General features: G+C 46.1%; 1 protein-coding gene across 2 annotated transcripts; it reads left to right on the top strand.

The window, feature by feature from the left end:
• Positions 1-15944: 15944 nt before the first annotated feature.
• LY86 (lymphocyte antigen 86) lies at positions 15945-41723 on the top strand. 2 transcript variants are annotated; one of them, XM_066578935.1, is made up of 5 exons: positions 15945-16142; positions 31671-31757; positions 35406-35534; positions 38044-38096; positions 41319-41723. In XM_066578935.1, exons 1-5 carry the CDS (start codon positions 16022-16024, stop codon positions 41409-41411), a joined length of 483 nt encoding a protein of 160 aa, XP_066435032.1. In that variant the 5' UTR covers positions 15945-16021; the 3' UTR covers positions 41412-41723. The 2 variants fall into 2 exon arrangements, with proteins under 2 accessions (XP_066435032.1, XP_066435033.1); XM_066578936.1 differs by lacking the exon at positions 31671-31757.
• Positions 41724-72089: the final 30366 nt, after the last annotated feature.

The raw sequence follows: 72089 nt of genomic DNA, 5'->3' as shown, positions 1-72089 counted from the left end.
TTTCCGCCGGAAAAAACGCAGCGTTTTCGCCGCGTTTACCGCGATTTTTCCACGCGTTTTTCGCTGCGTTTTCGCGGCTTTTCCATTAATTTCCATTGACTTTCATGGGTGCATTAGGAGAAAAATAAGGACACATATGCAACTGACAGTTCCTATGTTAAAAACGCAAACGCAACGCAAAAAAAACGCCAGTGGACAGGAACACATGTTATCTCTATGCCTGTGCAGGAAAAACGCAAAACGCAGGTAAAAAAACGCCAGTGGGTGGGCGCCCTTATCCTGCATTTTGCATAGTAAAACTGCTGTTAAAGTCTGTGGCAGGGGTGGCACTACGCAAGAGGATGGGCAAAACGCAGAAAAAGAAAACTGCTGTACCTTATCAGTCTATAATAGCCAATCAATTTCACAGAAAGGGCAGCTTTAGATGAGTGTTAGTGAAAATAAGCTCGCAACAGGAAACAGTCGGCACCAGCATTGTATGGAGTGGGATGGACTCCTGACTCCCCTCCATACAAACCCCTAACCTTTAGGATGTAAATGTATGTCCTGTAGTGTTAAGGGGTTAAAACCAAGCCAGAAAACTACTGCACACTGATGAGGGGAAAAAACCCTGAAACAGCTGTCTGTGTATGGATTCTGGCTTGGTTTCCTATTCCCAATCATTGTTACAAAGATATAAAGGGTCAGACCAGGAGCGTAACTATAGGGGATGCAGAGGATATAGTTGCACCCGGGCCCAGGAGCCTTAGGGAACCCACAAAGTCTCTATTCTCCATATAGGGAGCTGGGTACTATGAATAAAGCATTATAGTTGGGGTCCCTTTTACAGATTTTGTTACGGCACTCTGACGGCACATCACTGAAGGGACAAAAGGTTTTGATAACAACTTATGGAACACCCTGTGAACCCTCCTTTTGCGATTTCCAGAGGACCGGTACACCTTCTGTCCCACCCTGCACGGCTCAGATACAGACAGACTTTTTTGCACTTCCTTCCATCACCCCTGCAGGCAGACGGGGTAGGAAGGGAAGTCAGACCACGGGGACTGAGCGCGGTATCAACTGAGCAGAGAGGAAGGGGAGCAAGATGGCTATGGCAGGATGGTCCCCACTGGGTCAGCTCCCCAGTGGTCCAATCGAATTGGGGGTTGTGCAACGCCAGCCACGGCATCCCTAGTACCATGTCTACCAACATTTTCTCCATCACCAGGAATGATAGATCTTCCGAGTGGCAACCCCCCACCGTGAACTGTACCACTGGGGTCCTCCATCGTACCAAGCCCGATGCAAGCGGGGTAGCATCAATGCTAGTAAAACGAATTGACGTCTTCAGCACCACAAATTCAGCCATCAGGGGCCTAAAGAAACGCATGCTTATCAGGTTAGCGGTTGCTCCGGAATCAATAAACGCCTGCCCTGGGCGGGAGAAATTCCGGAATCTAACCTGGCATGGTGCCAGAAGTTTAGGACATACCTGTAGTCCTAGGCTATCCTCCCTGCAATCGCCTAGGACTTGGAGTCTTTCTGACGATTCAGACTGTGGGCGCTGAGCCCTCAGGGGGCAGGTTATCACCTGATGTCCAGCTTTCCCGCAGTAGAGGCAGAGATGATGCAATAAACGAATCCGGCGTCGCTCCTTGGGGTCCAGCGGGTCCAGTTCCATCGGCTCGGGAACAGAGACTGGCACGGAAGAGGAGGGAACAGGACAAACGACCTCACTGACTCTACGGGCCTGTCTATCTTGCTTCCCAGCCCTAAGCCTCCTATCTGCCTTCACCGCTAGCTCCATAGCCTCCTTTAAGGACCCGGGAACGGGATGGGAAATCAATAGTTCTTTAACCGCGTCCGAGAGGCCCAGCAGAAAAACGTCTTTCAGAGCGCTATCGTTCCATGCCGTAACCCCCGCATAGCATCTGAAGTTTGAGCAATAATCCTCCACACAAAATGACCCCTGCTGCAGCGCCAACAACCGTGAAACCGCCAACCCCGTTCGGTCTGGTTCGTCGAAGATACCCCCGAGTTCCTGGAAAAAGGAGTCCACGGACTGCAGGCAGGAGGAACCCTCGGGGATGGAAAAAGCCCCGCAGCAGGGACATTAACAGCCCGACCCTCTGAGCCTCCGGAAGAACGGGGACGCATCCAAAAAAACAGGCGACACGCCTGTCGGAAAACAAAAAACTTGTTCCTCTCCCCAGAAAACACCTCGGGAAGAGGGCACTTGGGTTCTGGGCTGGTTGAGGCGTCTGGCCCCTGCGACAACCACCGCTGCTCCTGGGCCACCATGCGGACGGATAAATCCTGGATCACAGGCACCAGGGCCTGCAGTTGGTTCACGAGGGAACTGATCGCCTCCATGAAAAAACAGTTTTTAAAGGGCCAGTTATTATGTTACCGCACTCTGACCCCCCGAGCGCCAGGTGGAGTGCCCTGATCTTCCCGCACCCCACTGTCCCTGCCTACTTGCCTCGGTTCTGGCTAACCCCAGGCGGACAACTGGACGGCGGTCCCTGCACTGGCTAGGGACCTGGCGACTGACAAGATGGAACCTACCTAATGGGGGGACAGAGTGCCGACAGAGGAGGCTGATGGAAATGACCGACAGGAAAAAGACTGAGCAACAGACAACTAGAAGGAAACTGACAGACAACTAGGGACTGGCTGAGACTAGCTGCAGACAGACTGACTAGATGCAAGCAGAACCAATAACTGGCCGTGAGCTCAGGTCACTGCCAGTCTTATAAATGAAAGACTCCGCCCCAGGGGCGGAGAGTGGGAGGAGCAGCTCTCCCACTGCTGCATAAGAAAGGTGGATGAGTGCGGGCGGCACCCTATGGGTGGGCACGCCCACGCCGCCGCACACCAGCCGATCCAAGTCACCGGGAGAGCCTCGACGTCAGGGCTTCAGGACGCTGGAGCCGACGCCGGGATGGCGCGCACTGACCGCGGGACCCTGCGCCGCATGGTAACAGATTTTGCTTTGGGGCCCAGGAGCTTCAAGTTACACCTCTGGGTCAGACATTGATTTGCAGGAATGCTGCCATCCAATAGGTGGCACTGGAGAGGTATTGTCCCATCTTCCTTATTTGCATATATGTCCCAGAGGAGCTTGTATGACCTTATAAGTCTCCTCACTCACCTCCTAGGTGTCTCCACACACATTCTAGGTGCTCTCCTTAAGGAGTGATGATACCCCTCCTAACCCACATCTATATGCCTCTCATTAGCCAAGCCAGAAACCTACTACACACTGATGAGGGGCAGTCATCCCGAAACAGCTATCTGTATATGGATTCTGGCTTGGTTTCAATTCCCAAACATTGTTTTAAAGACTTGTTTTAAAGAGTCTGACATTGATTTGCAGGAATGCTGCCATCCAATAGGTGGCACTGGAGAGGTATTGTCCCATTTTCCTTATTTGCATATACGTCCCAGAGGAGCTTTATGGCCTTATAAGTCTACTTATTCACCTCCTAGGTGTCTCCGCACACCTTCTAGGTGTTCTCGTTAAGGAGTGACGATGCCCGTCCCGACCCACATCTATAGGCCTCTCACTAGCCAAGCCAGAAACCTACTGCACACTGATGAGGGGCAGTCATCCCGAAACAGCTGTCTATGTATGGATTCTGGCTTGGTTTCAGTTCCCAAGCATTGTTTTAAAGACTAGTATAAAGGTCTGACATTGATTTGCAAGAATGCTTCCATCCAATAGGTGGCGCTGCAGAGGTATTGTTCCATCTTCCTTATTTGCAACCACTATAAAAAGACACTGCATGAAGGAGGCCTATGGAACCTTTCACACGAGATATTTGTACACCAAACTCTGCATACCTAAATTCTGGATTTTGATTTGGAATTGCCAGTAAAATTCTCCCATTTTTAATTCCCCATAAAAATCCCTACATTAGACATGTGGAGTTTGGTGAAGAATTTTCTGCAATAAAGCTAAACCCGTTTATTACTGTACAAGGTTACTGACTATGATCGCTTTTGAACCCATTGATGTACTTTATGACGGACGAAGTGTTGTTTCATTTATCAGGTCATGTGAATTCACAGAATACGAGGTACTGGTGTAGTGAAAATTTCCATCTGACTCACGAAATATCACTGCACCACCGAAAAATTGGCGTTTAGTGCGCAGTGTCGGGAACACGAATCGTGGGCCCAATTTTCTTCAGATCAACTGTGAATACTGTGGTTTATCTGGATGTGTTTGAACACTTTTATGACCAACTAATACCAGAATAAAGAATGCAATGTTTTTTCCAACAAGATGGGGCAACATGCCGCACCCCCACGACTTACTGGCACAGGTTCATAAACTGTTGGCAGTACAGCAAACTGTGAGCAAGGGGATATGACCATCACATTTTAAAGCAGAAAGTGGATGAACTCAAGGAAAATATCACTAACACTATCTACATCATCACTGTTGGAGAGCTGCAGGCAGTATCAGCCAACATTTTGCAACATGCCCAGAGGTGCATAGAAGTGAATGGGGACTACTTTCAACATCTGTTATAACATGTGTGTAAATCAATAAAGCTCTGGAAAATACAATTCACTTGCTTGTCCATCTAGTTGCAGCATTGTTAAAGGTGGTCTTCTTTTGTGTGGCCCACCCTGTATATACTTTGTGCTCCAAACAGCAAAGAAAAATTGGAAAGTATAATTACTAGAGATGAGCGAGCACCAAAATACTCGGGTGCTCGTTACTCGAGACGAACTTTTCGCGATGCTCGAGGGTTCGTTTCGAGTAACGAACCCCATTGAAGTCAATGGGCGACCCGAGCATTTTTGTATATCGCCGATGCTCGCTAAGGTTTTCGTTTGTGAAAATCTGGGCAATTCAAGAAAGTGATGGGAACGACACAGCAACGGATAGGGCAGGCGAGGGGCTACATGTTGGGCTGCATCTCAAGTTCCCAGGTCCCACTATTAAGCCACAATAGCGGCAAGAGTGCCCCCCCCTCCCAACAACTTTTACTTCTGAAAAGCCCTCATTAGCAATGCATAACTTTGCTAAGCACCACACTACCTCCAACAAAGCACAATCACTGCCTGCATGACACTCCGCTGCCACTTCTCCTGGGTTACATGCTGACCAACCACCCCCCCACGACCCAGTGTCCACAGCGCAGACCAAACTGTCCCTGCCCAGCCTTCAGCTGCCCTCATGCCACGCCACCCTCATGTCTATTTATAAGTGCGTCTGCCAGAGGAACCGCAGGCACACACTGCAGAAGGTTGGCACGGCTAGGCAGCGACCCTCTTTAAAAGGGGCGGGGCGATAGTCCACAATGCTGTACAGAAGCAATGAGAAATCCAATCCTGTGCCACCACCATCTGGAGCTGCACACGTGGGCATAGCAATGGGGAACCTATGTGCCACACACTATTCATTCTGTCAAGGTGTCTGCATGCCCCAGTCAGACCGCGGTTTTTTATAAATAGTCACAGGCAGGTACAACTCCGCAATGGGAATTCCGTGTGCACCAACAGCATGGGTGGCTCCCTGGAACCCACCGGCTGTACATAAATGTATCCCATTGCAGTGCCCATCACAGCTGAGGTAATGTCAGATTAAATGCAGGTGGGCTTCGGCCCACACTGCATGCCCCAACCTGACCAGGGTTTTTAATTCATAGACACAGGCAGGTACAACTCCCTATTGTGAAGTCCCTGTGGACCCACAGCATGGGTGGGTGCCAGAAAGCCACCGGCAGTACATAAATATATCCCATTGCATTGCCCATCACAGCTGAGGTAATGTCATGTTTAATGCAGGTGGGCTTCGGCCCACACTGCATGCCCCAGTCAGACTGGGGTTCTTTAGAAGTGCACAGATGCAGTTACAACTCCCTGTGGACCCACAGCATGGGTGGGTGCCAGGAAGCCACCGGCGGTACATAAATATATCCCATTGCATTGCCCATGACAGCTGAGGTGATGTCATGTTTAATGCAGGTGGGCTTCGGCCCACACTGCATGCCCCAGTCAGACTGGGGTTCTTTAGAAGTGCACAGATGCAGTTACAACTCCCTGTGGACCCACAGCATGGGTGGCTCCCTGGAACCCACCGGGGGTACATAAATATATCCCATTGCAGTGCCCAACACAGCTGATGTTACGTTAGCTGTAATGCAGGTGGGCAAAAAATTAATTGGATTACACTGTAGGCGAGGGCCCACAAAAATTGGTGTACCAACAGTACTAATGTACCTGAGAAAAATTGCCCATGCCCAACCGAGAGGGCAGGTGAAACCCATTAATCACTTTGGTTAATGTGGCTTAATTGGTAACTAGGCCTGGAGGCAGCCCAGTAAAAATAAAAATTGGTTGAGGTGAAAGTTTCAACGCTTTAATGAGCATTGAAACGTATAAAAATTGTTTAGAAAAATTATATGACTGAGCCTTGTGGGCCTAAGAAAAATTGCCCGTTCGGCGTGATTATGTGAGGTTTCAGGAGGAGGAGCAGGAGGAGGAGGAGGAATATTATACACAGACTGATGAAGCAAAAAGGTCCCCGTTTTGGATGGTGATAGAGAACGATGCTTCCATCCGCGGGTGCAGCCTACGTATTGTTTAGGTATCGCTGCTGTCCGCTGGTGGAGAAGAGAAGTCTGGGGAAATCCAGGCTTTGTTCATCTTGATGAGTGTTAGCCTGTCGGCACTGTCGGTTGACAGGCGGGTACGCTTATCCGTGATGATTCCCCCAGCCACACTAAACACACTCTCTGACAAGACACTAGCCGCAGGACAAGCAAGCACCTCCAGGGCATACAGCGTGAGTTCAGGCCACGTGTCCAGCTTCGACACCCAGTAGTTGTAGGGGGCAGAGGCGTCACGGAGGACGGTCGTGCGATCGGTTACGTACTCCCTCACCATCCTTTTACAGTGCTCCCGCCAACTCAGCCTTGACTGGGGACCGGTGACACAATCTTGCTGGGGAGCCATAAAGCTGGCAAAGGCCTTGGATAATGTTCCCCTGCCTGCGCTGGACATGCTGCCTGCTCTCTGCGCCTCCCCTGCTACCTGGGCCGCGGAAATGCGCCTTCGGCCACTAGCGCTGTCGGATGGGAAGTTTACCATCAGTTTGTCCACCAGCGCCCTGTGGTATAGCATCATTCTCAAACCCCTTTCCTCTTCAGGAATGAGAGTGGAAAGGCTCTCCTTATACCGTGGGTCGAGCAGTGTGTACACCCAGTAATCCGTAGTGGCCAGAAAGCGTGTAACGCGAGGGTCACGAGAAAGGCATCCTAACATGAAGTCAGCCATGTGTGCCAGGGTACCTGTACGCAACACATGGCTGTCCTCACTAGGAAGATCACTTTCAGGATCCTCCTCCTCCTCTGGCCATACACGCTGAAAGGATGACAGGCAAGCTGCATCTGTACCCTCAGCAGTGGGCCAAGCAGTCTCTTCCCCCTCCTCCTCATGCTCCTCCCCCTCCTCCTCCTCCTCTGGCCATACACGCTGAAAGGATGACAGGCAAGCAGCATCTGTCCCCTCAGCAGTGGGCCAAGCTGTCTCTTCCCCCTCCTCCTCATGCTCCTCCCCCTCCTCCTCAACGCGCTGAGATATAGACATGAGGTTGCTCTGACTATCCAGCGACATACTGTCTTCCCCCGCCTCCGTTTCCGATTCCAAAGCGTCTGCCTTTATGCTTTGCAGGGAACTTCTCAAGAGGCATAGCAGAGGAATGGTGACGCTAATGATTGCAGCATCCCCGCTCAGCATCTGGGTAGACTCCTCAAAGTTTCCAAGGACCTGGCAGATGGCTGCCAACCAGGCCCACTCTTCTGTAAATAATTGAGGAGGCTGACTCCCACTACGCCGCCCATGTTGGAGTTGGTATTCCGCAATAGCTCTACGCTGCTCATAGAGCCTGGCCAACATGTGGAGCGTAGAGTTCCACTGTGTGGGCACGTCGCACAGCAGTCGGTGCACTGGTAGATTAAACCGATGTTGCAGGGTCCGCAGGGTGGCAGCGTGCGTGTGGGACTTGCGGAAATGTGCGCAGAGCTGGCGCACCTTTCCGAGCAGGTATGACAAGTGTGGGTAGCTTTTCAGGAAGCGCTGAACCACCAAATTAAAGACATGGGCCAGGCATGGCACGTGTGTGAGGCTGCCGAGCTGCAGAGCCGCCACCAGGTTACGGCCGTTGTCACACACGACCATGCCCGGTTGGAGACTCAGCGGCGCAAGCCAGCGGTCGGTCTGCTCTGTCAGACCCTGCAGCAGTTCGTGGGCCATGTGCCTCATCTCTCCTAAGCTGAGTAGTTTCAGCACGGCCTGCTGACGCTTGCCCACCGCTGTGCTGCCACGCCGCGTGACACCGACTGCTGGCGACGTGCTGCTGCTGACACATCTTGATTGCGAGACAGAGGTTGCGTAGGAGGAGGAGGGTGGTTTAGTGGAGGAAGCATACACCGCCGCAGATACCACCACCGAGCTGGGGCACGCAATTCGGGGGGTGGGTAGGACGTGAGGGGTCCCAGGCTCTGACTCTGTCCCAGCCTCCACTAAATTCACCCAATGTGCCGTCAGGGAGATATAGTGACCCTGCCCGCCTGTGCTTGTCCACGTGTCTGTTGTTAAGTGGACCTTGGCAGTAACCGCGTTGGTGAGGGCGCGTACAATGTTGCGGGAGACGTGGTTGTGCAGGCCTGGGACGGCACATCGGGAAAAGTAGTGGCGACTGGGAACCGAGTAGCGCGGGGCCGCCATCATGCTTTTGAAAGCCTCCGTTTCCACAAGCCTATACGGCAGCATCTCCAGGCTGATCAATTTGGCAATGTGCACGTTTAACGCTTGAGCGTGCGGGTGCGTGGCGGCGTACTTGTGCTTGCGCTCAAACAGTGGCGCTAGCGACGTCTGGACGCTGCGCTGAGAGACATTGCTGGATGGGGCCGAGGACAGCGGAGGTGAGGGTGTGGGTGCAGGCCAGGAGACGGTAGTGCCTGTGTCCTCAGAGGGGGGTTGGATCTCAGTGGCAGGTTGGGGCACAGGGGGAGAGGCAGTGGTGCAAACCGGAGGCGGTGAACGGGCATCGTCCCACCTTGTGGGGTGCTTGGCCATCATATGCCTGCGCATGCTGGTGGTGGTGCCTCCCCAGCTGATCTTGGTGCGACAAAGTTTGCACACCACTGTTCGTCGGTCGTCAGGCGTCTCTGTGAAAAACTGCCACACCGTAGAGCACCTTGACCTCTGCAGGGTGGCATGGAGCGAGGGGGCGCTTTGGGAACCAGTTGGTGGATTATTCGGTCTGGCCCTGCCTCTACCCCTGGCCAACGCACAGGCTCGGCCTGTGCCCACACCCTGACTTGGGCCTCCGCGTCCTCGCCCGCGTCCATGTCCTATAGGCCTACCCCTCAGCATGGTGTATTACCAGTAGTGCAGAAACAGAACGCTGTAATTAAATGTGTCGCTTATTGGCCTGTGGTTGGAGGCTGACTTCGTTTACGGAACGCCAGGAAATAATTTGGCGCAAGCCTGCTGTAACACTTAGCTGGCTGCGTATGATTTTGTAGAACTACTACACCCAGCGCACACAGACCCAGAACACTGAGCACAGTGACAGGCAGGCCAAATAGATTTTTTGCCCAATATTTTTTAGAAAAGGCCCACACTTCTGGCCCTGGAGTATTACTGCAGGACGCAATGCTCTGCACAGCCGATATACCAAAAAAAAACAAAATGTGCAACACTGCAAAAAGCAGCCTCCACAGTACTGCACACGGTTAGATGTGGCCCTAAGAAGGACCGTTGGGGTTCTTGAAGCCTAAAATACTCCTAACGCTCTCCCTGCCTAAGCACTTCTGTCCCTGGAGTATTACTGCAGGGCGCAATGCTCTGCACAGCCGATATACCAAAAAAAAAAAAAATGTGCAACACTGCAAAAAGCAGCCTCCACACTACTGCACACGGTTAGATGTGGCCCTAAGAAGGACCGTTGGGGTTCTTGAAGCCTACAATAACTGCTAACACTCTCCCTATAGCAGCTCCAACACGATAGCACTTTCCCTCAGCTATGTCAGAATGCATCTGTGGCGAGCCGCGGGAGGGGCCGATTTTTATACTCGGGTGACACCTGATCTCGCCAGCCACTCACTGCAGGGGGGTGGTATAGGGCTTGAACGTCGCAGGGGGAAGTTGTAATGCCTTCCCTGTCTTTCTATTGGCCAGAAAAGCGCGCAAATGTCTCAGAGATGAAAGTGAAAGTAACCCGAACATCGCGTGGTACTCGTTACGAGTAACGAGCATCTCGAACACGCTAATACTCGAACGAGTATCAAGCTCGGACGAGTACGTTCGCTCATCTCTAATAATTACCATTAGTGTGAATGTATTCAGAAATAACTTATTTGACAGGTATCCTCAGGAGCATGAAGTTTTAAACCTGTTAAATAATTTTCACACTATTAAAGCCCAAAATGATAACAACCGATTTCACTGGTAATGTAAGAGCTAAATTATTACATCTGTGCATCAGGGGTGAATCTCAATATTGCTCCAAGTACTAAAATGATATTGATTGAGATTTCCTAGTCTCTGTGATTATGAAAGAAACTGATATTGTGGTGAAAACACAAAGTTTATTTATTTCCTGTACCGAGCAGTGCTGTAGTGAATTCTCATTGAATTGATTTTTTTATTAATGGGATTATCCTACAACTGCTGGCAGATAGCACCACCTAGTGGACAACTGTCAACATTTCCTAATCAGTTTGCAAACATTTTCCTAGGGCAAACCAAATATATGCATGTGTGGATGGCAGGAGATTCTAGTTACAACACGTTTTCTGATGAATGGGGTATAATTTGAATGAAATATAAGGATACTAATAATTCCAAGCAAGTTTATAGTTAGACCGTTGATTATTTGGGTCATTGGATAGACAAAATAGTGCAAAGCTTTCAAATATGGATGTTGTGATATCATTCCAATAAAACATAGCTTGCCATCTCAAAGCAGCGCTATTTATCAGCTGTGCCTTATGACTTTGAAAAGTTCTGTAATGTGATGAAATCCATCAATTTGGTATGAGAATCAACTCATACAAGTAACTCTGGAACACTCAGGCCTTTATAAGGCATTGTGGGGGTTTCTATTAGTTGTCACCAACCTGTGTGTCATGGACCATGATTCATGTGGAGCCTACCAGCTGTTGGCTGCTGTAGAAAGCTGTCTAATCCATGCCAAGTTTTACTGTCTTTCAACAACTTTGGTCCTTGGCTTTCTACCAGTTATATTGACACATGATATTAGTTAGTGAAGGAGTCAGAAGAGGTTCTAATCCTTTAAGGGGTGGGTGGTGTAGGGTTAAAAAAGCATGGCTGCCTTCTTCCGAACACAGCACCACCCTTGTCCGTGGGTTGTGTCTGGTATTGCAGCTCAGCTCCCAATCACGTCAATGGAGCTCAGCAGCAATATCACACAACCTTACGGACAAGGGTGGCGCTGCGCTTGGAAGAAAGTAGCCATCTTTTTCTAACACTGCATATCCTATTTAAGAAAAAAAAATCAATCTATCTACCTTTATCCGTTTAGTCAGGGCGACTCTCGGACACAATATGGATCAGCCCTCCCCATGCAGTTCTGTTTTGTACCATTTCTTTCAGCTCAGTCATTTACATGTTGGCGTCGGCTTTGATAGTATTGAGCTAGCACGTTCTTTGGTGGTCAGGTTGCAGCAGATTGTTACAGGGCTTGTTAAATGGCTACTAGAATTCCTGACGGTTGTCATAATATCCCTGAATCAAATCCTTAAAGGGAACCTGTCACCAGTTCTTAGGAAAGTAAGCTAATAGTAGCACTACAATGATGTAGCAGTTTGAAAATTTCACACGCCGCATGTAAATGAGGAAGAGCGGGCCGGACCATCTTTGCAAGTTGCATAGTTTTCACAAAATTTTGCCCCTCTTGCTTGCTCTGACATAGATGACACAGTAGACATCAGCCACATATCACTGTGAAGTCTCACACCTGCACCGTGAGGTCGACTACAGGTAAACCTGTCAAAGCCAAATCTAAGCCCTAGCTGCAGAAAAAAATAATACATTATCTTAAAAGCGCTGTCAGCCCGGCTGCATCTTCCCCCCGGTCCTCGGCACTATTCTCCTTCATCTCTTCTTGCCAGGGATTGAAAAATCCCCGCCTCCTGGAAGTGCTACCTCTGATTGGCTGACACTTAGCCAATCACAGTCAGCATTTGATGAACCAATCACAGCCATTCATTGATTACTAGCTGTGATTGGCTAAGCGTCAGCCAATTACAGCCAGTGCTTCCAGGAGGCGGGGATTTTTAAAACCCTGGCCAGAAAAGATGAAGAAGACCAGTGCCAAGGACCGGGAAGAAGCTGCAGCGGAACCCAGGACAGCGCTTCTAGGTGATGTATACTTTTAAAAAAAGAAAAAAATTCTGCAGTTAGGTATTATTTTTCAAGCACCCTCCACACCCCTTCACCCCCGAAAATCCTCACATGTAGTGCCACATGCAACTTTGTAGCGCTAAAAAAAAAATCGCAGTATTGCCATAAGAAGACGAACGGACAAGCGATGCAATATCACTGCGATTCTCTTGCGGCGATGCCATGCCACCTGTGTGGCAAATTCACATGTACCTCAAACTGGTACCAATAAAAATCATAACTCTCCCTGTAAAAAACAAGCTTTCATGTAGATCCATTACCAGAAAAATAAAAACGCGATTAGGGTGGCTTAACACGAGCGTCTTTTTGTGCGTAGATACACATGCACAAAAACACGCTTGCATTTGCAACATTACATACCCTATGGTGTGTTTACATGTCCGTGCTTTACAGGCGTCTGCCTGCAAAGATGCGTGCGTGCACCATTAGAAATGCATGCATTGTTTTCAGTGGAGCCGCGGCTGCTGCCGGCGGCTCCATTGAAAACAATGCTATGCCGGCTTCCTGCATTCTTTTTCAGGGAAGGGCTTTAAATATAAACCCTTCCCTGAAAATCAAGGAAAAGTACTGTAAAAAACACAAAAAAAAAACATACTTACCTCCCTTCGGCTGCTGGGCTCAGCTGCGTCTTCTCCTGGCTGTCCCCAGCTCTCTAGTGCTCTTTCAGCAGGCGGGAATTTAAAATCATGCGGCAGATGTGTTCTACATGCCCGTGGGGGACACAGCAGCGGCGGACAGGTAAGTTTTTTTTTTTACACTAAAATTTTTGCTCTTCAGGGAAGAACTTATATGTAAAGCCCTTCCCTGAAAAAGAATGCAGGGGTGCTGGCAGAGCATTGCTTTCAATGAAGCCACAGCTCCATTGAAAACACTGCACGGACCTGCATTCACGAGTGTTTTTGCACATACATGGGTGCGCACCTGTGTACACGCAAAAACACGCTTGTGTGAAGCCACCCTTAGTCTTAGAATGCGGTGATGCTAATCCTATTGTTTTTCTTTAAAAATATATTTTTATTGTGCAAAAGCAGCAAAAGATAAAAAAAATCTATATGAACTTGATATTGCCGTAATCATCCTGATCCAGATAAGAAAATTATTTTTAATGAATAATGAGCGCTGTAAAACAAAACCTAAAAACAATGGTGGAATTTCTGGATGTTTTTTCTATCTTCCCCCAAAAATGTAATAAACGTTCTGCAACGCACTATATGTGCACCACAGTGGGGCCATTAAAAATGCAATTTGTCCCACTGAAAACAAATCCTGATTCGAATAAGTCAATGAGTTATGGCTCTTGCAATGTGATGATGGAAATCCCTTGGTCCTTAAAGGGGTTGTCCCGCGCCGAAACGGGTTTTTTTTTTTTCAAACCAACCCGCCCCCCCCCCCCCCCCCCCCCGTTTGGCGCGAGACAACCCCGATGCAGGGGTTAAAAAAGAACACCGCACAGCGCTTACCTGAATGCCCGCGCTCCGGTGACTTCTTACTTACCTGCTGAAGATGGCCGCCGGGATCTTCTCCCTCGGTGGACCACAGGGCTTCTGTGCGGTCCATTGCCGATTCCAGCCTCCTGATTGGCTGGAATCGGCACGTGACGGGGCGGAGCTACACGGACCCAGCATCCTGCACGAGCGGCCCCATTGAGAAAAGAAGAAGACCCGGACTGCGCAAGCGCGTCTAATTTGGCCATTAGACGCCGAAAATTAGGCGGGCTCCATGGAAACGAGGACGCTAGCAACAGAGCAGGTAAGTGAAAAACTTCTTATAACTTCTGTATGGCTCATAATTAATGCACAATGTACATTACAAAGTGCATTAATATGGCCATACAGAAGTGTATAGACCCACTTGCTTTCGCGGGACAACCCCTTTAAAGGAGATGTCTCGAGGAAGCAGTTAAATTTTTTTTTTGCCCAGTCCCCCCCATTAAGTACACATTACTAAGCCCCCCTGTAAATGACATTTCTAGCCGGTTCGTACTTACCGTTCCAGCGTTTCAGCAACTTATAAAGTTTTCTCAAGATGGCCGCCGGCTCTTTCCCCGTCGCTCGCTGCAGCCCGACGTGCGCGCTCCCGAGACGCCGCCAGCTGTGTCTCCATGGCAACCGGACGCCCCGCAGCCGCCGACCAGACGCCCCGCAGCCGCCGACCAGACGCCCACCGCCAGGCAGCAGGTAAGGCGCTAGCCCCCGGCTCCCCAGCGCTAGACCCTCAGCCCAGGTGAAGGCCCCGGAGCCCAGCGCTAGGTTCCGGAGCCCAGCGCTAGTTCCCCCGGCCTAGCGGCAGCCCCCCCCGGCCTAGCGGCAGCCCCCCCCCGGCCTAGCGGCAGCCCCCCCCCGGCGCAGCGGCAGCCCCCCCATCGCAGCGACAGCCCCCCCGGCCTAGCGCTAGTTCCCCCATCGCAGCGACAGCCCCCCCCCCCCCCCGGCGCAGCGCTAGTTCCCCCGGCGCAGCGCTAGTTCCCCCCCGACCCATCACTTACCTGGGACGCTTCTCGGGGCTGCTGGGCTGGGCTGGGCTTCTCCGCTGGGCAGCTCCAGTTTCTGCACCTTCCTCTAACAGAGGAAGGTGCAGAATGGCCGCTGCAGCGCGCTCCCGAGCAGTGACAGCTCGTCTGCGCATGCGCAGACGAGCTGTAGCGGGGAGCACACTGAAGCGGCTCGTGCTGAATAGAGAAGACCGGACTGCGCAAGCGCGTCTAAAAAAGCAAGCTGCCAGCGAATTTAGACGGAACCATGGAGACGAGGACGCTAGCAACGGAGCAGGTAAGTGGAATAACTTCTGTATGGCTCATATTTAATGCACAATGTACATTACAAAGTGCATTAATATGGCCATACGGAAGTGTATAACCCCACTTGGTTTCGCGAGACCACCCCTTTAAGGCACAAAATAGGATGGTCACTAAGGGGTTAAAGGCAAGCTTTCCCCTCCATCTCCCTACAGATCTTGGGGGAGTGTGCTATAGTAACTATAGGGGATGTGGCTGCACCCGGGCCCAGGAGCCTTAGGGGGCCCATAAGGCCTCTCTTCTCCATATAGGGAGCCCAGTACTATGAATAAAGCATTATAGTTGGAGGCCCTGTTACAGGTTTTGCATTGGGGCCCAGAAGCTTCAAGTTACGCCTCTGCGTTAAGGGGTTAAAATAAGTTGGGGGGCCCCAAGATAAACTTTAGCTACGCCCCTGCTTCTAATGGTTACTGAGCAGAACAAATGGAGATGCACGGAAATATCTGGCAGAAGTAACCTAGAACGTGAGCAGCATATTGTGAAAGTCACTTGAAAAGTTTGCAATTTGTTTATTTGTTTGCTTTCATTTCAACTTTTGCTCTGTATCCATTACTTAGATTGATACATTGTATACTTCCTTAAAAATGTATGTAAAAGCAGATTTAATGTGAAAGTACTCATCTGGGAAGTGAAACAAGACTGTTTTGGGGAACTAAAATTGCGTTTGCTTTCAGCATTTTACTAATATCCACCGCCTAAACATATTAGGATGGAATATGTAGAAATGAGTCAGATTCTAAGTGCAGGCTAAGATTGACTCGCTGCTTAGAAGAAAGACAAGATACTTGCAGAATGAAGAATCCTGCCATCTTTCTCACTATTTCATGGCTGCTGTGGCCAGGAGAAATGAAAGAGTGGCCCACACACACCATCTGCAAGACAAAGGACTTTGAAGCCTATTATAAAAGTTGTGGTGAGTTCACTGAAAACCTATTCCTTGTTTGCTAAAGATCACTGCCTCGTCCTGACTGCTTTAATAACTTCCATGTCATGCTGAGGATAACGTATAACACAAGCAGTACCTGCTTTTACCAAGGGCATACAATGACGGAGCGCTGCCTGCCAGCTCAGCAGGAACTAGATATTTTTCATTAGAACTACAACCTGTATAGGAGGTGAAGCCGTCGCAGCGCAGAGCCGTGTAATTCAATGTGACACAAGCCTCTCTTCTACATTCTATAGGCAGCAAAATACGTAACAATATCAAAGTCCTGTTAAAACATGGCTTCTGCATAGGTTTTATTAATGCAACTGTATATTGAATAGGACATACTTTACAGCATTTTTAACCCCTTAAGGACGCGGCCCCTTTTTTTTTTCCTTTTTGGTTTTTGCTCTCCACTTTAAAAAAATCCTAACTCTTATTTATGCATCAACGTCGCTGTATGAGGGCTTGTTTTTTGCAGGACGAGTTGTATTTTTCAATGGTACAACTTAATGTACTGAAAAGGTTTTAAAGAATTTTAAGTGGGGTAAAATGGCAAAAGTTTTTTTTTTTAATCAAATTGTATTGCCTTTTATTATTTTTAATAATTAATAAAACTTTTTTAAACTGATATTTTTACATTTTTTTTTAGTCCCCCTAGGGAACAAGAATGTGCGATGGTTTGATCATTCCTGCAGAATAATGTAATACCATAGTATTACATTATACACCAATCTATGAAGCCACACCACAGGCATGGCTTTCAGAAGGTCCCCGGCTGCCATGGCAACCGAATATCTCCCTGTGATCTCATCACGAAGAGCTGTTTGGGAATTGACAGCAGCCTTTTAATGGTTAACGGCTGTGATCAGCGTGAGTGCTGATCGTAGCTTTGCAGGCAGATGTCAGCTGTAAGAAACAGCCGGCACCCGCATTGTATGAGTAGGACTCCCCTGATCCCCCTTCATACAAACCTTGAACCTACATGATTAGAGATGAGCGAGCATACTCGGTTCAGGTGTTTTTGCACTCAATCACAGCTTTTTCCGAGTAACTGACTACTCGGACGTAAAGATTCGGGGGGCCCCGGGGGTGAGTGGGGGTTGCAAAGGGGAGTGAGGGGGCGAGAGAGAGCTCCCCCCTGTTCCCCACTGCTACCCCCCGCTCCACCACGCCGCCCCCCGAATCTTGTCTTCCGAGTAGTCAGTTACTTGGAAAAAGTGGTGCTCGAGTGCAAAAACACCCGAACCGAGTATGCTTGCTCATCTCTATACATGATGTAACTGTATGTCATGGAACATTGTTTAAGGGGGTCTCCAAGTGCATTGGTGCCCACAGTTGAAACTGCAAAATATTCCACCACCCATTTAACTTACTGTTCAAGAATTTGCAGAGAATTAGTAACCCTGGTTAATACCTATGACACTTGCTGGTGTGGGATGGTACAGAGGTGAATGGAGGTGGTCTAGGTAGCAAATGCACTTGCAATCTAACACTATTATACCGAGTTATTACAAATGATCTTCCCGATGTGAACGCCTCATAACTCCCGTTTAATGGCACTCATGTAGTGGCCCAGAGCTACAGGCCACTTCAGAATGTCTTTCATGTTTGTCATGTGCATTTGTATTGTCAGCAATTTCTGTATGCATGAAGTGTACGTGGTGCACCTCTGCAGCGCTGAAGGTGTTAACTGTCTGGTATGTGAGATGTCTGGAAATGTATGGTTTTGATAGTTGTGAGTTTGTGGTCACCTGACCATACTTTATATTAATGTTTACAGAATGTGAGTCTAAGCCAGAGTGTGCAGTCTAAGTCTGGAGTCTAGTGAGTTTAGTCCCATCTGTCAGGCAGTCTGCAGAGAGCCAAGACACTTGGAATATCTGTTGATGTGTCTTTGAAGCATTGTGGAAGTGAGAATGGAAAAAGCCGAAAGGTATCACCCGTCTCCCTTGGAGATGTTTGATCTCAGGAGACCTCAGAATAACTACAAGCCGCTGTGAGAAAGAGGAGATCGCCATGCAGCACTGAAAGGCGTCTGAAAGAGTGAGTGTTGACAGGTTGAGAGTCCGGAGAGGAAAGAAGTGTGTTGTTTTTCAGGAGCAGAGCTGCACAGATAACTAGGACTGTGGGCCCAATATTCATCCTGTGTTCTGCCTCCCTGTCTCACCACCAATTCTGCCTAAACCTGTGCTGTGCTTTGGCTTATGTCCTGTTGAACCATCTAGTGTTGGCTTTCCCAGTAAAACAACATTGCCAAACGTTCACGGATTTGTTTTCAATTTTACTCTGTGTGTGTATACTATCATTTCATTATTCAGCTTCACCGCAGAGAAAGGAACAGTGGCGTCACCCGTGACAATCCAAAGGAAGAACTAAGGTAACTTAGTTCACGGTTATTCACTACTTTAATAGCCTGCCCGTGGCCCTGTTGGACGTGTCCATAACTAACCTCCGGGTGGGAGACAGTAGCGCCACCGTGACAAGGCCTTCCAGTCGTCCCCGCTGTCTCCTAGGTGAAGGCCCGCTCCCGGGACGCTGCACTAAGATACAGAAATTAGATATCAATGGAAACAGAAACTCAAGAATTTTAACTCAGCGAAACAGTCTAACAGTAAGAAGGTCCTTCTTGCCCATAGCAGCCACCCACAGCACGGCGTTCATTTCTCAAGCTGCTGAGGTAACATGAATGCTGCACAGTAATTGGCTGTTATGGGCAACAAGGATGGTCTTACTGTTAGACAGTTTTGCTAAATAAGGCTAAAAAAGTTGTATTCTGCCGAAGTCATCGCAAGGGGGATATGAGACTGAATGATTGCCAACGAAGACAGGAGAGCGTTTTGTGTCCTTGATTTTCACATCTACCAGTCTACTAGTGAGCAATGTCTTTTTCTAAAAACCTTTGCTGCAGATTCGCCCAGCGGGCACATAATTCATAAGTGGTCCTCCAATTTTAAAGTAAAAGGTTGCATATGTAAGCGAAAATCATCTGGCCGTCCACCTCTAAGCGTAGAAACAGCGGAGCGCGTCTGTGCAAGTTTTTATATGAAGTCCTCAGAAATCCACCGTCAGAGCAAGCAGAGAATTGGACGTCCCGCCACCGAATGTATGGGAGATTCTGCGCAAACATTTGTGATATTATCCCTACTGATCACAATTATTACAGACCCCGAAACTGGATGACAAAGTGTCAGAATCTGGGAGAAAGAAAGCCCACCTGTCTACATGGAGCGTATGTGCAACCTCCTCAAGGTGAATGCGTTTTGAGCTGTAACCTGCAGGAAAGTTTACCTTCTTTTTCCATGGGAAACAACCACAAGGTGTTCGTGCCTGGACATCCTGCCGATATGGATTCTGCCGCACCTGGAACAGGACATCCAAGCTTTCACTGCCCTCCACCGACCCCCTATTTTTCAAATAAAGTGAGAGGTGATTGTGGTGACAATAGTGAACATCTTCCTTGTTCCCCGGCCATTACACCTTCTGATTTTTTTCCTCTTGGGGAGTGTTCGAGATATAGTCTGCATACCCCCCATTACCACCCACTATGATCTGAGAGTACACAACACAGAAGCCATTGCATCATTCAATGGTGATACTCTACAATGTGTATGGCAGGAACAGGCTCGATGTATGTTGGGTGACAAAGGGGGCCACATTGATCACCCCTGACGTGGAAAAGACTTTTAATGTTGCGCAACAAAACTATTTGAGTTTCTGCTTCGTTGATATCAAATTGATGTATCCGAGTGTCATTAAACGTGAGTTATGAGTGTTTCCCATCGGGAGGATCATTTGTGATAACCCTGTACTATTTCTGTAATAAAATATTGCCTGAAGCCACCACTCGGGAGAGCCAACTGTATAGGGATTAATATAACTCCAACTGAGCTCAATATTAAATCCATATGCAGTGAGCACCCAAGTGGATGCAGAAAGAATTGTATCACTTAACTCGGTTTCTCATAAACTGATTAGAAGGACCCTAAGTGCACCCCTTTTAACACTGATGTCATAATTATTATTTAATATAGCCCATTATGTGCTATGAATAAATGATTAATTGAGTCCGATCACTGGGACCCCCACTGATCACGAGTAATATATACATTGCACTGTAGTTAAAGGGGTTGTCCCGCGCCGAAACGGGTTTTTTTTTTTTTAACCCCCCCCGTTCGGCGCGAGACAACCCCGATGCAGGGGTTAAAAAAACAACCCGCACAGCGCTTACCTGAATCCCGGCGGTCCGGCGTCTTCATACTTACCTGCTGAAGATGGCCGCCGGGATCCTCTGTCTCCGTGGACCGCAGGGCTTCTGTGCGGTCCATTGCCGATTCCAACCTCCTGATTGGCTGGAATCGGCACGTGACGGGGCGGAGCTACATGGAGCCGGCATTCTACACGAGCGGCCCCATAGAAGACTGCAGAAGACCCGGACTGCGCAAGCGCGGGTAATTTGGCCATCGGAGGGCGAAAATTAGTCGGCTCCATGGGAACGAGGACGCCAGCAACGGAGCAGGTAAGTATAAAACTTTTTATAACTTCTGTATGGCTCATAATTAATGCACAATGTACATTACAAAGTGCATTATTATGGCCATACAGAAGTGTATACCCCCACTTGCTGCCGCGGGACAACCCCTTTAATTTGACTGAGCTGCAATACCAGACACCAAAATAAAAATTATTCTACTTACTAGGATTGAATTACTATAATTTACCATAAGGTACCTATCTGGCACAAATTATCCATATGGGCTTCTTTCACACGAGCGCATATTGGCCTGCGTTTTCACGGCCAGACAATATACGCTTCCATCTGCGGCGTAGAAGCTTGTGAAAGGGAGCACAAATCTAACGTTTGTGCGCCCGTTCACATGGCATGGGGCCCGATGGATATGCACCAAGCTCACTATGCCGTCGCCCATTTCCCCTCCCTCCCCATCGCAAGCTCACCTCTCGTCTCCTCCCAGCTTATTCTTTGCAATTGGAGGGGGCAGGGCAGGGGCGGAGCTAAGCTCCAGCCCACCCCGCCTCCCCCCATTGATGACTATGCACAAGGGACGGGGAGAGGGGGGTACCTTAGCTCCACCCCCATTTCGCCCCCTTCCATTGTACAGAATGAGCGGGGAGGAAAAGAGAGGTGAGCCTGTATGGGGCGGGGGGAGCAGAGGGAGGGAGTTTAGCAGCTACGCTGCTAAACTCCCTCTCATCTACGGCCGCTGCTATGGGCTCCCATAGGAGCCCATGCACCGGCAGACGTATTCCGGCCCAAAAGATAGTTCCAGGAGTATCCTTTGGGCCAGACGTAAAAACATGTTCCCCGTGCCATCAAATAATGATGTCATATACTCACTTCTCCTGGCTCCCCACATCTCCCATGCTGGCAGCTCCAGTCTCTGCAGTGATGTCATGTGTACAGGCTGCAGCAGCCTATGTATGGGACATGACAAGCTGCTGCAGCCAATCAGAGACCTCAGCCCTTATGCACTGAAGTCTGTGATTGGCTGCAACAACCTGTGACGTCCCGTACACAGGCAAACTGCAGTCTGTTAGCACAGACTAGGTGCTGAGGACAGAACTGCGTCATGGGAAATGAGGGGAGTCAGGAAAGGTGAGTATTTGACTTTATTATTTTATGGTATGGGGAACATGTTTTTAAGAAAAAAATTATTTCGGACAATCCTTTCAACTCTTTTAAGCCATTCAAAAGCTATTGTTCTCTTATCTTAACATAGCAAAAGCCATTGTATAGCGATTGCAAGGGTAAACGAACTGTGGCACAGAAAGTTATCATAATGCATTAAAAGTCAAGTTAATCTCTGCTACCTTTGTACATGCAAGTGAATTAAAAATCCAGAGACCCTATATCAAGCTTTCTAAATAGTAGGTGATTTGTCCTCTTATGTCTTTATAATCACATAATAAATGAAGATACAGTGTGCAATCACTCATTAGTGCCAGCATAGCAGCAATCAACATTAGAAACAGAGGCGGACATAAACGTTCCAAGGCCTTATAAAAAAAACTCAGAATTACCTTGTTGGGTCAGTTTGAGCTTGACTGTACATTTGGCCTTTGTGATGGGTGTGTCTGCTGTTGGTGTACACTTGTGGGCAATTAGGGAGAGTTTCTAATTCCCTCCTGGTTTGGGTTCTATGCTGGTCAATTTCAGTGCAGTCTCCTTCTGCTGTGGAGTGGGGAATCTCTGATCTGGTTTCCGTGGTTCTTTCAGCGATTGTTCAGGTAAATTCCGAGATTTATCACTGAGATCTATTTTTTGAGGTTTTGGTTTACTCTTATGGTGTTTTTTCCTTTGTCATTTATCAGGGTTAGTGAGTGGCACAGGCATGAGGGTGGATGCGTCCTTATCAGGGCAGGCCATCCATGAGTAGGCAGGGGTTGTCACCCTCTAGTTCCCCTTAGGGAGAGTTTTTTTCTCAGTTTAATTTTTCATCCTACTGCAGGGGGTTCCTGGTCGTGTCGTGTGAACATTGCCAGAGAGTTTATATTTTGGTTTGCAGTTATTGCACGCACGAAGCAGACATACCTCCTCGCCACCAGAGAAAAATGTATCAGATACAGCGGCTCAACTCTAGTACAGCTCTAAGTAAATAATGTAGTCAGATACAAATTCTACACAGTGATAGTGATTACAGTGCAGTTACTTTCAGTGACTACAGGGGGTGTCTCTTGTGATTGGAGTCATCCATTTTCATTTTTCTTCTCTATCTGGGCTCAGACCACCATGAAGATTTCTTCAAGACACAACTCATCTTTGCACACTATTCTGCTCCTGTTGCTACCCAAATGCTACATGCAGCACCCCTTCTACAAAACAATAGCCTCTCAGTACCCCTATAATACTAGTCCCCTCTATGCCCCAAAAATTAATTGTCCTCCTTCTGTTCCCCTTAAAGTTATATTGCCTCCTCTGCATCCTTCAAAGTTATAGTGTTCCCCCTCTGTGCCCCTCAAACTTATAGTGTTCCCCCTTTTTGCTCTCAAAGTTAGTGCCCCCCTATTTGACCCTCAAAGTTATAGTGCCCCTCATTGTTCCTGTGTCTCTCTAATTCACAGTGCAGCCAGACAGTGCATGGCTTCTTGCAGTACATAGCCTGACTCTTCATTAATCTCCAGCATTTTACTGTGTTTAGAGCAGGAGACGAGGGAGGAGTAGAGCTACGTACTGCACAAAACTGCACATAGTCCAGTAGTACTATGGGATAAGAAGGCCTAGTGAGCCATAGGGGAGAAGTTAGGGCCATGCGGCATCATGTCCCCCTGCCTTATGGATCCCATAGTAGCCACGGTCTGTCGCCATTGGCAGTACATCATTGACTAGGCACTAGTTATTACTAATATTGTGCTATGGTATAGAGTACCCCACAATTAAAAATTACACTGCCACCAGTGAAAATGTCAAGAATCATTATAACAAATAGTTAAACAAACTACAGACAAATACAATGCTGATGCTCAAATTAATGTGTCCGAATACACAACTCATTGTTCCTTAGCACGTATGGGCTATAAAATCAGATCATCAGTTTGAGTGTCATTACTGTCTAAGGTCTCATTCACACAGGCGATGCATTTTTCCACCGGCCGCTTCATGGTCAAAAATCGCATCTGTGAACAGTAGCCACGGTCGAGTCCCAAGATTAATTAACGCTTTCTCATCCATTCACGTGGGTGTATCGCGGGGCTTAAATGCTGCAGTGCAGAATTCCGTCGGTCAGCAGAAATCCTCGTACTAACATCTAATGCTTAATAGAGATGAGCGAGCACCAAAATGCTCGGGTGCTCGTTATTCAAGCCAAGCTTTTTGTAATGCTCGAGAGCTCGTTTCAAGTAACGAACCCCATTGAAGTCAATGGAAGACTCGAGCATCTTTCAAGGTGCCCCATAGGGGATGGCGCTCTCTCTCTCTCTCACCTGAAATTTACCCTAGCACGTCGTGGTGCTCGCTCGAGTGATGAGTACTTTTGAGCAGGGGCGTACCTAAGGGCTCAGGGGCCCGGGTGCAAAAGTTCAGCTCGGGGCCCCCCCTTGGGCCTCCACCCTCCACTCCCCCATACCTATACCTAGATTGTGCTGCATACATGATCTGCCCCTTGGCGTAATCTTTCCAAACATGACGCATTTCCTGCACTACATGAAAATTTGTTTGTAGCCCCACAGGCTACTCACACACATCGCTTTTTGCCGCTATTAGCTTGGTGTCCCGAGCACCGTACTAACCGCGGTACAACACTCCCAGAGATTTTAATGAGCTTACCTAAATCTGTGCTGGAACGCGGTATCCCTATCGCTGTGATTTTCGAGAGCTGCTTGTTCTATTTTTGCGTTGTCGTGGTTTTTAACACATCTCATCACCTATCACAATGATGGGGTGCATTAAAAGGTGCTGTCACACGCTGTAACCTGTGTTCGAAAACGCTGCTCGAAATTCTGGTAAAAATGCCACGATTTCAAGCTGCGTTTTCTAAACACGTGTCTATCTATATACTATCTATCTATCCCATATCTATCTATATACTATCTATCTGCTATCTAAATACTATCTCTCAATCTCATATCTATCTATATACTATCTATCTATCCCATATCTATCTATATACTATCTATCTATCCCATATCTATCTATATACTATCTATCTATCCCATATCTATCTATATACTATCTATCTATCTATACCATATCTATCTATATACTATCTATCTATTCGTCCATCTATCTATGTACTATCTATCTATCTATACACTATCTATCTCATATCTATCTATACACTATCTATCTATATCTCTCTATCTATCTATACACTATCTATCTCATATCTATCTATCTACTATCTATCTATACACTCTATCTAATATCTATCTATATACTATCTATCTATCCCATATCTATCTATATACTATCTATCTATTCCATATCTATCTATATACTATCTATCTATCTCATATCTATCTATCTATATACTATCTATGTATCCCATATCTATCTATATACTATCTATCTGCTATCTATATACTATCTATCTATCTATACACTATCTATCTATCTACTATCTATACACTATCTATCTACTATCTATACACTATCTATCTACTATCTATACACTATCTATCTATCCCATATCTATCTATATACTATCTATCTATCTGCTATCTATCTACCATCTATCTATTCATCCATCTATCTATATGCTATCTATCTACTATCTATTAATCTATCTATATACTATCTATCTCATATGAGATAGATAGTATATAGATATATATGGGATAGATAGATAGCATATAGATAGATATCGGATAGATAGATAGATAGTATATAGATAGATATGGGATAGATAGATAGTATATAGATAGATAGTATATAGATAGATATGGGACAGATATAGACAGATAGTATACAGATAGCAGATAGATAGTATATAGATAGATAGTATATAGATATGGGATGGATAGATAGTAGATAGATAGCAGATAGATAGTATATAGATATGGGATAGATAGATAGTAGATAGATAGCAGATAGATAGATAGTATATAGATATGGGATAGATAGATAGTAGATAGATAGCAGATAGATAGTATATAGATATGGGATAGATAGATAGTAGATAGATAGCAGATAGATAGATAGTATATAGATATGGGATAGATAGTATATAGATAGCAGATAGATGGTATATAGATAGATAGTAGATAGATAGCAGATAGATAGTATATAGATAGATAGTAGATAGATAGTATATAGCTAGCAGATAGATAGATAGTGTATATATATATATATATGTATAGACAGACAGATAGATAGATAGATAGATAGATAGATAAAGGAGGGAGACAGACACACACATATATACACTTACCCCAGGGCCCCGTCCACTTCTCCTCCATGTGACAGTAGCAGGAGAGGCAAACTCAGAAGCTTCCCATTCAGCAGGAAGCAGGGGGCAGCACATGATCACTGTGCCCTGCCGCCCCATGTGACTTCTTCCCTCCTCCCCTGCCGCCCCATGTGACTTCTTCCCTCCTCCCCTGCCATCCCATGTGATTTCCCTTCTCCTCCCCTGCCGGCCCATGTGAGTTCCTCCCTCCTCCTCCCTGCTCTGCTGAGCCTTCCTCTCACGCTGGCCGTTTCGGCTGCCACATGATGAGAATTTTGCTGCAGTCAGAACGGCCAGCCATTAATGCACTAAATGTGCATGTTGGTATTGCGGAGGGCGGCCTCGGGGCCCCCTGAGTGCAGGGGCCGGTTCGCCATGGCGACCCCAGCACCCCCTGACGCTACGCCTATGCTTTCGAGTATGCTAATGCTCAATCGAGCATCAAGCTTGGACGAGCATGCTCGCTCATCTCTAATGCTTAACTAGCGGCAGCTGTCCTCTATTCCAAGCGCCAGACGCAGGTAAACTCCCTCCTTTTCTTTCAGCTCCCATAGGAGTCTATGGGAACATCCAGTGTTTTTCCAGTGTAAAAATGGAAATGGTTGTTAGTTAGTCTTTTTAATTATGTGATTTTTTCACGGACCCAAAAATCACCCATGTGATCACGGACCCGATGACCCTGGAGGTCCCTTCCAACTCTACCCTTTTATGATTCGATGAACATGTCAGCACCTCCATCTAATCGGAGGCAACTGCAAGAAGCTTTCTGTCCCCATGGGCCTGTAGAATAATTTCAACATTTAGAGCAATCTGTGATCAAATGAATTGTAGAATAGGTTGGTGTTATATAAGGAACAGAGGAAATATCTGTAAAGTAATAAGAGGTTTTTATATTCTACATTATTGCTATTTGCCGTCTTAAGTTTCTCTTTTTTTTTGTAAAAGAATGACAAAAGTCTATTCTTTGGACACATTCCATACTTAGCAGGACTTCAATATCAAAGGTGACAAGAGATATAAATAAGAATGTTTAAAGACCTTCATTCTTCTCCCAGGGGAGCATTTCATGAGTCGAAGTTTAATGTAATTGAAAGCTTAAAAGTTTAGTTGCAATGACATTTCAGGGTGAAGCTCTACTGGTACGTGATGCAGTTCTGACTGTGACCTCTGTATTTATTCAGTTGTATAGAAATGGGGAAGTTACTGCGAGTTAACCCAATGCAATAGGAAATAATCTAAACAGTTTGTATCAGTGGCAAAATGGGATTCAATAGGTGAAGATACCAGTGTAAACTCCTACTACTGTGTCCAGCGGTGTGCATATAAAAGAATGAGGTGCCATAGTAACAATCAAAATCACCGTGACTGTTTTTCCCCCACAACAGAATGGCTTGAAGTTTATTAAGTTACCATGTGCTACATTGTTAGCATGTCTGAGGGTGGGGAATTGGTCCAAGGGTCATCGATGAACCTTGGGCCGATTCCCTACCCTCTGACTTGCTAAAGGCCCATTTAGACACAACGATTATTGCTCAAAATTTGCTCAAAAGCCATCTTTTGAGCGATAATCGTTGTGAGTAACTGCACTTACATTTGCTGAAGGCCAACGATGAGCCTTATTAGGGATTCACAGCGTGATACAGCTGATACTATTGTTTCAGCTGTATCCTGCTCCCTGATCACAGGCTGGGTATGAAGAACAGAGTGGTCCAGCTCTGTTCTCCATACCCCACTCGGAGCGCTCGGCTGTATAGCAGCCAGGCGCTCCGAGCAGGGAAACCCCGCTTGTCTTCTGCATCCTCCGCTTGGAGTACTCGGCTTTATAACAGCCAGGCACTCCAAGCAGGATACAGCTGGATGCAGAGGACTGTCACTGCAGGCGGAGTGGGATACTGCCGCAATAGCTCTGAGAACAATGCAGCTGATTGTATATGCAAACAGCTGCTTTGTTCTCTGCTCTTTCAGCTGGAGAACTGCCAGTGGCATAGCAGCTGAAAGAATGCTATCAGCACTGCCCACTGAGATATCAGCGTGCGATGCTGATAAGGCTCATTGTTGATTTCTAGCTGGCTAGAAAGGAGCGATGAACGAATAGTGCACAAACAGTGAACGATGGCCGCTCGTTTAGATGCAACAATTATCGCTCAAAAGACGGCTTTTGAGCAAATGTTGAGCGATAATCGTGTCTAAATGTGCCTTTAATGCAGGTAGAGCGGGATACCGCCGCAATAGCTCAGAGAACAAAGCAGCTGTTTTGTATATGCAAATAGGTGCATTGTTCTCTGAGCTTTCAGCTGGTGTCCTGCTGAGAACTGTCAAGCGGGATACCAGCTGAAAGAATACTATCAATGCCACCCGCTAAGAAAATCTGCATGCGGCGCTGATAAGAGTCATCAGTGATTTCTAGCTTGCTTTTGAGTGAATTTTAAGCGATAATGGTTATGTCTAAATGGGCCTTTACATTTAGCTTTTTTAAAAGTTCATCTAATTTACATCTCAATCAGAGGTGATTCTGTGTCCCAATGCAAAATCTGTAACAGGTCTCACAACTATAATGCTTCAGGGAAAGGAATTATTTGTATAGCACCAAGTTATTCCGCAGCGCTTTAAGGTAATTTATCAAAATCAAAAACATTTTACCAACCTTGGAAGGCTAAGTCAACCTTCAGCTGGCTACCTGAACCATGCAAGGATTGAACTCACAACCTTCAGGTCGTGAGCAAGAGCTTAGGATTGCATTCTGCTACCTTAACCCTCTGTGCCACACAAGACTACATTTCTAATACTGGCCTCCTCACATGGAGAAGAAAGATATTATGAGCCATTAAGGCGCCAAGGATACTTAAAGGAGTATCCCTACCTTCAGCATGTATTACATAACATCACAGGATATGCCATAGAAGTCTAAATGCTACAAGGGCACAACTTACCTCTGAAGAGATTGGGCATCTCATGGTCCCTGTTTGCCAATTCACACCAGCCACTTTCAATATAGAGGTCAATGGAGAGTTAGCTGCTGCAGCTCAGTTCTTTCCATAGGCCTCAGAGCAGAAGGTAATGTGCGAGTGCAGTCACCTCTATTGACTTACGCATATGGCACCTGCACTCATCAGGTATGTTTAAGATGGAAATACCACTTTAATTGAAACCTAAAAGAGTTGTGATAACAGTAGAGATGAGCAAGCATACTCGCTAAGGGCAATTACTCCATCGAGCATTACACTTAGCGAGTACCTGCCCGCTCGGGAGAAAAGATTCGGCTGCCGGCGGTGGGTGGGGAGCTGCGGGGGAGAGCGGGGAGGAACGGAGGGGAGATCTCTCTCTTCCCTCCCCCCCCCCCCCCCGTTCCCCCCTGCCACCTGTCACCCGCACCGGCAGCCAGACCTTTTCTTCCGAGCGGGGAGATACTCGCTAAGGACAATGCTCGATCGAGTAATTGCCCTTAGCGAGTATGCTCGCTCATCTCTAGATAACAGGCATCAAATTGATGTCATATTGAAATCCTAAATTTCTCCCTATTTAAAATATTGTGCACCTCTCAGACGAACCAGCTTCACTTGTTAATATAGTGGCCTTCTAATCACACGAAGTGTGGCAGGTATCTGCCTCTTGCTGAAGGATACAACTAGTGTACAAGTATGTAAATTCCCTAATTTTTCTGATTTGATTGTGTCGTAAATATCTATTTTAGGGTGATCATTATGGAGAGATAGATCCCCATAGAAGAATGAATAACATTTGGCCTTTTTGCAGAAGGTCCAGTTTTTCGACATCCCCCACAAAGGCATATCTTGGTTTGGTGGCTGTGTTACCCATGGGTAAACTTCCTCTTTCCTTTCTGGTAATGTTACAGCACCTTGGAGGACTCTGAGCAGGTTGACACCACTTATTAGAAAAGGAAATTAAACCAATCTGAGTTCTTTCTTTGTTCTCCACAGGTCTTGAAGCAACTGTATGGCCTACCCCTGTGGTACTGCATGTACTGTATGCCTTTGCTGCCACCATTGTATATCCTGCTCTTAACCCTACATACAAACACAGTAGGAGAACTATACTTCCAATAAACTGTATAAAAGAGAGACTACATTGTATCTATATTCGCTTTTGTTCCCATATACTGTATAGTCATGGCCTAACGTTTTGAAACTGATGCAAATTTTGGTTTTCACAAAGCTTGTTGCTTCAGTGTTTCAGCTCTTTTAGGGCTCTTCCACATGGCCATAGGCATTCTTACGTGTGGCCACCGGCAGCATAAAAATGCGTCAACGGCGCACAAATCTAACATTTATGCGCCTGTTCAGACGGCACAGGCCGCAGTGCATATATGCCGAGGCCGCAATGTCGCTGCTTACCCTACCCTCCCCATAAATGGCTCACCTGGTCTCTACTTACCTCTGGCTGTTTGCAATGGGAGTGGCCAGAATGGGGGCGGAACCCGCCCCTGCCCCTTGTCAGCAGCCAGCAAAGGGAGGGGGCACAGCAAGGCGGAACTTAGCTATGCCTCTGTCCCTGCCTCCTCCCACTGCAAGCAGCTAGAGGGGAGTAGAGTCACACTGCTAAACTCCCTCCCACCTCTCTTCTACGGACGCTGTCATTGGCTCTCATAAGAGCCCGTGCTGTGGCCGACGTATTCCGGATGAAAAAATAGTTCGAGGACTATCTTTTCGGCCCGGCGTGAAAGTGCCTGGCCCTTTTACGCAGCAGGAATATGGACATGTGATCTGATGCATTGGAATCCAATGCACCAGATCGTAGTGTATATCGGCCGGCCATGAAAACGGCGGCCGATACACACTCGTGGGAAAGAGCCCTTATCCAGATGTTTCTATGGCTACTGAAATACAGCTATAAGCATTTCACAAGTTTTTACACTTTTATTGACAAATATATCAAGTTTAGGCAAGGACTAAGTGTTGACCTTTTTTTTCCCAAGCCTTCTGCAGTTCATCCTGGCATTCTGGATATCAGCTTCTGAGCCAAATCCTGACTGATGACAACCCATTCTTCCCAATCAGTGCTTGGAGTTCATCACAGAATTTTTGATTATCCACCCACTTTTTGAGGATTGACCAAAGCTTCTCAATGGGATTGAGATTTGAGCGATTTCTTGGCCGTAGACCCAAAATTTCAGTGTTTTGTTCACCAAGCCACTCAGCTATCACTTTTGCCTTGTGACATGTTGGAAAAGCATTGTTCATCCCCAAATTGCTCCGAGATGATTGGGAGACGTTGTTCTTGGAGGATATATAGACCCCATTCTTTACCCATGGTGGTGGTCTTCGGTTATGAGTGAGCCCACTCCCTTAGATGAAAACCAACCCCACACATGAAAGGTCTCTGGATGCTGTTGGCATGACACAGGACTCATGGTAGTGCTCACTTATAATCTCCAGACAATCATTCTTCCAGATGTCCCAAACAGTCTGAAGGGGGCTTTAAAAACGTAGGAAAAGCTTCTAATTATACTTCAGTATGCCACAGAAACATCTGACTAAAAGATCTAAAAACACTGAAGCAGCAAATTTTGTGAAAACCAAAATTTGTGTCAGTCTCAAAACTTTTGGAAATCATTGGACTTTTTTTTAATCCAACTATTACACTTCTCTAATTATAGATCCTTTGCAAGATGGGGGCGTCAGCTTTAATCCTTGTACAAGACATCTAAGAGAAACTATGGTAGCTAAAATTGGAATGATTTTAAGTAAGTACATATAGTATATTTCTTCCATAGTTACTGCAAAAGTTTTATTCAAAGTTATGCAGACAGAACCATGTACATGGCATGGTCTTGAGCATAAAGGAGTTTTACAAGGAAATACTATTAATGACTTATCCTCAGGATAGGTCATCAATAGTTAATTGGCTGGGGTCCATCGCTTGGGATTCCTGCCAATCAGCTGATCAGGTGCCCATTGTCAGTGCCATAATACACAGGGGTATGGAGTGGAAGCTATTGCTCCGATCCCTGTGTAGTGGCCGGCATTTGGAACTGCATCCTGGGGACTCATTAAAATCAACGGGAGCCGTGTCTGCGGAATCAAGCGCCGACCACTACACAGTGGTTGGAGCAGCAGCTTCCAACCCATACCCCTGTGTATTGCAGTGATGACAGCAGGAACCCAATCAGCTGATTGGCTGCAAACCCCATCCTGAGGATAGGTCATCAATAGCATTTCCCTGGAAAACCCCTTTAAACCTATGTCACAGTTACTGTATGGTGCATTGTTAATCGAGCTACATGAGCGTATATGGTGCGAAAATAGCCTCTTTAGAAATATTGACATTATGTTGATTTATATGATCTATACTGTCTAACTATATTGTAGCAGTGCAACTAATGAAGTGCTCACTAGGGGACTAATTATACATTTGTCAGGTAGTCTGTGTGGCAGAAAAAGGGTTTTCTCTGTTTTGGTGCACCCTAATTAGGGCAAATTATGAGACACCTGAGAGGGCTCAGTAACAGAAGCCTGAGTCTTTCAAAAATAGCGCCAGCGTAGGAAGAGAAACGGGCAAAGCAAAGGGCAACCGATGCACTTCATGATGAGAATGACTTTTTCAGTGGAGCCGGTAGGGCCCTGATTTTGCGAGAACAGCTAAATGTATTAAGTTGCTTTTATACGGAATGATTATTGTTCAAAAAATTGTTCAAACGATCAAAATTGAATTAAAGCATTCGGTCTAAATATGTGCCAACCGCTGAACAACAAATGATAATCGTTCACTTTTCGCTCATAGTTCATTTCATGCAGGCATAAAAATCATTGTTGGCTTGTTCGCTTATAGTTTGGTTTAAGCAGCGCTCATTTGCTTACATAGGGACTGTACGATTCTGAACGATTTCTTATTTGAACGAGTCAACAATGTATCTGAAAGAGCTGAATGTGATTGGCTGAGGTGCTCAGTCAATCACAGGCAGCTCTTGCCGAATGAATGACGGGCGAGACCTGCCTGTGATTGGCTGAGCACCTCAGCCAATCACATTCGGCTCTTTCAGCAGGCGGGGATTTTAATTCCTCGCCTGCTGATAGATCAGCACCACAGTGCAAGGGACAGCAGGAGAAGACACAGCTGTGCCCCCGGCAGCTGAAGAAAGGTGAGTAATATTTTTTTGGGTTTTGTACAGCACTTTTAGGCCTTAGTCACACGGACGTTTTTTCACGCGATTTGCGGATCGCATGACGGATGCGCATCCGCAAATCGCGTGACCGGTGCGCGCAAGTCGCCCGCAAATCGCCCGAAAATCTGCTCCTAGCCGCGTTTCATTAGAAACGGGCCGGAGCTGTCCAGCGCATTGCATTCAATGGAGACGGCAATAGAGCCCGGGATGAATTGTCAGGAAGGGCTTAAATATATAAGCCCTTCCCTGCAATTCATCCTAAAATGTGTAAAAATAAAAAATATATATATACTCACCTTCTCCCGGCAGCCGGAGCTCCGCGCGGCCGTCCTGCAGTGGGTGTGAAGGGGGTGTGAGTCAGACCTGCCCCCTGATTGGCTCAGCGCTGAGCCAATCAGAAGCATGTCTCACTCACACCCATTCATGAATTCATGAATGGATGTGAGTCAGACCTGCCCCTGATTGGCTCAGCGCTGAGAGGCAGCAGTCACTCACCCATTCATGAATTCATGAATGGGTGTGTGAGTGAAACCTGCCTCTGATTGGTCAGGGCTGTGACCAATCAGAGGCAGATCATTCAGCAGGCGGGGATTTTAAAGCCCCGCCGGCTGAATATTGCCGAGAAGCAGTTCAGGAGAACTGACAGCGGCCGCGGCTGGACTCCGGCTGCAGCGGAAAGGTGAGTATACAATTTTTTTTTATTTTAACACATTTTAGCATGAATTGCAGGGAAGGGCTTATATATTTAAGGGCTTATATATTTAAGCCCTTCCCGACAATTCACCCCGCGCACACCGGCAGCCCATTGCTTTCAATGGAGCGGCTGTATTGCCGGCTCCATTGAATTCAATGGGCAAACATCGTTCTTCTCTGTCACAGCTGGTACAGCTGTGGCAGAGAAGAATGATTTGTCTTCTATATGTTCTCAATGGGGTCGGCGCTGCTGCCGCCGGCCCCATTGAGCGCATATAGAGAAGAGAACAGGAATCGCAGATCGCAGATAGGTGCGATCTGCGATTTCTGTTCTATAATTTATCGGACGAGCGCATAAAAAGCGCTCATGTGTCCGATACCATTGCAAAGCAATGGTTTTATAAAATCACCGGACGCATGCGCATGTGCAAATTGCGGCTAAAAACGCCCGTCTGACTAAGGCCTTACTGGATTTTCAGGGAAGGGCTTATATTTTAAGAATTGAAGAATTCCCCTGCTGCATCTGTCACAGATGTGGCAGATGTAGCAGCAGGGAATTCTTTTTACTAGCGGGGATGAAGGAAACATCTGCCGCATGCGGCAGATGTGTTCTTCATCCTCGCAGGGGACACAGCAGCGGACAGGTACGTTTATTTATTTATTTTTTTACACTAAAATTTTTGTTTTTCAAGGAAGGGCTTATATGTAAAGCTCTTCCCTGAAAAACAATGCAGGGAGCCAGCAGACCATTGTTTTCAATGGAGCCGCCTGCAGCAGCTGCGGCTCCATTAAAAAACAATACATGCATTCACTATGGTGCACGCATGTCCTATCTTTGCAGGCACACGCCTGTAAAGCACGGACATGTGCACACACCACAGTGAATACATTGGGGCTAATAGACGTGTGTTTTTGTGCGTGCGTATGCACACACAAAGTACACGCCCCTCTGAAGCCACCCTTAGGCCTGTGCTACATGAGCATATGCGTATTTGTGCACGAATGACCATAGCGTTTTTGCAGAATGACCGATGCATTTTTGCGCACACATCGGTTGTATTTTACTGTACTTTTTGCATCCGCAAGGCATGTTCATTTGCGTGCAGCAAACAAAGACCGAGCAATAGAAATGGCTCATTAGTCTAAGGAGTTTCACGTTTTCTTCCAGCAGAATCATGCAGTGTATCACGCATCTCTTGGTGTATTGCGTGCGCATTTGGGCACCTGCCATTGACTTCTATGGGGACTTTTGGTACAGAAAAATAGAGAATACTGGGTTTTTCTGTGTGACTGAAATGCACGGGAAAAATACGCGCATGCGAAAGACCCCATTGAAACCCATGGGTTCTATTATCTGCATATTGCGCGCATATGTCCGTGTGAATCTGGCCTAACTACCTTGTTTCTCTGTATAAAATGAGCCCATAGCTCCGGGCCCTGTATGGGACAGCCATGTAATGTTAGAGCATAGTATGTGGCTTTAATAAGGTTTAAGGGAAACAAAATTTAAACAAATGTATTTTTTTTCCATTTTAGGACAAGATATCAACGTACTCTACATGAGTTCCAAGGTATTTTACAATGGAGCCTACTTGTTCCATCAGGAGAAACTTTTATGTGAGAAGACAGTCCCACGGTATTCCTTCTGTGGAAAGAAAAAAGGAGGTAATGTATATAATATTACAGGGCCGCCTGTACAGCTCGTGCCGCCCTAGGCGCTGAGCCGGAGTGCGCCTCCATGAAAGGTCCATTTACACTTGCCATTTATCATCACCATTCCCTTGTTTATGAGCAATCATATTGATAATTGGTCGATGGTATTAAAGGTGAGGGTCAACAGTAAAACTAAAAAATACTTATCGGTATCACGATTAATGGATGTAAATGGCGTTCATGACATTTAGGCCGGCTTCACATGGGTGTATTTGCGCACACAATAAGCAGAGAATAAAACCCATTGATTTCATTGGGTTTGTTTACATTTCCATATTTTACGTACACATTTCGGTCGCGCAAAAAAAAACAAAAAAAACATTCTTCTACATATTTGTGCCCCACAGGTCTCCATAGAAGTCGATTGTGGTCTACACAAATGCCCACGCAATACGCCGGGATATGCGCAAAACATTGCATAATTGTGCAGGAAAAAGAACATATCTAAAAATCATTAAGACTAATTAGCTATTTCCATCAGTGCGGTATTGTTTACCGCACACAAATGAATATACCTTGAGGGCACAAAAAGTACAGTAAAATATGCAGATGCGTGCACAAAAAAGCATCGTTCATTCTACAAATACGCAGCGCTCAGGTGTGTGCAAATACTCATATGCCCATGCGAATCTATTCTGAGGGATTATGCACACGACCGTATTTATGCTGGTATTTTGCGCAAAAAAGAACCTCAGGACTCATTCACATGAGAGTGGAAATCGCGCAAAAGTTAGCCATGCAAAACACTCGCAACTAACTGCGCAAAAAATAGCATGAACGGACGATTTCCCGATATCAAGTCCCGAGCTTAATTAGCGGTGAAATTGCCCATTCACACGATTGGGAGCTGTGTGTCGCTGAAAGGGAGAGAGAGATGAAGGAAAGCCCCACGGGTCTTTCCTTCATTGCTGGGGACTCGCGTGGATGGAGGGTTTCCCTAGCAGCTGAGCTGGAGGATTACTCCTGTAGCGGGGAGATGGAGAGCGAGATGAAGGGAGTCCCCAGGGAACCCCATTTTCATCTCCCCAGCAATGCGGAGAGAAGTAATTCCCCTGCAGGGGAAAACAAGGGAATCCCCATAGCGGGTAGAGAGAGGAGGTGGGACGCATGCAAAAAAAGGGTCCTATTCTCTATGCAGACAAATTCTGCATGCACATATATGCCCATGTGAAGGAGCTCTTAGGGTTCTTTCACATGAGCATTCTTTTGATGTGATGTAGGTGCGCTAAAAAAATAACGCCTATTAGAACCAATGGTTTCCTATGGAAACATGTAGATGGAGAAAATTTAGCTGCATCCAAAAAGCACTCCGCTTAAAAAAAAGGACCTCTGTGGCTGAAATTCAGCAGCTCCAAATCCCTGCTGCGTGAAAAGAAAAGACCTGACCTATCTTTGGTGTGCTGGGTGCAGGAGTCTCCTTAGACTCCTATGGGGAACTATTCAAGACGGTTGGCAAAGGAAGAACGAGGGATTAACTGTAGTAGGGAGAGAAGGGTTACCCTACGGGAGGTAATTACACTGACTGTCACTATGCCTTTAGCGGCACAGACATTAATGGGTAGTTTGTGGGCTAAAAGGCATAATGACAGTCAGTGTAATTTCCTTCTGCCGGGAAACCCTTCTCTCCTCACTACAGGAAATTCCGCACAGGGTGACGAGAGAGAGAGAGAGAGGGGCTAGAGGGGACTCCCTAAGGGAATCTCCTATAGCGGAGGAGAGAGGGGGCAGGAATAGAGGTGGTTCTCCGAGGGTTTCCCAATAGCAAGGATTAAAAAAAGAGGACAGGATAAGCCTCTACCCCCGCCCTCTCTCTCTCTGCTATGGGGGATTCCCTCTGGGAGTCCCCTCTAGCCCGGGTACTAACAGGAGCTAACAGCAGAATATTTAAAGCTTTCTGTTCAGGACTTTGGGGCTGCTGCCGCGATCTCTCTTTCACTTGCTCTCTCATCCCCAAACTCCCGAACAGTAGAGCTGTGAATGGGTGATTTTGGTGCTAATTAAGCTTGGGACTTGTGCGCATAAAAATCATCCATTCACGCATTTTTAAGCGCAGTTAGCCACCTTTTTTATGCGCTGAATTCGGGCACGTATAGGACCCTTGTGTGAAAGAGCCCTTGAAGCCATATCCTGCGTTATCCTACGTTACAGAGAAATTTGACATTTGGGTTTTCTTGTGGTGGGCATTTTATTTCAAATTGAAAACAGAAAGTGCAGCTACATTAATTGCCCATTTTCCTACTAAATAACCCAAATTCTGAACAATAAAATATTCTTCATCATTAGCGAAAAATAATCCTACATACTAAAACGTTTGAACAGTTAATGCATGAGATTACATTGCTCTGCTTCTTAGGGTCTAGTGAAAAGAATTCTAATGCTTCATGATGTTTGCTTAATGATGATTAATTGGCATAAATGAGCTGCATACATTAGCTGAATTATCTCTTAACCTTCCTTCTAGAATTTGTATTGTATAATCATCCTGTAAAATTTGGACTCCCATCTCTACCCAAAGTAAGTTTTTTCTTCCGTTATGTATGCAATGATTAAATTAAAATGATTACTGGTTAAAGTAAAACAGACCCCAAATGCTTTTAGGGCCAATATTTTATATTCATTCATTTCTTAATATACATTTTAAGGTGTTGGAACTCCATTAGTTCACAGATAAACAAATCCACTATGTAAATAACATTCTGGTAGTCTGAAACAACCACTAGAGGGAGCTAGGAAGCATATTGCATACAGTTTTTTTTAGTTCTATGTATTAAAAACAATATCTACACTAAACTAAGCCCAATTCTATCAGTCGGCAGAAATCCTTGTAATGACTTCTAATGCTTAAATAGAGCCAGCTGTCTTCTTTTCCGAGTGCCAGACGCAGGTAAACTCACTCCCCCTCCCTTTTTTTTCATCTCCCATAGAAGTCTATGGGAACCTCCAGCAAATTTCATCAAAAGATAGGTGAAGACCTATCTTTTGGCGCAGCGTGAAAAATCGGTAATCGAAAATTGTCGGCGATTGGAAATTTTGACACTGCGATTTTTTTTTCACGCGCTCAAAAATCACCCATGTGAATGAATGCATTGGAATCCAAAGCTTCACATATAGTCTAAGAAACTCAGAAAAGGTTTTCACAAAGTAGACTATTACTAAAATTGCTGCTTTATTAGATTCAATTAAAAGCACACACATATGTGCACAAGATGGACCCTAGAAGGCAACCTTAATTGGGGTAGACCGGGGGGGGGGGGTGAATCAAAGGGGCAGTAGACAATGACAAACTTAATACACACTCAGACATAAACACATAAAGTCAATGACTAGAGGACCAGTAAGTTGAGTGCACTTTAGTGGCTCCCTTAGCGGGATTTGGTGTCATGTTGTAAGGACTGTGGATGTGAGACCACTGTGTCAACCTACTAGGTAGGTGAAGATCCAATCCAGCATGGTTGACATCCAATCCCAGCATGGGAGGTAAGATACCAGATGAACAGCCCGGTATACGGATGAAAACTAGGGAACGTATCTTGCCCTGAACTGATAACCAGGAGAGGGAAACCCCTGCCTATAAGCAGAGCACTTGTCCCGATAAGGGCTCCCACACACTTGCGATTCCGTTTTTTGTTAACGCGATTGTCAATAGGACTTTCTAATGTTAAAAACGTAATGCACCAAAAACGCAGTTGCGTGCGTTGCATTTTTACAATAGAAAGTCCCATTGACAATCGCGTTAACAAAAAAACGCAATCGCAAGTGTGTGGGAGCCCTAAGGATGACCCCACGGTCTTCCTCTAGGAGCTGACTTAACTTGGCAGGCCAGAACACCTATAGGACAAAGATAGAACAACAATGGGGAGTACAGAAACAAAGAAGGAATGAGCTGACAAGGATAAACAGAGAAGTGGACAACGGGAATAACAGACCACAGACTACATGAACGAAGAACACAGAACACAAGCAGAATGCAAGGTAGCAAAGTAACTGCCAAAGCAGCGGCTGGACATGAAATGAAGGGAACAAACTCTCAACAACACTGCAGCAAGGTCTGAAAGGCCCACAGCAGCTATATAGGACGGTGATTAGAAAAGGAGCATCAGCTGAACAAGAGACCAGATGCTATTAATCCTAGGAGTGCTGGAAGGGAGTGAATATAAGCTCAGGGAACAGAGAAGGGGACAACTCTCATATTTGCCAGACACAGAAGCAGAAAATTGTGTCTGAGCAGTGCACCTAACATGTGTTTTGATAGAAAACGAGTCCTTTTAGCCCCGTCTGACTTCCAGTAGGTACCGATTCCTGTAATGTCTAGACCCGTAGAGATAGTGTCTTACCCTAAATAGTAGGTAGACGCATGGTCTAGATTTTATACGGTGGATCCCACAATTTGAGCGAAACACACTAGGCAGTTACCAACTCATACCTAGACCCGTAAAGGTGGTGTCTTTCCCTAAAGTATAAGTAGACGCAGGGTCTAGGTTTAATACGGTGGCTCAAATAATTTACGATAAACACACTGAGAGGTTATTAACCCGACGCGTTTCACCGTTGATTTAGCGGATCTTCAGGAGGGTGACCAGGTATAGAGTGTTGTATAACCCAAAGCAAAAAAAGAAAGGATAAAGACAGAACAAACCGGTAATTTAAAGCCTGAGTTAAGGCGTAGCAATCACCAATGATCCTGCAGGATTTATTGACTTGTAGATAACAATGCATGCAGGAGATTGTGGCGAATGTGTTGAGTATTTACTATGGGTGGATGCCCATAGGTGCAAAGTCTGTCCTGGAGAATAATATTCTGCTAATTCATTGTGAAGCAAAACTTCAGGTTTGTAATTCAATAAATTGATAAGGCCAAACGTGTGACCATTAGATGCTGTATGGATAATGGGTTAAATTACTGGTCCCAGCGGGTGTATGTCTGACTATGAGATTATTGCTCAGGGGAAACGGTAATATTCAGGAACCCTGTCAGTAGTATCCTAAGATCAGGATTACTACTGAGACCTGGGTATCCGTGTAGGACTATTGTTCAGGGAATTCCCATGGATAAAAGTGAAGTCCCAAAGAGCCCCAATATTCTCGAGCACCATGACTCAGCCAATCACTGTGGTGCTCGTTTAACCAATCACAGCCATTTATTGAATGGCTGTGATTGGTTCATTGAGCGCTGGCTCTTATTGGTTTTCAAGCACCGCAGCTCAGCCAATCAGAACAATCGATTGATGGAGGTGTGGTTTACAAACCCCGTCACCAGCAGGCGATGTTCTGCTGGTGCTGAGAACTACAAGCAAGCCTGCCCGGAACTGCGGACAGCAGCGGGAGGGAGGGACCCAGACGGTGCCTACTAGGTAAGTGTTGCTTTTTTTTTTCACGCATTGTAGCTAGGACTTATTTTCGAGATAGGGCTTATATTTCAATTAGCCATCACCCCTGAAAATCAGGGTAGTACTTATTATAGAGGTAGGTCTTACTTTTGGAGAAGCACTGTATTTCAGGTTTTACCATTCCTTAAAAAACTGCATCAAAGACCGTCCAAAAACTGGATAAAAGCAGGAATGTGTAAATTCAGCTGAACTGAATATCATAATTAATTATTTTAAAAGTCCCCTGAGATCCAGGCTGGGGATATAAGTGTTAGAGCTCATAGCTTTACATCCATCCACAAGTTTAATCGCAGCACAACGGAACAGCACTGTTATTTTAGCTCATTTTGTCTTCTCTTGTGTTTTGCAGGGAGAATACTTCATAACAATGGAGCTTCTGAATGAACATAACTATAAAGTTGTTTGTGCCAACTTCACTCTTTACAGTAAACCTGCAGTTTAGTTATAGTGATTTCCATCAGTTATAGCAGTAAAATCTACATTAAAATGTCTCTTCCATTGCATGCCGTTATTTTAAGGCCCTTTTACACGGGCCAACAGTCTTTTGGACAACTGCACAAGCGCTGCTGTCACCGTTGCACAGCCTCTTAAATCACGGCACGGGTGTGCCCACGCTGATGTTTTAAATGGTCCCCGTCAGCACAGAAAGTACAGTAAAAAGCGCTGATGGGCACGCGAAAGCACAACCTTCAAAGCACAAAACGTTGTGCTATCGCAAGCGTTTCTTCGCTTACGCTAGTCTGAATGCGCCCTTAGAAATGGATCCATCATAGCTGTTATGGATCCATTAACCTTTAATCCCTTTCTGCCCCATGACGTAAGGGTGCATCATGGGAGCGGGGTACTTCCCGCAAAATGACGTACCCTTAGGCCTCATGTCTACTAGCTAAATGGAATTGCGGATTCCGCAGCGGATTTTGCCCATAGGGAATCATTGCCATGCGTGGGTCCATTAAATTGACTTTTACACCCGCGGATGGCATTTTAAAAGAATTGCGTTTTTCACGCGCAGGAGAAAAAATGCGGCATGCTCCATTCTGCCGCGGATTCAGCGCAGATCGGCAACATTGCTATCACATTGATAGCAATGTGTGCAGATATCTGCATGCAAAAAAAATACCATTTAAAGCAAATCTGCACGGAATCCGCTGCGGAAATCCACGGCAGATTCTGTGTGGATTGTATTTTTCAAGTGGACATGAGGCCTTAGTTCATAGGGATAGCGCGAGATCATAGCAGATCATGCGCTATCCCGCAGCGGAAGCCGGCTGTCACTAGTAGCCGGCCTCCCACTGCGACAGCGGGGGGCATCGGAGATGCGCCCACCCGCTGTTAACCCCTTCCCTTCCACGATCTAAGTAGATCGCGGCAGGGAAAGGGCTCACAGAGGGAGCACGCTCCCTCTGTGACTCCAGCCGGCTCTCGCGATAACATCTCGAGAGCCCGGCTGGCTGCTATGGCAACAGGACGCCAGATACCGGCGTCCTGTATTGCCATTGCCTAAGATCGCTATAATAAGCGATAAGACATGGCAGGAGAGAAGTCCTGCCATGCCTTATCGTAGCGATCTGCAGTCCTGCTGTGTAAGTCCCTCAGAGAGACACATATTGTGTAAAAAGAAGAGAAAAATAAGGTACAAAAAATAAAAATGTAAAAAAAAAGTTAAAGAAAAAATTCTTTTTATGCTTTTTCTCATATTAGCATTAAAAAAAAAAAATCCCACATATTTGGTATCGCCGCGTTCATAGCGACACGTACAATAAATTGAACATGCTTTTTATCCTGCACGGCAAAAAGCGTTAAAAAAACGCTAAAAAACTGAGGCAAAATGCTAATTTTTAGCATTTTGCCTTCCAAAAATCGCAATAAAAGTGATTAAAAAATATTTGTACCCCGAAATGGTACCAATAAAAACTACAGCTCATCTCGCAAAAAATAAGCCCTCATAGAGCTGAATCCATGAAAAAATAAAAAAGTTATAGCACTTTGAATGCAACGATTTAGAAAAAAATAATAATTTCCAAAAAAAAGGTTTTTATTGTGGAAAAGTGGAAAAACCTAAAAAAAATATAAGAATTTTGGTATCGTTGTAACTGTACCGGCCCGCAGAAAAAATGTAGTGTCATTTATGCTGCATGGTTAACGCTTTAAAAAAAAATCTATGGCAGAATTGATTCGTTTTCTCTCCCTACGATCATCAAAAAAATAATAAAAGTTTTACAATATAGTCTATGTACCCAAAAATGGTACCAATAAAAACTACAGTTCGTCACGCAAAAAACAAGCCTTCATACGGCCGCGTCAACGGAAAAATAATAAAGTTATGGCTTTTGAAAATTGGAAATGAAAAAATACCAAAAATCGTTTGGTCCTCAACGCCAAAATAGGCCATGTCATTAAGGGGTTAATGATACAAGATGTACAGTTACATCCTGCGCTTTTGGGGGTTTGTATGAAGGGGGAACGGGAGCCTTTCCCGCTCCACACAATGCAGGTGCCGGCTGTTTCTCAAAGCTGACACCCAACGCCAACAGTCGTTATTACTGCTGTTAACTCTTTAAATGCTGCTGTCAGTTCTGATAGCGGCATTTAAATTCCCTGATCAAAGTTCGGGGGTCTTGGACAGCCACCCCACTATGATAGGATCGCGAGGAGCCATCCGGCCTTCTGAAGGCCCCAGCACTGCCATGGCTGATTTCCACTTTATTTCACTTCGAAATCTTTTTGTTTTTCAGTACATTAAATAGTACCATTGAGAAATACAACTTGTCCCGCAAAATAACAACAAGCCCTCATACAGCTACATCGATTGATAAAGAAAAGAGTTATGATTTTTTTAAATGAAGGAGGGAAAAACACAAAATGAAGAAAAAAAGGTTTACATCTCCAGCATGTCACCATTTGTTGTGCCACGGTATACAGTCAGAGGTAGAGGTTGGGCCTTTACGTTATGGTTGTGGTATTACTGATACAACTCATACACAAGCCCTTAATTGTCAAGAATGGACCTGCTTTATGTTGAAATTAACCCTTTCCAATCCAATTTGTATCTTGGTTTTCCTAGGGGGCTTACCCTTTTTCTGCCGTTCTACAATGGCGCTATTTGCTGGCTAAAGCCAGTACTGCATGAGGTGACACGTTGGATAGGCTCCGACAGCAGAGAGGCTGGCAATATACAGTAAGAGAACCCCGACGGACGTCTTCCAACATCGGAGCTGTCCAGCCTTAAATAGTAATGTCTTGAGACCTCAGACAGTGGATTGGAAAGGGTTAAAGATAAATTAATGGCAATCACTCTATAAATATTACACTGTCCACATCAATCTTCATACTAAAGATTAAAGGACCACTTTAAATTCATTATGTAACCAGTCCCATAATAGATAAATTTACTAGAATCACCTTGGCTAGTTCGATCTGAAAATTCCTAGAGTCCTTCGCTTCAGATGCGTCATGTGATCACATGTTGGCTGCCTGGGAATTACTTGGCTTTCTGTGACCTCAAGAAGTGACTATTTCAGTCACCAGAAACTTGTGTATGAGGAAACTGCATGGACTGTACCATACATTCTCTTCATGGAGGTAGGTGGACAGAAATTCCTATCACAGTTGCGGCTAATGGTTAGAGGCTCCTGTCATACAGTTCTAATGAAAGAAATGATTGTATACATATGGTTTTTAGATTAAGAGAATATAGAAGGTACTCATAATTACACTGTCCTCTCATTAGGCAGAGATGGTACAGGCTCTAGATAGTCATGTGATACTGGGCTAATGCAATGCATAGAGAAAGAGAAATCACAAAGAATTGTAAAAATCAAAATGATGTTTGATAAGAAATGTATAGGGCTCACGCTGCACGGTCCGGAGAGAAATACAGCATGCTGCAATCTATTTCTGGTACATATCGATACACAGTGTCTACACACATGTGCATGGATCAGTGAAATTCCTTTGACTTTCACTGACTCCATTCACCATGTAATACACAGTGAAAATATGGTCGTAGACGTGAGCCCTTACTCAGAAGAAGACACTTGGGAACCAGCAGGTCTCCTCTCTATCCAGGTGTACAGATAAGAAATCGCCAGTGGATAAGGAAGAAACATCTAATGGTTTGTTCCAAAGTATAATACTTAGATAAAAAATACAAAACAAAAAACACATGTACTGGGCAATGTGAATCGGAGATTACCCGTTACCGTACAACTGAATAGGTAGGAGATGTGTTGGTTGCCAAGTGTCCTCTTCGGAGTAAGTAATTCTATTTACTTTGGAAATATACTCTCCAAGCAGGCCTTCTCACTGAAGTGCTCACGTATCTTCTCGCTCAGTGCCTTGTTGGGGGGCCATGTGTACACAAGCCAGCAGTCACCCATAATAGCTCATTTGAGTGATTATTCAGGTGACTATTGGCCCATGTAAAGATACCTTAACCCCTTTAACGACTGCCCCATCGGGAAACTACGTCCTCAGTAAGTGGGCTTTAATCCTAGAGGACGTAGTTTTATGCATCCTCTTTGGATTGATGCCCACTTGCCTGAGGACGTGACAGCTCCATGCTGTCGGTGCCCTCAGGTAGCCGACAGCATGGAGCTGTCATCCTAGGATGCGGGCAGTCCCCCCCCCCCCGGCATTGTGATCGGCACTATCCAATGGATAGCGCCGATCGCAAAAAAGTAAAGAAAAGTGCGTAAAAAGTTAGATATTCAGATGCCCTGATGGATCGGATCCATCAGAGCAGCTGAAAATTCTTACCTGGCTTGTCGGCGGTGTCCCCCGGAGACCGGGACCCGCCGGCGGTCTTCTGCGCATGCGCGCCAGACGATGACGTCAGGCGCATGCGCAGAAACCCGGGAGCCCCCGGCAAATTTGAAATCTCCTGGCTCCCAGCTCCTGAAGGTAGCCGGGAACCAGGAGGTGTTACCGGGGACCGCGGTGAGCGGTCTCCGGGCACACGATCGCCGCTATCCAATGGATAGCGGCGATCGTGAAAAAGTTTTAAAAAGTTTTTAAAAAAAGGCAGTTTCACCTCCCCTCATGGATCGGATCCATGAGGGGAGGTGAAAATACTCACCTAAGTCCTCCCCGATGTCCCGGGACCCGAATCCCCGTCTGCGCATGCGCGCCCGATGGTTGACATCGGGCGCGTGCACAGACGCGCTCGAGCCCCAGGAAATTTAAAATCCCTCTGCTCTTGGCTGCCATGTGTAGCCAGGAAAAGAGAGATTATACCGGGGACATGATCACTGTTATCCAATGGATGACAGTGATCATGTAAAGTTAAAAAAAAAGTGTAAAAAGTGGAAAAAAAAGTGTAAAAGCAAAAAAAAAAGTTTTTAAAAAGTTTTAAAAAGTTAGAAAAAAGTTAAAAAGCTTGCGTTTCATCTCCCCCCACGGATCATATCCGTGAGGGAGGATGAAATGACGTACCTAAGGCCCGCGGATTTATCCGCGGACCTTACCCCAGCTTCTGCGCCCGTCGCCAAAATGGCGGACGCATGCGCAAAAGCCGTGGATTGCCAGGATATTTTAAAATCTCCCTGCTCCTGGCTACAAAACTTAGCCGAGAGCCTGGAGATTTCACGGGGGGCCGCGGTGAGTGGTTCCTCATCACGTGTTTGCCGTTATCCAATGGATAATGGCGATCACGTAAAAGTAAAAAAAAGGTGAAGCTTCATCTCCCCTCACCGATGCGATCGGTGAGAGGAGATGAAACTTTTTACTGGAGGCCTCTGTATTTGCACCCCGACGCGATCTTCCTCCGTGAACTTTCCCAGATCCTGCACATGCGACCGCCGCCAAAACAGCGAACACATGCGCAGGAGTCGGAGAGCACAGGAAATTTAAAATCTCCTTGCTCCCAGCGACCAATGGTTGCCGAGAGCCTGGAGCAGTGACAGGTGGCCTCGTTGAGTGGTCCCCGATCACGTGATAAAAAGGTAGCGATCTACCTTAGGTCGGTCTCACATGACCGGATAGGAATTACGGATTCCGCAGATCAATCGCATTGGATTACACAATTCCGCTCACATTAGCAGGTCAGAATTGCGTAATCCACTCGCAGAAAAGAGAACGTAGCAGGTTCTATTTTACCGCGGATATCCGCAACATAGAGCCTCTGTGCTCCATGGTCGCTGATATACCCGCAGCCCATACGCAACTACGTTGTATATGGGCTGCGGGTACCCGCGTCATCGCTAAGCGACTGTGCGGGAAGTACAAATTTTAAAAAAGTACTGCGAATGACCACCCGTGTGAGTAGGCAGTTATGCGCAGTACATTACGCGGCCGTACGCAGGGTCACAGCCGGGCTCACAGCTGGGATCCGCTGTGGGCCTCCACAAGCGGATTCCACCTACGGCTGCGTGAGCCCGGGGTTATTCAGTCCGCTACCTGTAATACGCAATTTACAAGAAGCCCCGGGAACGTTCGCCTTCCTGCAGTTCCAGGAGCAGCTTGTTGAGCGTCTTCTGTGCGAGACCGCCGCACCTCATCAAGCTTACGGAGACTCACAGAGCGCCACTTTTTACACCCTATACCCACCACTGAGGTCAAGAAATGACCCCCAAAAAGCATGAGAGCAGGGGGGATACACAGTTTTATTGCCCCATGTACCCATCCCAACCAGCCTCCGTCTTCGGAAATACCACACAGTTCACATTATTACTTTTATCTAAGATTTGGGGAACGCCGAAAAGGGTGCGGAGGGGGGGAGGGGGATTTTTAGGGAGTCAATTTTTATTCCGTACAAATGAACAATGGGGCCTGGGATTTATTCAGTTGTGCCCAGCAATCCAATGGGTGTTCCCTGCATTACAGGCCTAACCATGTGTCCTATAAGTAGATTAGGGCCACAATGGGTATGTTTTTGAACACGGGACACACGGGGGCATCCATTTTGGGGTGAAGGTCTTCATTCCTATGTACACTGTACAAAAAAAACTGTTTTTAAATTGACAAAATTGCCAAAAAAATGAAAAACGTAATTTTTTCCTTCTGCTTTGCTTAGATTTATTCAAATACTGTGGGGTCAAAATACACAGTACACCCCTAGATGAATTCCTTAAGGGGTCTAGTTTTTAAAATGGGGTCATTTGAGGGGGTTCTTTATCGTTTTAGATGCTCAATGGCTCTATAAGTGGGCGATGGGGCCTGGAATTTATCCCGTTGTACCCTGAAATAAAATGGGTGCTCCTTCCATTATAGGCCTAGCCATGTGTCCTTTAAGTAGATTAGGGCCACAAGGGGTATGTTTCTGAACAAGGGACAAACAGGGGTATCCATTTTGGCGTGAAAGTCTTCATTCCTATGTGTGCTGTACAAAAAAAACTGTTTTTAAATTGATACAAATGCCAAAAAAATGAAAATTGTAATTTTTTTCCTACTACTTTGCTTAGATTCATTCAAAAATTGTAGGGTAAAAATACACAGTACACCCCTAGATTAATTCGTTAAGGGGTCTAGTTTTCAAAATGGGGTCACTTGTGGGCGTTCTCTGTCGTTTTGGCCGCTCAAGGGCTCTACAAGTGGGCAATGGGGCCTAAATCACCTTCATGCTAAATTTCTGTTCTGAAAGCCACCAACTACTTCTTTCATTTTGGGCCCCGTTGTGCATCCAGACAAAAGATTAGGGCCACAATGGGTATGTCTATGAACACGGGACAAACAGGGGTATCCATTTTGGGGTGCAAGTCTTCATTCATATGTGTGCTGTACCAAAAAAGCAGTTTTTAAAACGACAGAATTGCCTAAAGAACGAGAATCACATTTTTTTCCTTTTGCTTTGCTTGAATTCATTCAAAAACTGAGGGGTCAAAATGGGCAGTACACCCCTAGATAAATTCGTTAAGGGGTCTAGTTTTCAAAATGGGGTCACTTGTGGGGGTTCTCTTTGGTTTTGGCCGCTCAAGAGCTCTACAAAAGTGCTATGGGGCCTAAAACACCTTCAAGGAAAATTTATGTTCTGAAAGCCACCGACTACTCCTTTCATTTTGGGCCCCGTTGTGCATCCACACATAAGATTAGGGCCACAATGGGTATGTCTCTGAACACGGGACAAACAGGGGTATCCATTTTGGGGTGCAAGGCTTCATTCATGTGTGTGCTGTACCAAAAAAGCAGTTTTGAAAACGACAGAATTGCCAAAAAAACGAAAATCACATTTTTTTCCTTTTGCTTTGCTTGAATTCATTCAAAAACTGTGGGGTCAAAATGGGCAGTACACCCCTAGATAAATTCGTTAAGGGGTCTAGTTTTCAAAATGGGGTCACTTGTGGGGGTTCTCTTTGGTTTTGGCCGCTCAAGAGCTCTACAAAAGTGCTATGGGGCCTAAAACGCCTTCAAGCAAAATTTATGTTCTGAAAGACACCGACTACTCCTTTCATTTTGGGTCCCGTTGTGCATCCAGACATAAGATTAGGGCCACAATGGGTATGTTTCTGAACACGGGAGAAACGGGGGTATCCATTTTGGGGTGTAAATCCTCATTTTCATGGGCAATATAGGAAGAAAATATGTCTTTAAAATGACATATTTGCAAAACTATGAAATTTTATTTTTTCTCTTCTAAATTGAATTAATTCCTGAAAAAAACTGGTAGGGTCAAAATACTCATGACACCCCTCAGTGAATACATTAAGGGATGTAGTTTTTAAAATGCGGTCATTTGGGGGGTATCTATTATTCTGACACTCATGAGCCTTTGCAAACTTGGCTTGGTGCAGGAAAACAAAGTGTTCCTCGAAATGCTGAAAAGTAATGTTAAATTTGTACGTCCTATAAATGGTTAAAAAAAACACAAAAGTTTTTCAAGCGTGCATTCAGAATAAAGTAAACAGATGGAAATATATATCTTATCAAAAATTTGTACAGTATGTTTGGACATATTTGAGATATTACAGTTGAAAATTTGAAAAAATGACAATTTTTTCAAAATTTTTCCAATATTGGTACTGTTAATAAAAATACACAAATTATATCGGTCTCTTTTTACAACCAAAATGAAGTACAACATGTGGCAAAACAACAATGTCAGAATCACTTGGATATGTAAAGCCTTTACGGAGTTATGCTACGTTGAACGACGCATGTCAGATTTCCAAATTTTGGCTCCGTCACTAAGGCGCAAACAGGCTTCATCACTAAGGTCGTTAAGGCCACTCTTCTATCATTCTCTTATGATTTAGGCTAGGGCTGCAAACATAAAGTCAGAAAATTGACTCAACCAAAAAATGTTTGCGTCCTGTTTGGGACATGCTGTCACAAGACTGTTTCAAAGCTGTAACTTGGCTCTTAAGCAAATCAAATTGCAATTTAGAATTGTAAGGGACCTCCAGGGTCATCAGGTCCAACCTCCTGCAGCCTCTGTTTGAAGACTTCTATTGAAGGAGAACTCACCACCTCCCGTGGCAACCTGTTCCACTCATTGATCCCCCTGACTGTCTAATCTCTAATCTGTGTTCCTCCCGCTCAGTTTCATCCCATTGCTTCTAGTCTTTCCTTGTACAAATGAGAATAGGGCTGATCCCTCTGCACTGTGACAGACCTTCAGATATTTGTAGACTGCTATAAAGTCTCCTCTCAGACTACTCATCTGCAAGCTAAACATTCCCAGATCCTTTAACTGTTCCTCATAGGACGTGATTTGCAGACCGCTCACCATCTTGGTAACTCTTCTCCAGTTTGTCTATGTCTTTTTTAAAGTGGGATGCCCAGAACTGGACACAGTATTCCAGATGAGGTCTGACAAAGGAAGACCAGAGGGGGATTTGTGCAGTAGAAAATAAAATCAATTACAGCAAATACCGATGAAATGCTAATAAAATATTGATGACAAACAGTCGTAAGGTAATCTGTAACACATCTGCATTACTGAGCAAACAAGTTACAATACGCCCATCTGAAAGACGCCAAATACCACTGAAATCTGTCTTAAGATGAGGGATCAGCTCACTGAGAGATTAAGTTACATGTAGCCCATCTAAATCTATTGAGAGGGGAGAAATAGTCTTAAAAGTCCCCGTAACGACCGCCAAAGTTTAATGTTCATAAACTATAGCTTTCCTTTTCAGTGTAATTATGTGTTATTTTGACTCTAAGTCCACTCATAGACCGACCATTCCCAAAGGTGATTGTTGCGTGGCCAGCAGCTTAGTCCAGAGAACAGATTCTAGCACAAGAAGCCCCATGTGGCTATTCCCGTATGTAATTGTTTGTCTGTAGTAAACAAATAGGTTGGCATCTTTATTTAGTCACGGACTCTTTATATAGACTAACTGTTATTTACTGTATGTCTAAGTAGCTAAATTAGAAGATATAGAGCAAGACTACAGGTTTCTCAATGTTACAAATTACTATTACTGGCAGGAACGGAGGTTTCTTTTAGAGAAATATGGACACTGACCAAGAGAGAGTGACTCAAGCAAAATGGACTGGCACTGATACCCATTTTAGTTTTGATCCTTCTGATCTAGTTAAAATGTTTTGTTGGCATTGCTATTTTACCATTCATCTATATTTAAAGTACATATTCACCTTCAAAACACATTTTACAGTTTAGGTCTGGATTAGAGATGAGCGAGCACACTCGGTAAAGGCAGATACTCGAGCGAGCATCACTCTCCTCGAGTATCTGCCTAGTCGTCCGAGCAACTGCGAGGGGGGGGTGGAGCAGGGGGAGAGAGAGATCTCTCTCACTCTCCACCCCCCACTCTTTCCCACCACCCACCCCGCATTTGCTCAGACGACTAGGCAGATACTCGAGGAGAGTGATGCTCGCTCGAGTATCTGCCTTTACCGAGCGTGCTCGGTCATCTCTAGTCTGGATATAATGTACACAAGATGCATCGATTTTACTATCTTGTACTGATCTTAAACTTTAGGTTCAACTAAAGAGGTTTTCTAAGTTATTGCCCCCACACCCACCCCGTGCCTAAACTACGTGAAAAGCATATACTCACTCTGGTGCCAGACCGACGATTAGGCAGACTGACCCCACAGCATCTGACAGATGACGTCACCCATCAGTTTGTGGTATGTATGACTTTTGGATTGCTTCTGATTGTGTTTTTTTGGGAGGCAAACCAAAGTAAAATAGCAATTTTGGCATTAGTTTTTAAAATTATTTTCACACTGTGCAAAAAATAACCAAATGTTTTCATTGTCTAGGTCAGTGCGGATGCGGTAATACTTATTGCTTTTAAAAAAATTACTTTGGTATTTTATCCATTTAAAAGTGTGTTTTGAGGAAAAATGCACATCTTTTGAAGGACTCAGTCAGACGGGCGTTTTTTGCGTTTGCGATTCACATCTATATTGAACCAATGCTTTTCAATGGTACTGGTCACATGTCTGATTTTTTTTTCATGCACATAAAATTTGCACCTACAAAACATAGAACATATGGGTGTCAATGGACCTGGTCACGTGATTTTTTTACACGCAAAGTGCGTTTAAAAAAATTTTTTTTTTACACGTGAATAAACACATGTAAAAAACGCCCATCTAACTGATCCCTAAAACTGGATGTTTTTTAAATTCAACTTTAATTGAACTTTTTTTTACGCTATATTTGAGTCTCTCAAGGGAATTTTGATGATTAGGATAGTACACTGCATTATTTATGTAGTGCATTCTACTAAGCCTATGACAGCAACCTATTAGACTGTGGGAGGCGGGGTCTAAAAAGCTGAGTTAAGGTCCATTTATATGTAATGATTATCACTCAAAATTCGTTCCAATGGTTGAAAATGAGAGATAATCGTTACATGTAAATGTGGGAATTAGGAATTGGTTTTTGCGTGAGCAATGATTCTAAGGTGAACTTAAAATCCATCATTCAGTTAGTAAGAGATAAAGTATCTCTCAATAGACCACACACTCTTATCTCCACGGGAGCCAGCAGATAACATTGTATGATTGCCTGCAGCTGCGAACAGAACAGTGCAGCTGTGTGCACAGCTGGGTGTGTGAATAATTACAGGCTGGGCTCTGCAAACAGCCCCTTTTTTTCATGCAAATGAAGATGATAAAGTGTTAATGGCCATTAACACTTTATGCAAATAGATTACAAAGTCTTTCAATCTTTCAGTCCTTTGAAAGATTATCTTTGCCTGCAAATGGGCCTTTACATGGCAGACAAGGAGGCCTTTGTCAGGCTTCCGGCTGCCATGAGAACCATTGGTACCTTTTAATCACACTGTGGGGTGCCAATGGGTGACAGAAGGATCCCCCTCCCGTTACATGCTACAGTTGCTATTGATTGTGGCATGCAAAATGCTAAACTGCCAGGATCTGAGGTTTCTCCGCATCCGAATGTTACAGCAGGAGCCTGGCTGGCCTGTAGTCAGCTAAGCCCCCACCATAAAAACAAAACCCAAAAAGATGTATGTGCAAATTAAAAACCTATTAGTGAGGTCAGTAAAAAGATGTATTGGTCTTCACTAAGGGGATATGAGGGTTGTCTCACAAAGACACAGGTCCATCTTCACTAACTCCTAGCAATCAAGCATTATCGCCAGTAAGGTCATATTGGCTGCTATATTGGAAATGCCAGCCTGAATGACCAACCATGTAATGCATTGTGTACTCTGCGCTAGTCAGAGCAGGAGCTGCCGAGTAGTTCTCACAAGACAACACCTTTCTGAAGGATGGCAGCACATGTCCGAGGAGATTTAATAATGCAAATCCTGTTGACCAGAGATATAGTAGATCATCCTTATAATGTAGAATATGAGAACTGTTTTTTTATGCTACAGATGTGACCACTTTCAGGGTTGTTGGTGCCTTTTCCCAGCCAATAACCTTCTAGAACAAGTCTTTTATTCTACAGTTTACTTTCTTAAAGCATTGTAAAATGATATGAAGTATAAATCTTCATGTTATAAAAATGCAGCGGCCTGGAGAATACTTGATGTGTTTATTCTGTGCACTAAATCTTGGGATGTAACTGTACACACACCTAAATCACAGCGGGTTTGTTCATCTGCCAGCCCGGCTTCTGACATTTGTATTATCCGGAATAGACATCACCAATGTGACATTTTGCCAGCAGCCCATAATAATTTCTCACTGCCTTGACTGACGTTCCTTACTATTACCTCTCCAAACCTCCAGATACTTCAGCTGTGTAGCATAAGCATTTGCTTAAAGAAACTGCCAACAACTTCACATCTCATTTAGAACTGGGTTTAAGACACTAAACGTGCCAAGAAAATGTGATTCCCAAAGACACTAATCAACACATATCACATAAGGGTCTGGGAGGTGCTGAACCAAGGGGCCAAAATGATAAATATGCACAATAGGGCTTCTTTGCATGGACGTATGCACAATTGCGCACGCCTCAGTGCACCGTATTTGTGCCATGAACAAGTTTTTTTTGTGTCAGTGTATTTTACTGTCCTTTTTTCCGCCCACAAGACACGTTTATTTGTGTGCGGCAGACAAAGACGCTCCCGTTTAAATGGCGATGTAGTCTTATGACTTTCAGATGAGTTCTTCTTCCAACAGAATTGCACAGAGTATTGTGCATCTCCTTGCCTATTGAGCACGCATTTAAATACCCCTCCATAGACTTCTATGGGGACACTTGGTGTGCAAATACACAGAAAAATATAGCATGCTGCATTTTTGTTTGCGCGACTGAAATACCACGAAAAAAATTGAAATGCATGGTTTTTATGTGACCCTTTGCTGGCACAAAGTTTGGGGGTGCTATACGCAGAGAATAGAACCCATTGACTTTAATGGGATTGTTCACATTTACATACTCTGCATACGTAATTCAAGCGTGCAATAAAAAAAATGCAGCATGCTCTACTCTTTGCGCACATAGTCTATATGACTGCGTGATCTCACATTACAGTCCCATTGACAGCAGAGCCGGCCCCATTGAAAGCAATGGGAGGAACTCCGCGATCCTCTGCCATGGCTGTGACAGCCACAGTGGAGGTTCCCTTCATCCCCAAAGTGATGCAAGGCTATTTTCCCATGAGAATGCCTCGCATCCACCGGCATTTCACATGGTGGGGAGAGCGATATTGGGGTGGGATTCACAGCCCCATATCACGCTCGCCCGTGTGAAGATGGCCTCAATCTATTAAATGTGTATATACCCTAATGACTGCGCAATCAGGAACATGTCCACGCTATTCATATTTCCAAGTGAATTCAAGTTTAACTTGATTACAAAAACTTTCTTTGAAAAATTGTTTTATCTTATTCCACTGAAAAGCTATTGTTAACCCAACTCCTTAAGGACCAGACACTTTTTAGGGATTTTACCCATGTGGAGATTTTACTGACCATTTTTTTTTTCTTCAGCTATCAAAATTGTTTTAGCTGCTTTTCCCCCCATGACATATAGAGTAGAGATGAGCGAACGTACTTGTCCGAGCTTGATACTCGTTCGAGTATTAGCGTGTTCGAGATGCTCGTTACTCGTAACGAGTACCACGCGATGTTCGGGTTACTTTCACTTTCATCTCTGAGACGTTAGCGCGCTTTTCTGGCCAATTGAAAGACAGGGAAGGCATTACAACTTCCCCCTGCGACGGTCAAGCCCTATACCACCCCCCTGCAGTGAGTGGCTGGCGAGATCAGGTGTCACCCGAGTATAAAAATCGGCCCCTCCCGCGGCTCGCCCCAGATGGGTTGTGACATAGCTGAGGGACAGTGCTATCGTGTTGGAGCTGCTGTAGGGAGAGCATTAGGAGTTATTGTAGGCTTCAAGAACCCCAACGGTCCTTCTTAGGGCCACATCTAACCGTGTGCAGTACTGTGGAGTCTGCTTTTTGCAGTGTTGCACTTTTTTTTTTTTTTTGGTATATCGGCCGTGCAGAGCATTGCACCCTGCAGTAATACTCCAGGGACAGAAGTGCTTAGGCAGGGAGAGCGTTAGGAGTTATTGTAGGCTTCAAGAACCCCAACGGTCCTTCTTAGGGCCACATCTAACCGTGTGCAGTAGTGTGGAGGCTGCTTTTTGCAGTGTTGCACATTTTTTTTTTTTTGGTATATCGGCCGTGCAGAGCATTGCGCCCTGCAGTAATACTCCAGGGACAGAAGTGTGGAGGCAGGGACAGAAGACATATATTATTGATTGAATATAGGCAGTGGGCCTTTTCTAAAAAATATTGGGCAAAAAATCTATTTGGCCTGCCTGTCACTGTGCTCAGTGTTCTGGGTCTGTGTGTGCTGGGTGTAGTAGTTCTACAAAATCATACGCAGCCAGCTAAGTGTTACAGCAGGCTTGCGCCAAATTATTTCCTGGCGTTCCGTAAGCGAACTCAGCCTCCAACCACAGGCCAATAAGCGGCACATTTAATTACAGCGTTCTGTTTCTGCATTACTGGTAAAACAGCATGCTGAGGGGTAGGGGTAGGCCTAGAGGACGTGGGCGCGGCCGAGGACGCGGAGGCCCTAGTCCGGATGTGGGCACAGGCCGAGCTCCTGATCCAGGTGTATCGCAGCCGACTGCTGCGGGATTAGGAGAGAGGCACGTTTCTGGCGTCCCCACATTCATCGCACATTTAATGGGTCCACGCGGTAGACCCTTAATAGAAAATGAGCAGTGTGAGCAGGTCCTGTCGTGGATGGCAGAAAGTGCTTCCAGCAACCTATCGTCCACCCACAGTTCTGCGCCGTCCACTGCTGCAACTCAGAATCCTCTGGCTGCTGCTCCTCCTTCCTCCCAGCCTCTTCACTCCATGAAAATGAGACATTCTGAGGAGCGGGCAGACTCCCAAGAACTGTTCTCGGGCCCCTGCTCAGATTGGGCAGCAGTGGTTCCTCTCCCACCAGAGGAGTTTATCGTGACTGATGCCCAACCATTGGAAAGTTCCCGGGGTCCGGGGGATGAGGCTGGGGACTTCCGGCAACTGTCTCAAGACCTTTCAGTGGGTGAGGAGGCCGATGACGATGAGACACAGTTGTCTATCAGTGAGGTAGTAGTAAGGGCAGTAAGTCCGAGGGAGGAGCGCACCGAGGATTCAGAGGAAGAGCAGCAGGACGATGAGGTGACTGACCCCACCTGGTTTGCTACGCCTACTGAGGACAGGTCTTCAGAGGGGGAGGCAAGGGCAGCAGCAGGGCAGGTTGCAAGAGGCAGTGCGGTGTCCAGGGGTAGAGGCAGGGCCAGACCGAATAATCCACCAACTGTTTCCCAAAGCGCACCCCTCGCGCCATGCCACCCTGCAGAGGCCGAGGTGCTCAAAGGTCTGGCAGTTTTTCACTGAGAGTGCAGACGACCGACGAACAGTGGTGTGCAACCTTTGTCGCGCCAAGATCAGCCGGGGAGCCACCACCACCAGCATGCGCAGACATATGATGGCCAAGCACCCCACAAGGTGGGACGAAGGCCGTTCACCGCCTCCGGTGTGCACCGCTGCCTCTCCCCCTGTGCCCCAACCTGCCACTGAGATCCAACCCTGCTCTGAGGATACAGGCACTACCGTCTCCTGGCCTGAACCCACACCCTCACCTCCGCTGTCCTCGGCCCCATCCACCAATGTCTCTCAGCGCACCGTCCAGCCGTCGCTAGCGCAAGTGTTTGAGCGCAAGCGTAAGTACGCCGCCACGCACCCGCACGCTCAAGCGTTAAACGTGCACGTAGCCAAATTTATCAGCCTGGAGATGCTGCCATATAGGGTTGTGGAAACGGAGTCCTTCAAAAGTATGATGGCGGCGGCGGCCCCGCGCTACTCAGTTCCCAGTCGCCACTATTTTTCCCGATGTGCCGTCCCAGCCCTGCACGACCACGTCTCCCGCAACATTGTACGCGCCCTCACCAACGCGGTTACTGCCAAGGTCCACTTAACAACGGACACGTGGACAAGCACAGACGGGCAGGGCCACTATATCTCCCTGACGGCACATTGGGTGAATTTAGTGGAGGCTGGGACAGAGTCAGAGCCTGGGACCGCTCACGTCCTACCCACCCCCAGAATTGCGTGCCCCAGCTCGGTGGTGGTATCTGCGGCGGTGTATGCTTCCTCCACTAAACCACCCTCCTCCTCCTCCTCCTCCTCCAACGCAACCTCTGTCTCGCAATCAAGATGTGTCAGCAGCAGCACGTCGCCAGCAGTCGGTGTCGCGCGGCGTGGCAGCACAGCGGTGGGCAAGCGTCAGCAGGCCGTGCTGAAACTACTCAGCTTAGGAGATAAGAGGCACACGGCCCACGAACTGCTGCAGGGTCTGACAGAGCAGACCGACCGCTGGCTTGCGCCGCTGAGCCTCCAACCGGGCATGGTCGTGTGTGACAACGGCCGTAACCTGGTGGCGGCTCTGCAGCTCGGCAGCCTCACGCACGTGGCATGCCTGGCCCACGTCTTTAATTTGGTGGTTCAGCGCTTTCTGAAAAGCTACCCACGCTTGTCAGACCTGCTCGGAAAGGTGCGCCGGCTCTGCGCACATTTCCGCAAGTCCCACACGGACGCTGCCACCCTGCGCACCCTGCAACATCGGTTTCATCTGCCAGTGCACCGACTGCTGTGTGACGTGCCCACACGGTGGAACTCTACGCTCCACATGTTGGCCAGGCTCTATGAGCAGCGTAGAGCTATAGTGGAATAACAACTCCAACATGGGCGGCGCAGTGGGAGTCAGCCTCCTCAATTATTTTCAGAAGAGTGGGCCTGGTTGGCAGACATCTGCCAGGTCCTTGGAAAGTTTGAGGAGTCTACCCAGGTGGTGAGCGGCGATGCTGCAATCATTAGCGTCACCATTCCTCTGCTATGCCTCTTGAGAAGTTCCCTGCAAAGCATAAAGGCAGACGCTTTGCGCTCGGAAACAGAGCCGGGGGAAGACAGTATGACGCTGGATAGTCAGAGCACCCTCCTGTCTATATCTCAGCGCGGTGAGGAGGAGGAGAAGGAGGAAGATGAGGAGGATGGGGAAGAGACAGCTTGGCCCACTGGTGAGGGTACACATGCTGCTGGCCTGTCATCCTTTCAGCGTGTATGGCCTGAGGAGGAGGAGGAGGAGGGGGAGGAGGAGAAGGAGGAGGAGGATCCTGAAAGTGATCTTCCTAGTGAGGACAGTCATGTGTTGCGTACAGGTACCCTGGCACACATGGCTGACTTCATGTTAGGATGCCTTTCTCGTGACCCTCGCGTTACACGCATTCTGGCCACTACGGATTACTGGGTGTACACACTGCTTGACCCACGGTATAAGGAGAACCTTTCCACTCTCATACCCGAAGAGGAAAGGGGTTCGAGAGTGTTGCTATACCACAGGACCCTGGCGGACAAACTGATGGTAAAATTCCCATACGACAGCGCTAGTGGCCGAAGGCGCAGTTCCGAGGGCCAGGTAGCAGGGGAGGCGCGGAGATCAGGCAGCATGTACAGCACAGGCAGGGCAACACTCTTTAAGGCCCTTGACTGCTTTATGGCTCCCCAGCAAGACTGTGTCACCGCTCTCCTGTCACGGCTGAGTCGGCGGGAGCACTGTAAAAGGATGGTGAGGGAGTACGTAGCCGATCGCACGACCGTCCTCCGTGACGCCTTTGCCCCCTACAACTACTGGGTGTCGAAGCTGGACACGTGGCCTGAACTCGCGCTGTATGCCCTGGAGGTGCTTGCTTGTCCTGCGGCTAGCGTCTTGTCAGAGAGGGTGTTTAGTGCGGCTGGGGGAATCATCACAGATAAGCGTACCCGCCTGTCAACCGACAGTGCCGACTGAGGGGTACAGCAGCACTCACCAACCATATAGGGGGACCCTTCCAAAGGAAATAGCTGCTCGCCTGAAAAAGGGATTGAATCCACAGAAATCCCAATGTGTCAAGTCCAAAAAGAAGCAGGGTCAGGCAGCAGGTTAGGTGCTTAAAGATTTTAATGCATAAGCATCAGTTATAAACACCTCATAGCCATAAAATAGCGACGTTTCGACCCTATACAAAACGGGTCTTTGTCAAGCCTTGACAAAGACCCGTTTTGTATAGGGTCGAAACGTCGCTATTTTATGGCTATGAGGTGTTTATAACTGATGCTTATGCATTAAAATCTTTAAGCACCTAACCTGCTGCCTGACCCTGCTTCTTTTTGAACCAACAGTGTTGACAGGCTAACACTCATCAAGATGAACAAAGACTGGATTTCCCCAGACTTCTCTTCTCCACCAGCGGACAGCAGCGATACCTAAGCAATACGTAGGCTGCACCCGCGGATGGAAGCATCGTTCTGTATCCCCATCAAAAATGGGGGCCTTTTCGCTTCATCAATCTGTGTATAATATTCCTCCTCCTCCTCCTCCTGCTCCTCCTCCTGAAACCTCACATAATCACGCCGAATGGGCAATTTTTCTTAGGCCCACAAGGCTCAGTCATATAATTTTTCTAAACAATTTTTATACGTTTCAATGCTCATTAAAGCGTTGAAACTTTCACCTCAACCAATTTTTATTTTAACTGGGCTGCCTCCTGGCCTAGTTACCAATTAAGCCACATTAACCAAAGCGATTAATGGGTTTCACCTGCCCTCTTGGTTGGGCATGGGCAATTTTTCAGAGGTACATTAGTACTGTTGATACACCAATTTTTTGGGGCCCTCGCCTACAGTGTAATCAAATTAATTTTTAGCCCACCTGCATTACAGCTGACGTTACATCAGCTGTGTTGGGCACTGCAATGGAATGTATTTATGTAGCGCCGGTGGCTTCCTGGCACCCACCCATGCTGTGGGTCCACAGGGAGTTGTAAATGCATCTGTTTCCACTTCTAAAGAACCCCAGTCTGACTGGGGCATGCAGTGTGGGCCGAAGCCCACCTGCATTAAACATGACATTATTACCTCAGCTGTGATGGGCAATGCAATGGGATATTTTTATGTACCGCCGGTGGCTTCCTGGCACCCACCCATGCTGTGGGTCCACAGGGAGTTGTAAATGCATCTGTGTCCACTTCTAAAGAACCCTGGTCAGGTTGGGGCATGCAGTGTGGGCCGAAGCCCACCTGCATTTCATCTGACGTTAGCTCTGCTGTCCAGGGCACTGCAATGGGATACATTTATGTACAGCGGGTGGGTTCCAGGGAGCCACCCATGCTGTGGGTGCACACGGAAGTCCCATTGCGGAGTTGTACCTGCCTGTGACTATTTATAAAAAAACGCGGTCTGACTGGGGCATGCAGACACCTTGACAGAATGAATAGTGTGTGGCACATAGGTTCCCCATTGCTATGTCCACGTGTGCAGCTCCAGATGGAGGTGGCACAGGATTGGATTTCTCATTGCTTCTGTACAGCATTGTGGACTATCGCCCCGCCCCTTTTAAAGAGGGTCGCTGCCTGGCCATGCCAACCCTCTGCAGTGTGTGCCTGCTTTTCCTCTGGCAGACGCACTTATAAATAGACATGAGGGTGGCGTGGCATGAGGGCAGCTGAAGGCTGCGCAGGGACAGTTTGGTGTGCGCTGTGGACACTGGGTCGTGCGGGGGGGGGGGGGTGTTGGGCAGCATGTAACCCGGGAGAAGTGGCAGCGGAGTGTCATGCAGGCAGTGATTGTGCTTTGTTGGAGGTAGTGTGGTGCTTAGCTAAGGTATCCATTGCTAATGAGGGCTTTTCAGAAGTAAAAGTTGTTGGGGGGGGGGGGCCCACTCTTGCCGCTATTGTGGCTTAATAGTGGGACCTGTGAACTTGAGATGCAGCCCAACATGTAGCCCCTCGCCTGCCCTATCCGTTGCTGTGTCGTTCCCATCACTTTCTTGAATTGCCCAGATTTTCACAAATGAAAACTTTAGCGAGCATCGGCGAAATACAAAAATGCTCGGGTCGCCCATTGACTTCAATGGGGTTCGTTACTCGAAACGAACCCTCGAGCATCGCGAAAAGTTCGTCTCGAGTAACGAGCACCCGAGCATTTTGGTGCTCGCTCATCTATAATATAGAGCTATTTTTAATATCTTTTTTCACTGACGTTTAATTCTGTTTTTAGTTTTATTAGGGGTAAAAAGCTAAAAATTATATATTTTTTTTACATTTATAGTTGTTCATTTATAAAATTAGCATATTTATGCCAAAATAAAGAATGGGAATAGGTTCCTTACTTTGTTTCAGACATTTTTATATATAATATGTATGGTTTTGGATTACAGGGCGCATACGGCGACGGTTTTGGTTGGCATCATCGGTCGTTTATTTTCTTTTTCATGTATATATTTTTATTTTATTCTGTCATTTTTTTTACCTATTTTTGTAACTATCTTTTTACCATTTATGTCCCCCATGATATCATATAAGACCTCTGGGGATTATTCACAATTTTTTTTTTTTTTAACTTCACACTTTTCCACTGTAGCTGGGGCATCAATCGGAGCCCTTTTTGCAGGTAAAAACATCCCCTTGTAGAAACAATAGTCACTAACAGAGCTGATCTGGCTCTGCTAGGACCCTGCAGCTCTGCTTTAAAAGGGAGCATCCAGTGGTCACATGATCACTAGGCTGCATAGTAGAAGTTATACCTCCACCTTTTAGTACATAGCACTCATTGAGCGCTATGTACCCGGGAAAGGAGAAAGTAGAAGCGGTTAAAAATTGCTTCTCCTCCGGGTTCTCAGCAGTGACTAACAACTGAGAGCCCGATGTGCTCCTGCTTGATTGCAGGGGCAGAAGCTTTAATCCCGTGTCGTATTTCTACTATCGGTCAGGATTAAATCACAGGATCAAGCTCCGCAAATTAACCGTGCTTGCTTCTTAAGGGGTTAAAACAAAAAAATTCACAGGTCTTTGGAATGTACATTGCCATACAGACTCATGAATATGGGGACAAATGTGAAGCCTACTTTAACCAATGAACTCTTCAATCTATCTGCAAGTTGACCAACGTTTCTATGACCAGCAGCATAGCTATAGGAGGTGGCGAGGTATCAGCCAAACTTGGGTCCTGGTAACTAAGGGGGCCCACAGAATACGCCGCCGCCGGTATTATACAAACCACATGGTAGGTGGGGTCATCTACAGATTTTGCAATGGGGTTAAGGGCTTTAAGTTATACTTTGTCTATCAGAACTTTCTACTGAGGGAACATTTATGGTGAATGCTACCTAAAAGTTTCATTACAGTTAATAGAATTACATATATACAGCACACAGTCATCCCGAGTAATGAAGGGACATTTAGAAAAGTTTCGCTTGAATCTTTCCGCCATCATTCATCTTTTTTCCGGTTATTCTATTAATGCAAAACATTTTCTTTCTTTTTTGTAGATAATTTGAATGAATCCTAATATATTATAGGAAATTGTGCTTTAGGATTTATGAGACCGATTCTAAAGTGGCTGAGGGTAGCGGCATAAAGTTCTTGTGTGGGAGCTAATGACCAGTTAGCATAAAAATAAGTCAACTTACCGCCACACAAAAAACACATGGAGCAATGATCATTATTTACAATTTACAACTTGACAGGTAAACTGAGAGCATCCCTGCCGCCTTTACTTTAGATATAAAATATTTAATACCACCTTATCTTATATTGATGCCCAATGTCACATATTTATGACTTAAATATATGTCCCATATTAAAAGGTGATTAAATACAGATAAAAGTGTCCAAATCTCATTTTCGCTCTACTTCAAGGACATAATAAACTGTGAATGGTCACTTGTTCTAATAACAATGGGAAATTCACACCTGTTTGTATGGAAGGAGGCGAATGCTCTAAAGGCTCTTCCGGAGAAAGTCTTCAAAAGTGAGTTCTAGATAAAACAAACTTGTTTTTTTCCCCCCAAACTTTTTATTTATGAGAATTATTAAACAAATTCTCGCAGTTATGCAGACCCAAAATATACATAAAGAAGATGGGGAAGGGGATGGGATGGAGGAGACAAAAAAAGATAGGGAAAAGGGGAAAAAAGTGGGGAAGAGGTCTATTGACATGGTTGCACAAAATTTGTTTTTTTAAGAAAAGAACATGTTTAATTGTGAAGAACTGAGTAAACCATATAGCAAAGCATATTGAAAATGAACATTATAGTGATACCTGAGAAGGTCTCTGGTCAACCAAACTGCTGTTGGGGTACATGGGGGGCTCAAGTGGAAGGAGCACTATTGGGATTTGGAACATTCGATTGGAAAAAAAGGGACTTAGAAGCTCAGCAAGGGTCATAAATGACTTAAGGCCTTTATACGTAGAACGATTATTATCGCTAAAAAGCCATCTTTCGAGCGATAATCGTTGTGTATAAATGTGTGCCCATCGTGCATTTTTCGTCCATCGCTGAGTTCAGTTCAGCTTAAACTCCATCGCCCTTGATAAGTGGGACTGCATGCTGAGTTCTGCCGGGGAGTTCTGATAACATTCTTTCAGCTGCTGTTCTGCTGGAGAACAATAGTGATGTATTTAGAGAACAGTCCACCCACTGTTCTCTAAATACATGCAAATAAAGCTAGTTAGCTACTAATGGGCTAGTTAGCCCATTAGTAGCTAATGCAAAATGATCACTCAAAGCAGTCAGTTTCTGTCTTATTTTGAGCAATCATCTGTGTGTGTAAATGGGGCTTTAAAGTGTACTGGATTAGAGTAATAGCCTTGATATTCTCTAAGGACACGAGGGAGCTGGAAAAACATGTTGGGAAGCTAACACCAGTGTTTTTAGCACATATTGTTTGGCGGCATTTTGTCATCTGCCATGAGTAAATAATAATAATAATCTTTATTTGTATAGCGCCAACTTATTCCGCAGCACTTTCAGGCATGGATAAATGCAAAACAATACAACAATTACAATGTGAGGTACACTGGGTTAGACACAAATGGGTTGAGGGTGGTATAGGAGGTGCAGGGGATGGGGAACACAGGCAATAGGAAATTTCATGTACAGATCATTTATTAGAAGGCAAACAGGGTGGAGCACCATAGGGAGGGGCGAGGGACTAGGTCAGGAGATTTGGTATACTTCCCTGAAGAGGTGCGTTTTTAAGGCACGTCTGAAATTTCGTGCATCGGGAATTGTCCGGATGCCTTGGGGTAGAGCATTCCAGAGGATGGGTGCTGCTCTGGTGAAGTCCTGTAGGCGAGCATGTGAGGTTCGTGTGTTAGCCGATCGGAGTGAGCGGGCTGGGTGGTGTACCCCTGAAGAGGGAGTTTGAATCTTCCACTTGGTTCGTAGGGAGCTTAGGGCAGTTTTGCACCTGCATTTTGGTGCATCACCCGATGATTTTTCCCCTTTTTCTTATATATGATTATTTGCCCCTGATTGTGATCATATACAACAATGAGAAAAATATGGAAACACCATACAAAATGCGTGCCTTAAAATTTGTCTGTATATGTCTTATTGAAATATGATTTATAATCTGATGTAGTTTAAGTGAAGGTAATATGACACAGATGTTGCCGGGCAGAAGTGAACATCTGCCCAAGCAACAAGGTCCCATGGGTCAGGGGGTTGAGCCACTCAGCTGTTGTTACCAGCTGGCTCCCAAAACCACCCAGAGCAGGGCAAGAAGTGAAGTAAACACAAATTTGGTGGGAAAGCCGTCCACTCCCTGTATTTGTAGTTTCCTATACTGAGGAGCGAGTTTGAGTCTTGAACTCATGTCCTTGGGAAATAGGACAAATCTGTACTCTCATACAGGTGATTTACCAAACTAGTGTTTATTTGTTTCAGGCAGCCTGAAATCTGTATTTTTAACATTCAGTAAGTGAATTTAAGTGTATATCGAATAAAAGTTATATTTTAGGGCACTTGGTATTGGGGTTTATGCCTTTGGTCTTTGTTTTGACTTCAAGCTATTAGGATTTGGAGGACATATTTGGCTGGCTTAATTTTTGAATGCATTGTCACATTTGCAATCCCCTGAAGTACCTAGGTGACCACCACAAAAGTGACTCTTATTACGGAAACCTTACTATGGAGCCTTTACTAATTCATTTAGGGGTGTAGTGAGTGTTTTGACCCCACAGGTGTTTGGTGAGTGTTGTTAACAACTGGGCCGTAAAATTATAAAATTGCAATTTATTTCAAAAACATATAGCAGTAGTCTCAGTTTTATTTTTATGAGAGGCCATATGAGAAAAAGCACCACAAAATTTGCTACCCAATTTCTCTTGACTTCAGAAATGCCTCATGGGTGAACGTAAATTGGCATTTGGATCAGGAAGGATATTGTTTCTCCTCAAGGAGAGCACCTAGAAGGTGTAAGGAGACTTATAAGGCCATCATCTATGTTCCTCTGGGAAATATGCAAATGATAAGATGGAACAATACCTCTGCAGCGCCACCTATTGGAAGGCAGCATTCCTTCAAGTCAATATCAGACCCTTTAACAAGTCTATGTAGGATATTACTTATAGGCCTTTCGCTAGTCAAGCCAGACCTGCTGCACATTGATGAGAGGTAATCACCCTAAAACAGCTGTTTGTGCAACAACTATTGCCTGAATTCCTTGTCTCCAGTGACTATTTGGGCGATAATTGCCTTGTGTAAAGCTACCTTTAGTTTATCTGTGAAGCTGACACCTTTTATATGCCTTATCTATGTGCAAATACACAGTCCAGTCACATTATTCTGACCACCTCCTACTGTTGACGTTGGTATCCTGTGATGTGTCAGGGGCCGGCTTGGTGGGTATATAAGGTGTGCAGTGAGCTATCTGCTCACATATCACTCAACATAAGTCAAAGGGGAGATTTATGCAAAAAGGGATGATCATTGGCTTTAGCACCAATGGTGGCGGTATTTCTCAAACAGCGCAGTTTGTGAACTGTCTGCGTGCTGCTGTGGTGAAAGTTTATCGCGAGTGGACAAATGGCACCATTGGGAATAACCGAAATGGAAACTGCGGAGCACCATGAGCCATTATTGTGAGAGGTGAACGTGAACTACGAAGGTACGTGAGGACCGACCAATACGCTACAGTGGAGCAGCTCACCATGAAAATGAACCCTGAGTCCACCAGACAGATCAGTGAACCCTACTACATATTGTACTCTGAAACTGATGGGTGGTCACTAGAGATGAGCGAACACGTTCGGCTCCGCCCCTTTTTCGCCCGAACACCGAACTTTGCGAACACTTCAGTGTTCGGGCGAAAAAGTTCGGGGGCCGCCGTGGCAGCGCGGGGGGGTGCGGCGGGGAGTGGGGGGGAGAGGGAGAGAGAGAGGGCTCCCCCCTGTTCCCCGCTACTGCCGCCCGCGCCGCCGCGCATCTCCCCGCCCCCCGGCGGCACCCGGACACTTACGCGCGAACACTGCAGTGTTCGGCAAAGCCGGTGTCCGGGTGCGGATGTGTCCGTAACGGACACGTTCGCTCATCCCTAGTGGTCACCTATCCTAACACAGGTGCATTGGATGGAAAGGTTTCAGTTTGCATTGCAGTATCGGAATTGGACCACCATTGATTGCACAAGGGTTGCCTTCTCCGATGAGTTTCGTTGTCTGTATCATAGAATGGATTAGCACGTTAGATGAGAAACATCAGAGAACAAACACCCTGCAGCCATTGCTGGAGGAACACAAGCTGGTGGCAGCAGTGTTATGGTCTAAGAAACTTTTTCATGGCACTCTCTGGGCCGCTCATCCATGTGGAAGGCACTCTGGTCCGATTCGGTGATGAACCCATCCTTGCAGATCATGTACACCCATATATGCTGTTTGTCTTCCCTGTGGCAGATGGGATCTTCCAGCAAAACAACGCAACATGTCACACGGCTAGAAATGTCTTCAGACGAACGTATGTAAAAATATGCTTGCCTCAGCACAACGTATTTGCACAGTGAACTAGGTTGATTTGCATACATTTTTGTCCTCACAGGCCCTGTTCATATGTGCCCACCCCACCCTGATTTAATTTTAAAAAAAACTATTTAGCCTAATGAGGTTCACATGTGTTCTATTCTTCACAGATTTGTGCAGCATTTGGTGCATTTGCACACACGTTTGGGCACCTCCCATAGACTTCTATAGGGCACGGTGCTGTGCAAATATACAGAAAGATAGAGCAGGACCTATTATTTTGCATGGGTGAGAAATGCGCACCTATGAGTGCAAAAAAAATTCGCTCCTCTGAACACGTTTTTCTGTTTTTTAGTTTTATTAGGCCTCATTCAGACAAGTGTGTTTTTTGCGCGCCTATGTGCACAAAAAAAGGCCACAGCTCGCATGAGTGGAAAATGCCTGAACGGGCAAAGTTTGCGCATAAAAATTTGCCCATTCACTGGAGCAGCTGCTCCATGAAGGTGCCCTCATCACTGAACACTGTGATGATGGGACTGCAGCGGGACAAAAGAATCTCCTGCCACAGCTGTGACAGAGGATTGCGAAGCTCTCCCATTGATTGATTTCAATGGGCATGGCACTGCTGCTGCCCCATTGAAAGCAATGGGATGTAGGCAACCCCCACAGGGATTTTCGGGGAAGGGCTTGAAATATAAGCCCTTCCCTGAAAATCATCCCTAGCTGTTTGAAAAAAAAAAAGCTATATACTCATCTCTACGACGCTGTCTGGCGCGTCTTGTCCTTGGCTTCCCCTGCAGTGCTTTGAAGTTTTACAGCAGCCGGGGATTTAGAAATCCCCGCCTCCTGAAAGGGCTGTGTCTGATTGGCTGCCCAGCCAATCACAGGCAGCGCTCACCCATGCATTGGATTTAATGAATAGCTGAGCACTGCCTCTGATTGGCTGAAGGCTCAGCCAATCAGACACAATCCTTTGAGGAGGTGGGAATTTTTAAATCGCAGCCTGCTGAAAGAGCTTCAGAACACTGCCGGCCAAGCCAGGGAAAAGACGCGCCTGAGTCCAGACAGCAGCGGAGAGGTGAGTATATATCATTTTTCAAGCAGCCGGCTGCTGCCGGCGGCCCCATTGAAAGCAATGGGATAACGTTGCATTCCTTTGCCACAGCTGGCACAGTTGTGGCAGGGGATTCTTTACTCCCTGCAGGGAGTGCCATCATCACTGAACACTGTGACAGTGCTGTCACAGTGTTCAGTGATGAGGGGACTCCCCGCAGGAAATATTTACGTGCAGCATGGACCTTTCCGGTGAGCGAATGTCCTATCTTTTGCAAGTGCGCAATTTTGCACACCAGTAAAAGACGGACATGTGAACACACCATAGGAAAACAGTGGTTCCAAAAGAAGTGCGGTTTTGTGTTCACATACACGTGCACAAATACACATTCGTGTGAACGAGGCCTTAAATCTATGATATTATCTGTGAGTTCGATATGATTTTTTTTGCCTCCCATTGGAAATAATGAGCAATTCCTGAACAGAACTTAAATACGGCGTAAAGTAGACAAATATACAAATGCACATTTATAGCCTTTAAAAATTCCTGTCCCTTCCCCATATAGGCCATCAATATCTTGCTGGCTGGTCCGTCGCTGTAGCTTCCATTGGTACCATTTTGGAGTACATGCAGCTTTTTGATTACTTTTTATTGCTTTTTTTTTGGCATTTAGGTGAACGAAAAACAGCATTTTTGGCATGGTTTCTGTTTTCACACGGTGCTCACTGTGCGGTATAAATTATTTGTTAACTCTATCCTCTTTGGGTCAATGCGATTACAGCTAGACCACATTATATATATTTTTTTAATCTTTTTACTACTTTTGAAAAATAAAAAACCCTTTTTTATAATATATATATATATATATATATATATATATATATATATATATATTCAAAGACCTATATTTTTTCACCAAATGAGCTACCTGATGTTATGTTTATTGTCAAATGGGTTTTGCTTATTGCAAAAAAAAGACAGAATTCCTATTTTTCATTCATGAGCTTCCCAAAAAAATGCAATTAAACACACTCAAAAAGTCACATGTACTCCATTGTGGAGTACGTGTGACTCTTTGAGTGTGTTTAATTGCACGTTTTTGGGAAGCTCATGAATGAAAAATAGGAATTCTGTATTTTTTTTTCACTTTTTGATGCCATTCACTGTGCGGGATGGTGGACATATTTTTATATTACAGGTTATTATGAATGCGGTGATAACTAATGTATTTAATTTTTATAGTTTTTTTCATAAAAAGGGGGTTTTCTATGGAGACACCTATTTTTCTGCTTGTTTTACAAAATTTTCTTTTTTGCACCTTACTTAACCCCTTAGGCTAATTTCACACAGGCGAGAGCGATATGGGGCCGTGAATTGAATCCCGTATCGCGCTTGCCATCCATGTAAAATTCCCATGCGATGCAATGTCAGACACAGAGGAGGACCAAGAGGAGAAGGGAGAAGCGTTTTTTATCCGATTCTGCCTTCTCCTTCTCAGGTTACACCTGCTTCGGGCGCCGAAGCAGGTGCGGTGGCAGTAAGGTGAGACCGGAGAGGAGCAGAGAAGTAGCCGACGCCAAGAGGCCACCAGGAGTCCAGCGCCAGCAGCAGCGGAGGGGACCAGAACGGAGCAGCAGAGACAGGAGGGCAGAGTGAGCGGCTGCTGGGAGAGCGGGTGACGTCACCAGGAGGAGTGGAGGAGCCGCAGGAGCCGATAAGTATCTTCTGTGTGTGTTTGTGAGCTAAGTGTGTGTCTTCTGTGTATCTGGTGTGCCCTAGTTGTGTCTTCTGTGTGTGTGTGTCTGTGTCTGTGGGTCTAAGTGTTTGTGAGGAAAAAAAATAAAAAATTTTTGTGTGTGAACGGTTGCGCATAAGTGTCAGCGGGTGAGCGGTTGCACAGAGGCAGCAGTGTGTGAGCGGAGACAGCAGCGTGTGAGCGGAGGCAGCAGCGTGTGAGCGGAGGCAGCAGCGTGTGAGCGGTTGAGCGGAGGCAGCAGCGTGTGAGCGGTTGCAGCAGCGCGTGAGCGGTTGCAGCAGCGTGTGAGCGGTTGCAGCAGCGTGTGAGCGGTTGCGCAGAGGCAGCAGCGTGTCAGCGGTTGCGCGGAGGCAGCAGCATGTGAGCGGTTGCGCGGAGGCAGCAGTGTGTGAGCGGTTGCGCGGAGGCAGCAGCGCGTGAGCGGTTTCAGCAGCGTGTGAGCGGTTGAGCGGTTTCAGCAGCGTGTGAGCGGTTGCAGCAGCGTGTGAGCGGTTGAGCTGAGGCGGCAGCGTGTGAGCGGAGTGTGAACAAGTCTATCTTCACTACTTCCAAAAGTAAATTGTAGATCCCCCATTAGGATAAGCTCCATGCCTGGCAATGCCATCCAGTGTGCTACTTGTGCAATGTATGCGGTCCTTGATCAGCCGATCGAGGGTGCATACCGTTGCGCAAGATGCTTGCACGTTGAACATTTAGAAGCCCAAATTCTGGATCTATATCAGCAACTGGCAACACTGAGAGCCATTGACAACATGGAAAGGAGTTTGCTGCTCACTGAGCAGACACTCGCTGGGGTAGAGGCGGGGGCGGATGGTGCTACGGAAGAGCAGGGGGAGCAGGCAAGAAGCTGGGTGACAGAAAGGAGGCGAAGAGGGAATAGATCCAGGGAGGCTGGTCCTGAACTGGCACAACCCAACATGTCTGCAACGTTGGCAGATGAGGGCGATGCGATTACAGAGCCAGCACCGCTGCAGCACGACAGTCCCTCTGAACGCCAGGGGGATGACTGCTCCGGTGAGACGGGGAGTGCAGGGCAGGCTAGACAGGTTCTAGTGGTGGGGGACTCAATTATAAGGGGGATAGACAGGGCAATCTGCCATAAAGACCGGGATCGTCGAACAGTGTGTTGTCTTCCTGGCGCTCGAGTTCGACACATCGCGGATCGGATTGACAGATTACTGGGAGGGGCTGGTGAGGATCCAGCGGTCATGGTGCACGTTGGCACTAATGAACAAGTTAGAGGTCGATGGAGGGCCCTCAAAAATGATTTCAGGGACCTAGGGTCCAAGCTCAGGGCAAGGACCTCCAGGGTAGTTTTCTCGGAAATACTACCTGTACCTAAAGCCACACTAGAAAGGCAGCAGGATCTTAGGGAGGTAAACAAGTGGCTCCGGAGTTGGTGTAAGAAGGAGGGATTTGGGTTCCTGGAGAACTGGGCTGACTTTGCTGTCGGCTACAGGCTCTACCGTAGGGATGGGCTGCATCTTAATGGGGAGGGTGCAGCTGTGCTGGGGAATAAGATGGCTAGAAGGCTGGAGGAGTGTTTAAATTAGGGACTGGGGGGAGGGTAAAATGAGAAATAGTGGGGTAGCCAGTGTAACTAGCGACCCGGGTCCAAGCAAAGGGAATGGGGGTCGAGCA

Source organism: Eleutherodactylus coqui, chromosome 9 (genome assembly GCF_035609145.1).
Source record: "Eleutherodactylus coqui strain aEleCoq1 chromosome 9, aEleCoq1.hap1, whole genome shotgun sequence".
Lineage (NCBI taxonomy): Eukaryota > Metazoa > Chordata > Amphibia > Anura > Eleutherodactylidae > Eleutherodactylus > Eleutherodactylus coqui.
Note: the sequence above shows the minus strand (reverse complement) of the source record. Positions and strands in the feature narration are given on the sequence as shown.

What these genes read in the sequence shown, in the direction of transcription:
- LY86 (XM_066578935.1), top strand. Translation starts at nt 16,022, where the DNA reads ATGAAGAATCCTGCCATCTTTCTCACTATTTCATGGCTGCTGTGGCCA. An exon ending in AGCCTATTATAAAAGTTGTG is followed by an intron (nt 16,143 to 31,670) that starts GTGAGTTCACTG and finishes CTCTAATTATAG; the next exon opens with ATCCTTTGCAAGATGGGGGC. An exon ending in TAAAATTGGAATGATTTTAA is followed by an intron (nt 31,758 to 35,405) that starts GTAAGTACATAT and finishes TTTCCATTTTAG; the next exon opens with GACAAGATATCAACGTACTC.